The 51,898-nt window shown below is 42.6% G+C and overlaps 2 protein-coding genes and 1 long non-coding RNA gene across 4 annotated transcripts; 2 read left to right on the forward strand and 1 right to left on the reverse strand.

Annotated features, from left to right (window-relative positions):
* The first annotated feature begins 1,618 nt into the window (after positions 1 to 1,618).
* LOC115154871 (high mobility group protein B3-like) lies at positions 1,619 to 32,801 on the forward strand. Of its 2 annotated transcripts, none has more exons than XM_029701542.1 (5): positions 1,619 to 1,645; positions 18,665 to 18,867; positions 30,018 to 30,163; positions 31,594 to 31,768; positions 31,970 to 32,801. In XM_029701542.1, the coding sequence occupies exons 2-5, from the start codon at positions 18,718 to 18,720 to the stop codon at positions 32,090 to 32,092; spliced, it is 594 nt and encodes a 197-aa protein (XP_029557402.1). In that variant the 5' UTR covers positions 1,619 to 1,645; positions 18,665 to 18,717; the 3' UTR covers positions 32,093 to 32,801. The 2 variants fall into 2 exon arrangements, with proteins under 2 accessions (XP_029557402.1, XP_029557403.1); XM_029701543.1 differs by lacking the exon at positions 1,619 to 1,645 and adding an exon at positions 13,990 to 14,049.
* LOC115154872 (uncharacterized) lies at positions 9,038 to 9,532 on the reverse strand. The gene is made up of 3 exons (XR_003867957.1): positions 9,426 to 9,532; positions 9,255 to 9,328; positions 9,038 to 9,110 (listed from the first exon to the last, which is right to left on the reverse strand). It is a non-coding gene; the product is annotated as an uncharacterized LOC115154872 (long non-coding RNA).
* A 599-nt stretch (positions 32,802 to 33,400) lies between the features above and the next one.
* LOC115153772 (mitochondrial ornithine transporter 1-like) lies at positions 33,401 to 35,658 on the forward strand. The gene is made up of 6 exons (XM_029699349.1): positions 33,401 to 33,473; positions 33,748 to 34,006; positions 34,190 to 34,330; positions 34,604 to 34,776; positions 34,913 to 35,071; positions 35,534 to 35,658. The coding sequence occupies exons 1-6, from the start codon at positions 33,401 to 33,403 to the stop codon at positions 35,656 to 35,658; spliced, it is 930 nt and encodes a 309-aa protein (XP_029555209.1).
* The last annotated feature ends 16,240 nt before the right edge of the window (positions 35,659 to 51,898 follow it).

The raw sequence follows: 51,898 nt of genomic DNA on the forward strand, positions 1-51,898 counted from the left end.
CCGAGGCCGAAGGTTAACCGGGAGGGTTCCGGTGGACAGACAAGACACAGACAACTAGGACAAACCCTCAGCGCCACAATACTGGTCGACCAAACCGAGTATCGCCCTGGTTGGTACACTGTCACAAGTAATTAAATAGAAGGACAAAACCCAATTGAGATGGCACAAGCCAAACCGAGTGGGGGGACAGCAGAGCACCCAGGTGGAGAGGCTAGCTAGCTGCTCTAAACTATTGAATAGCTGTGGGCATACTTCTTTGTTTATACACTCTGTTAGAGTGCTTACCAAGCAAATCCTCTCTGGAATGAGCCGAGAAAAGGAAGAGGTGGGAGTAGTGCAGCGGCAGCTATTTAAAGGGGTCAGTTGCAGCACTACCCGGTACAAGGGACTAATCTGCAATTCTTACTCGAGAATGTATCCTGCCGAGCGGAAGGATCCGTGACGACCCGTCATTCAGTGCAGGTGGGGGGGCTTGCTTGTTTTGCGTGTTGTTTTGGCATTTAATACAAGTCACAAATCAGTTTCCAAACTAATATATATAATTGAGTTAATAAAGCCGCATACAAACATGGTCTCTTTTGTTTTCTTGAGTAAGGCAGCTCCAAAATGCAGGTATTTCAGCCTAGCTCAGTGCTTTCTGTGGTGGTGGGGCACGCCAGCAGGAAATATGGAGTGTTGCGCCATGATTGGCTCAGTGTTCTGTCACTCATGGGGACTCTACGTCACCGCCAAGTCTAAGGGTAGAGCTAGAAAATTCTAGCCCCTTGGGTGCTGCCATAGAGTTACATTAGAAGTGCCCATCCAAGAAGGCTCAAGGTCATTAGCCACAGATAAGATGACATCAAATCATGTTATATGTACAGTAGCTTTGATTGGACTGATCATGTCAACATCATACTTTCAAAATCTTAGCTAGCAGTCATAATCATGAATCAAGTTGACAATCTACTGGCAAATCCTTTTTAATCCTTGTCATATGAAGAGAAATAATGAGAAATTATAGATAAAACATATCGGTGCTCATTGGCCATTGGACATAAACGTTACACAAGTTGGAAATCGCACATTCAACAAAGAGTGGTTTGGAAGGAATCAGTGACGGTGGCTAACTAACCATTGCAAAGCAATCATTTGCCTGCTATTCAAAACAAGTCACCAACAGAATGTTCCAGCCTCATCATTTTCTCTTCCTACTTTTCCCTTCATGATATACGCCTAAAGTGTGTGGTAGTTTTCAATTAGGCTAATTAAATAAACGTCATATTGCGTATTTAATTGACCACATACAAAATGTCGACAGGCTACATTTTTGCACATGACGTTAATATACCCATTTGTGAAGAGTATTCGATTACCGAAGAAAATATGCTTGACATTGTAACAAACGCATGGTATTGGCATGACGCTTTGCGTGTTGGTCCAATTGAAGTTGGAATGTCAGCTTTATACAGTATAAATAGCCTGCTGTATGTGCTCTCCAAGTTGATATGAATTAAACCAATCCATACTAGAGGTTATTTCAAATCGACTATCCAATCAGACCGGTCTCGCAGTGAGCTAGCGCGAGGCTGTGTACTCCGCTGTTAAAGCCGAAGCGAACCGACGTGGGATCGTGTGACTGACTGCGCTATAACAAGCAACACAGGTAGGCAGACCACAGGTCCTATTGAAAGCAATTGTTTGTAATATATTGGCAGCCTGTAAGAAATGCATGTTTGGATAATGTTTCTCATTCTTTACAATGTGTTCATATGTTCTATTCATAAATAGTTGAATTAATTAGCTAGTGGCCTAATTTCTGTTTTTTGGGGGGGGGTGGTAGATTATCGGGATATTTGTATGTTGAAAAGCATTGTAATTTGTTCCATTAAATATGATTGATTTTTAGACTGTTAATTGTTGGATATTTAATGCATTAAAATGGGTGGCTATTTAAGCCATTAAGAAAGACCACAATCAGCCATCAAATGTTTTTAAAGTCTGACAATCTCATGAAACGACACCATTTCGTTTTAATCTCAGTTGCACTTTAGTTCCCTCGATACATTAATAAAAAAAATATTTTGCGTTTCGGTTTGAGTTTGCAGTGTTTGACTCGGTGCTACCATCGATATACCAGTCATGGCTGGCTTGTACAGCCTTTTGTTACTGACAGCTCCGCTGGACGCCGGGCGGTGCTTGGAGAACTTTGACAAACTGATGTAATGTCCGCTTTTGGAAATGAAGTGTAGGCCTATAGATAGGCTACATGTAGGAATAAAAATATATTTTTTTCAGATAATATCAAACGTTTGAGATCAGAACGTAGGTAATGAATGCATTGACATTGCTCCCGTGACATTTGTAATCCGAGGCTGTGTGGCTTTGTTACTAAACCTTTCCCTAGCAGTGGAACAGAGGCCATTTTATTCAATGGACTCCTATAGCAGATCCACCCTTCTTCACACGGCATCAAATAGCCTAGTCCCCATACAAGCGCGCCTTTAGAATTTTGTGTTAAAATATGCCTAATGGATCTATTTGTGACGGGGAAAAAACACAAAACTCAAAAAGCTGTTAAAATTAAAGGACAGTTTCTGTCATGAGAATACAATTCCCAAAATGGAAGGTGAATAATTCCTGGTGTGGAATTCTCTTCAATCCGCAAGTAGGACTATAATGAGTTGCATCACCAACACTCACCTAGAAATATATTATTCAAATTAATTTTTGTGTTTTGGTGGTAGATCATGTGACTAAATGTCTCTAATTAATTTAGAAAGCTATACTACCTAAAGTTATCTAAAAATCTGATACAGTGCATTTGGAAAGTATTCAGACCCCTTGATTTTACACATTTTGTTACATTACAGCCTTATTCTAAAACGGATTCAATAGTTTTTTCCCCTCATCAGGCTACACAAAATACCCCATTATGACAAAGCAAAAAACATATTTTTGTGTGCAAATTAAATGTTTAAAAAAAACTTCACTATCACATTTAAATAAGTATTCATACCCTTTATTAAGTACTTTGTTGAAGCACCTTTGGCACTGATTTAAAGCCTGGAGTATGATGTCACTAACTTGGTACACCTGTATTTGGGGAGTTTCTCCCATTCTTCTCTACAGATCTTCTCAAACTCTGTCAGGTTGGATGGGGAGTGTCATTGCACAGCTATTTTCAGGTCTCTCCAGAGATGTTTGATCCGGTTCAAGTCCGGGCTCTGACTGGGCCACACAAGGATATTCAGAGATTTGTCCCGAAGCCACTCCTGTGTTGTCTTGGTTGTGTGCTTAGGGTTGTTGTCCTGTTGGAAGAAGAACCTTTGCCCCAGTCTGAGGTCCTGAGTGCTCTGGAGCAGGTTTTCATCAAGGCTTTCACTATACTTTGCTTCGTTCATCTTTCCCTCGATGTTGACTAGTCTCCAAGCAGCTGTCATGGGCTTTTTACTGAGGAGTGGCTTCTGTCTGGCCACTCTACTATAAAGGCCTGATTTGATGGAGTACTGCAGAAATGGTTGTCCTTCTGGAAGGTTCTCCCATCTCCACAGAGGAGCTCTGTCAGAGTAACCATCAGCTTCTTGGTCACCTCTCTTACCAAGGCCCTTCTCCCCCGATTTGCTCAGTTTGGCCTGGTAGCGAGCTCTAGGAAAAGTCTTGGTGGTTCCAAACTTGTTCCATTTAATAATGTTGGTCACCGTGTTCTTGGGGACCTTCACTGCTGCAGCCATTTTTTGGTACTCTTCCCCAGATCTGTGCCTCGACAAAATCCTATCTCGGAGCTCTCCGGACAATTCCTTCGACCCGCTGGCTTGGTTTTTGCTCTGACTTCTTCTTCAGTATAATGTAACAATTAGATATACATTCCGCCACCTACTGTTGCGGATGGCTAATAAGGATCCCAAAAAGCAAAACATTGGGGTTAAAAAAAATATATATTTTTTTTTAACCCTTATGTTTTGCTTTTTGCTTTTCTTTTTTTTGTAGTGTATGTATGTACAGTTGAAGTCAGAGGTTTACATACACCTTACCCAAATACATTTAAACTCAGTTTTCACAGTCCCTGACATTTAATCCTAGTAAAAAAATCCCTGTCTTAGGTCAGTTAGGATCACCACTTTTATTTTAAGAATGTGAAATGTCAGAATAATACTAGCGAGAATTATTTCTTTCATCACATTCCCAGTGGGTCAGAAATTTACATGCACTCAATTAGTATTTGGTAGCGTTGCCTTTAAATTGTTTAATTTGGGTCAAACATTTCAGGTAGCCTTCTACAAGCTTCCCACAATAAGTTGGGTACATTTTGGCCCATTCCTCCTGACAGAGCTGGTGTAACTGAGTTAGGTTTGTAGGCCTCCTTGCTCGCTTCTTCAGTTCTGCCCACACATTTTTTATAGGATTGAAGTCAGGGCTTTGTGATGGCCACTCCAATACCTTGACTTTGTTGTCCTTAAGCCATTTTTCCACAACTTTGGAAGTATGCTTGGGGTCATTGTTCATTTGGAAGACCCATTTGCGACCAAGCTTTAAACTTCCTGACCGATGTCTTGAGATGTTGCTTCAATATATCCACATTATTTTCCGTTCTCATGATGCCATCTATTTTGTGAAGTGCACCAGTCCATCCTGCAGCAAAGCACCCCCACAACATGATGCTGCCAGCCCCGTGCTTCACGGTTGGGATGGTGTTCTTCGGCTTGCAAGCCTCCCCCTTTTTCCTCCAAACATAACGACGGTCATTATGGCCAAACAGTTATAATTTTGTTTCATCAGACCAGAGGACATTTCTCCAAAAAGTACGATCGTTGTCCCCATGTGCAGTTGCAAACCATAGTCAGGCTTTTTTTATGCCGGTTTTGGAGCAGTGGCTTCTTCCTTGCTGAGCGGCCTTTCAGGTTATGTCGATATAGGACTCGTTTTACTGTGGATATAGATACTTTTGTACCGGTTTCCTTCACCATCTTTACAAGGTCCTTTGCTGTTGTTGCGGGATTGATTTGCACTTTCGCACCAAAGTACGGTCATCTCTAGGAGACAGAACGCGTCTCCTTTCTGAGCGGTATGACGACTGCTCAGAAAGCGGTCGTCATACCAGACTTGTGGAGGTCTCCAATTTTTTTTCTGAGGTCTTGGCTGATTTCTTTTGATTTTCCCATGATGTCAAGCAAATAGGCACTGAGTTTGAAGGTATGCCTTGAAGTACATCCACAGGTGCACATCCAATTGACTCAAATGATGTCAATTAGCCTATAAGAAGCTTCTAAAGCCATGACATCATTTTCTGATTTTTTTTCTTCCCCCAAGCTGTTTAAAGGCACAGTCAATTTAGTGTATGTAAACTTCTGACCCACTGGGTCTCTGTAAACAATTGTTGGAAAAATTACTTGTGTCATGCACAAAGTAGATGTCCTAACCGACTTGCCAAAATCGTAGTTTGTTAACAAGAAATTTGTGGAGTGGTTGAAAAATGATTTTTAATGACTCCAACCTAAGTGTATGTAAACTTCCGATTTCAACTGTATGTATACTACAAAAAAAACAACTAATTCTAATCAGGTCCCAACACCGCCTCAGAAGCCTCCTGTGATGGCTGGACATTTCCTAGCAACAATAGCCCTTGTAGTGCTTCTGCTGTGAAGTCTTGGAGCCCCAAAAACTTCCCGGCTGTAAATATGATATCCAGCTTCTTGGACTTCTTAGACTTTGTACTGTACGATTTAATCACTGTGGCTGTAAATGCCACAATCCATCTTCACAATGAGTGTATCCAGATAACCTGATTGACTTAACACTAGCAACTGGTTGCAATGCGTCCACCGCCATATCTTCAACACTGTTGCCTCTTGCCCCTTTCACTCTCTTCACCGCCTCCACATAGGAGACCCGCTGCACAGCCCTGATCCTTGACACCTCGACTTCTTTCACCCTAACAGGGCACTCTAGGAAGTCTGGAGTATGATCCCCACCACTGTTGCAACATTTTCCATTCACAGATTCTTCAATATCATACTTTTCCCATCTGAAAACATTTGACACGTGACCATATCCTTTACAATTTCCATACTATAATGGTTTGGACACATGCTCTCACAGCATACCTCACATATCCAAACTTCACATTCAGGTAGTCTCCTCCAACAACAATACTATCGACAGGCTTTTCTCCTTCCTTCCTTTTACCATATGGGCCAGGCGACATGCACTGACAACTCCTGGGATTTTCTGACTAAGGTACTCGTCTATATCCAATGAGACTCTAGCTATAACTCCTTTGGCAGATGCCCTGCTCCGAAGATCAATACATGTTACTTCTGACGTGGACAATTTTTCCAGATCCAGTTTACGCTTCTTCTGCTCTTCATCGACACAATTAACCAAAACAAGGCCACTTCTAGTCACCTTGATTGAATCTGCCTTTCCCACTGCTTTCTTCACAGTCCTCGATTACAAATGGATTTCCCAAATGAATCTCCTCGTCCAATAGGAAATGCATTATTGGACCGGTCCTTGTCTTCTACTACAACTTTTGCTTGTTTTGTTCCATTCTTTGATTTCACAATTTTCCATTCATTATCACACACTTCACTTGCCGCGCTTTCAGATTCAAGCACGGACGCCATTTCCTCCTCCCCTTCTAGGACTCTCTGACGTGCACTGTCAACTGTGGGACCTTTTTATAGACAGGTGTGTGCCTTTCCAAATCATGTCCAATCAATTGAATTTACCACAGGTGGACTCCAAACAAGTTGTAGCAACATCTCAAGGATGATCAATGGAAACAGGGTGCATCTGAGCTCAATTTTGAGTCTCCATAGCGAAAGGTCTGAATACTGTAATGCGCTTTGTCATTATGGGGTATTGTGTGTAGATTGAGGGGAAAACCATTTTATTTAATACATATTAGAATAAGGCTGTAACTTAACAATGTGGAAAAAGTCAAGGGGTCTGAATACTTTCCGAATGCACCGTACTTTTTAACTCTGTGGGTCAGAGTGGGCTCACCTAGCTCTCAAACTCTAGGGGGTCTCCTGCTTTATCCAAACAGTTTTCAGCAGTTAGCTTTGCCCACCACTGACTTGTGAACTACAATCCTGACTCTGTTTTAATGTTAAGAAATGCCAATGATCACTTGCGATACGGCTTTCGAAACATATGGCCCTCATCTTTCATCAGTGTCAAAGAATCCTTCAAATAAAAAAGATACAATTAATGTAGCCATTTTGCACATATCCATACAGCTATTGGTGCCTCCATCTTACGAAACTACACTTCCTGAGTTGTGCCTACACACAGGTGTTCGGAGCACAATTAGCACAGGTGGTCTCCTCTGTCTTCCATCTGAATTTCCTTAAGCAAACAATGTAACATGGAGTTACAGTATGGCCCTGTGGGAACCCTATAAAGGTGTGTATCAATTTAACCTTTTTGTTCGTTTTAAAATGATTTCTTGCTGATGTTAATGTTCAGACCGAGCGTCAGGACTCTTAACGAAACTCCCCCTGTACAAAAGACACGTTCGTCTTATGTGTAATGTAATGGAACCGAGAGTCATGATCAAGGGCTCACCGACAAAATATGATGAAAGGAATAATAACCGGATGAAACTATATTTCAAGGTACATTCCATGACACCGTCATCGCACTAGACTTATATTATGAGAACATCTAGACATCTTGTCTCTAAATACTTTTCAGTATAAGCTGTCAATTATTTCCCATCACAGAAGTATCATGGTGATGGTACCGAGGTAAAGATAGTTTCAGGTTGGATATTTGTCTGTAGTTTTCCATACATCCACCAACAGTAGTTAGGGACTGTCAACATAGTGACAAATCAAATGTTTCAATTTTCAATAGCTATTTAACCATTACTCCTAAAACTTTCAAAGCTGGTTCTAGCTAACCTGATGGCATAGACACACTTTGCACACATTTATTTTCTGTCGATTTACATCTTGCACTATTTTAAATGAGTTATTTACATTTTTGAATTTCAATAGGCCATTGGTCATATGACCTACTGGACTCAAACAAGGTTCAGAATGTCCACTGACTACCCTTCTATATTGCACACCCTTTAGTTTGTCCATATTCATCTCACAAGATTTTACATTAATATTTCCTTGGTCATGTGACTTCAAACATGGTCATGTGACTTCAAACATGGTGCAGAATGTACCCTTCTATATTGCACACTCTTGTTTGTGTACTGTAAAATCATGCAGTGTAACGTACATTTTTCATAGTTTTAAATTTCAATAGCTCCTTGGTCATGTCAATTACACGCCTAAGAAGCGTGCAGTGGATATACACCCATATTGCATAACCTCTTATGTCTCTTCTATATTGTTGTACATTAATATTAGTTTGACAATTAGGGGGTTCAGTCCAGTGTTTACCCTTTTTCTTTAATATTTATCTAATTATTGGTAGTTCTAAGTACTTATTTTCCAAGTCTTTTTTATCTTTCCACAATATTTAATTGGAGAGAGAGAGAGAGAGAGATAATATCAGTTTGACACATACAACAACACAGAGTTACACATGGAGTAAAACAAACATACAGTCAATAATACAATAGAAAATTAAGTCTATATACAATGTGAGCAAATGAGGTGAGATGGGAGGTAAAGGCAAAAAAGGCCATGGTGGCGAAGTACATACAATATAGCAAGTAAAACACTGGAATGGTAGATTTGTAGTGGAAGAAAGTGCAAAGTAGAAATAATGGGGTGCAAAGGAGCTAAATAAATAAATACAGTAGGGGAAGAGGTAGTAGTTTGTGCTAAATTATAGATGGGCTATGTACAGGTGCAGTGATCTGTGAGCTGCTCTGACAGCTGGTGCTTAAAGCTAGTGGGGGAGATAAGTGTTTCAAGTGTCAGAGATTTTTGTAGTTCGTTCCAGTCATTAGCAGCAGAGAACTGGAAGGAGAGGCGGCCGAAGGAGGAATTGGCTTTGGGGGTGACCAGTGAGATATACCTGCTGGAGCGCGTGCTACAGGTGGGTGCTGCTATAGTGACCAGCGAGCTGAGATAAGGAGGGACTTTACCTAGCAGGGTCTTGTAGATGATCATTCCTAGTTACAGCACAAGGGACCACCGTTGGCATGCAAAACATTCAATCTAAAACAAAACAAAGCGTAATACGTTATAAATAATATCAATGCAGTATGACGAATTAGCCATCCATTGTGTTATATCATAAATTGTCTTACATGCCGTCACTGTTGTCAAAAGATTATAAACATGTTAAATACATTTACTAACCCAGTCAGTCTTTGGGCCACATCCAGGTTCTTTATCAGTGGCACACATGAAGCAGTTGTTGGCTTTGTTGAACTCTGAAATCATAGGCTTGAACTGAGCATATGGCTGTCCCACACAACTACATAAAAATAAAGAATTTACATTTACTTTGAATTAAATGTCATTACATACCAGACATTTTTATTATATCCTCAGCCATTTCTTTTCGCAGTTGCTCCATGTGTTCTTGTGAAGGTTCTATATCAAATTGGGAGGGGATGTTGGGGAAGTTCTGTGCAACTTCCTTGGCCATCCTCACCAAAAAATAAAATGGAGTTTTTGACCTAATTGTCACAACAGCTAACCATTCAATATTGAAAATATAACAATCAAACCTGCATTACAAAGACCCCGCAGCTGAAGGTGTCCTGCTGCATGGTGGGAGTTATTTCCCCTCCTTTCCACTTTATGTCTGCCCAGTCGTCTTTTCCATGGCAGGATCTTCTCATTTTGAAGTATTCTCTTTTTTATGTAAACATAATGTCATTCTGATTAGTTATAGGAAAATGAATACACAAGCCAAATTTGTATGCTGTTTTCCTTATCCCTATAATCTAGTAGTAGAGGTAATTTCCTTTATCTTATTCTACACACAGCCTAAATTATAGGCACTGAACCACTTACAGGACAATACTAAAAGTAGCATATAGGATCCAACCCTATCACAGAGTGAATAAATGTAGAGCGTTTGTAGACTAAGAAAAAAAATATGAAGTGACAGTTTCGTCAGTACGTGCTTAAAGAAAGTCATATCACAAAGATCACAGATGACAGTGCCCACCAAATCTATGACAATAGAGAATGAATTGTAAGCACCAAAGTGTGTTTGTCAAAATAATATCTGAACATGTCAGTTGTTGAACATAAATAGAAGTATTATGATATATGCAGTTGAGGAATATTCCATGTACCAACACTACATGTAGGACGGACATAAGACATTCCCAAATACAGTATTTAAAAATAGATATATTTTTCACCTTTATTCAACCAGGTAAGCCAGTTGAGAACAAGTTCTCATTAACAACTGCGACCTGGCCAAGATAAAGCAAAGCAGTGTGACACAAACAACAACACAGAGTTACACATGGAATAAACAAACGTACAGTCAATAACACAATAGAAAAGTGTGTATATATACACAGTGTGTGCAAATGAAGTAAGATTAGGGAGGTAAGGCAATAAATAGGCCGTAGTGGCGAAATAATTACAATTTCGCAAATAAACACTGGAGTGATAGATGTGCAGAAGATTAATGTGCAAGTAGAGAAACTGGGTACAAAGGAGAAGAAAAAAAGAAGAAAAAAAATATGGGGATGAGGTAGTTGGATGGGCTATTTACAGATGGGCAATGATCTGTAAGCTGCTCTGATAGCTGATGGTGAGGGAGATATGAGTCTCCAGCTTCAGTGATTTTTGCAATTCGTTCCAGTCATTGGCAGCAGAGAACTGGAAGGAAAGGCGGCCAAAGGAGGAATTGGCTTTGGGGGTGACCAGTGAAATATACCTGCTGGAGCGTGTGCTATGGGTGGGTGCTGCTATGGTGGCCAGTGAGCTGAGATAAGGCGGGGCTTTACCTAACAAGGACTTATAGATGACCTGGAGCCAGTGGGTTTGGCGACGAATATGAAGCGAGGGCCAGCCAACAAGAGCATACAGGTCGCAGTGGTGGGTAGTATATGGGGCTTTGGTGACGAAACGGATGGCACTGTGATAGACTGCATCCAATTTGCTGAGCAGACTGTTGGAGGCTATTTTGTAAATGACATCGCCGAAGTCATGGATCGGTAGGATAGTCAGTTTTACGAGGGTATGTTTGGCAGCATGAGCAAAGGAGGCTTTGTTGCGAAATAGGAAGCTGATTCTAGATTTAATTTTGGATTGGAGATGCACTTCTTGAGGCTACCTGGGACGTTAGCGTGCCCCCCGTGGCGCACCCTATCAACAGCAGGTGCATTTCAAGAGCGGCAAATTTGAAACCAAATAAATGTACAAATTCAAATTTCTCAAACATACAACTAACTTACAGCCTTTGAAAGATAAACATCTTCTTAATCTAACCACGTTTACCGATTTCAAAAAGGTTTTACGGGGAAAGCATAAAGTTAGGTTATGTTAGGAGAGTACATTGACAATAGCGGTGTGCAATGCATTGTCGATTCAAAGACAGGCTTCACCAAAACCATACAATCAGCTAAAATTATGCACTAACCTTTTACAATCTCCATCAGATGACACTCCTAGGACATTATGTTAGACAATGCATGCATTTTTAGTTCTATCAAGTTCATATTTATATCTAAAAACCGTGTTTTACTATGGCGTTGATGTTCAGGAAATCGTTTCCCTCCAATACCGGCAGTCAAGTCATGACAACAAAATAATTAATTAATATTAGAAAACATTGCTAAAATATTATATTGTCATTCAAAGAATTATAGATTTACATCTCTTGAACGCAATGGACTTGTCAGATTTAAAATTAACTTTACTGGGAAATCACACTTTGCAATAATCTGAGCACTGCGCCAGAAAAATACGCATCGCGATACAGACTAACCGCCATGTTGGAGGAATCTAAAATCGAAAATACTATATAAATAATCCATTACCTTTGATTCTCTTCATCAGATGTCACTTCCAAAGAGTCCCAGGTCCATAACGAATGTAGTTTTGTTCAAAAAAGCTCATCATTTATGTCGAAAAACCTCCGTGTTGTAGCGCATGATCTAAGCCAGCCGGACTTCACTTCCCTTCAAGAACGGAAAAAATATATTTCCGTTCGTTCAAACATGTCAAACGTTGTATCGCATAAATCATTAGGGCCTTTTTTAACCAGAACATGAATAAAATTCAAGGCGGACCATTGGGTTTTCTTTTAAAACGTTTCGGAATGAGAGTACCCACCATCAAATCGCGCGCCATGTGTCTAATGGACCATCAGGTTCCATGGCTCTTATTCGGTCAGATCTCACTGTAGAACACTCAAAACACTTTGTAAAGGCTGGGGACATCTTGTGGAAGCAATAGGAAGTGCCAGAATATTCCTCACCCCCTTTGTTTTTCAATGGCATAGGCTCAAAGTCAATTCAACACATCAGGTATCCACTTCCTGTCAGAATCTGTCTCAGGGTTTTGCCTGCCAAATGAGTTCTGTTATACTCACAGACACCATTCAAACAGTTTTTGAAACTTTAGGGTGTTTTCTATCCATATATAATAAGTATATGCATATTCTAGTTACTGGGTAGGTGTAGGAGGCAGTTAAAAATGGGCACATATTTTTTCAAAGAATTCTCAATACTGCCCCCTATACCCTAACAGGTTATTAACGTGAGTCTGGAAGGAGAGTTTACAGTCTAACCAGACACCTAGAATATGTGGACAACTACAAATACCTAAGTCAGAACCGTCCAGAGTAGTGATGCTAGGCGGGGGGGCAGGTGCGGGCAGAGATCGGTTGAAGAGCATGCATTTAGTTTTACTTGCATTTAAGAGCAGTTGGAGGCCACGGAAGGAGAGTTGTGTGGTTAGTTAACACTGTCCAAAGAAGGGCCAGAAGTATACAGAATGGTGTCGTCTGCGTAGAAGTGGATCAGAGAATCACCAGCCGCAAGAGCGACATCATTGTTGTATACAGAGAAAAGAGTCGACCTGAGAATTGAACCCTGTGGAACCCCCATAGAGACTGCCAGAGGTCCGGACAACAGGCCCTCCGATTTGACACACTGAACTCTATCTGAGAAGTAGTTGGTGAACCAGGCGAGGCAGTCATTTGAGAAACCAAGGCTGTTGAGTCTGCCGATAAGTTCCTAACTTCCCTGAAAAGTTGCATATCGCTGGGGCTATTCGATGCTAATGCAGTACGCCACAGGATGTTTTTGTGCTGGTCAAGGGCAGTCAGGTCTGGAGTGAACCAAGGGCTATATCTGTTCCTGGTTAAAACATTTTTTGAATGGGGCATGCTTATTTAAGATGATGAGGAAAGCACTTTAAAAAAATAACCAGGCATCCTCTACTGACGGGATGAGGTCAATATCTTTCCAGGATACCCGGGCCAGGTCGATTAGAAAGGCCTGCTCGCTGAAGTGTTTTAGGGAGCGTTTGACTGTGATGAGGGGTGGTCGTTTGACAGCAGACCCATTACGGACGCAGGCAATGAGGCAGTGATCGCTGAGATCCTGGTTGAAGACAGCAGAGGTGTATTTAGAGGGCAGGTTGGTCAGGATGATATCCATGAGGGTGCCTGAGTTTACGGATTTGGGGTTGTACCTGGTAGGTTCCATGATAATTTGGGTGAGATTGAGGGCATCTAGCTTAGATTGTACGACGGCCGGGGTGTTAAGCATATCCCAGTTTAGGTCACCTAACCGTACAAACTCTGAAGATAAATGGGGGGCAATTAATTCACATATGGTGTCCAGGGCGCAGCTGGGGACTGAGGGGGGTCTGTAACAAGCGGCAACAGTGAGAGATTTATTTCTGTAAAGGTGGATTTTTAAAAGTAGAAGCTCGAACTGTTTGGGCACAGACCTGGATAGCATGACAGAACTCTGCAGTAGATTGCAACTCCACCCCCTTTGGCAGTTCTGTCTTGGGGGAAAATGTATACACATACATAGAGGCATTTTTCAGCTATGATTTTTTTCCACTCAGAATCCAGAATGGATATGACAATGTGGCTGGACGATGGAGATGGCGAACGTGGCAGTCTTCCCTGTGCCGGACTGGGCCTGTGCGATGACATCATAACCTGGTGGGGAATGAAGGGTCGTATTCATCTGTTCACACCGTAGAAAAACATTTTGTTTGTACACCCTTACAACAATTTACTTTTTGTTCTTCTTGACTTCTTATCTGGTAAACTGCTACTATGTGTCAAGAAAAGAGCCCCAATTAGGGGTTAGTGTACTCCAGTAAAAAAGGGCTGGTTTAGATGAAAAACTATTGCCCTGTGTCCCCGTTCATAGGGTCACTGGTAGAATTGTGTTGGCACTTTATTGGTCCAAACACCCACAGACCCACAAGGTTGAGGTTACTCATGGACGGTAATAAGTATTTTTTTATTTTTTTGCATTGATGCATTGTGTCTTCTAACTTTCCAAGAATAGGATCCAAAGTGTTAGGAAATATTTGTTCCCATAAATGCAAAGGAGGATGTCTCTCCTCATACCTCTGGCACTTTAGTCAGACTGTGCACCACAGGGCCAATCAGGAGAGAATACATACAGGTCAATGGTGCCAATTGAAAGTCATGGGGTGTGTCTGTGACTTTTGGATTACTCTCTCTTTACAGGGAACCCCTGTGGTTCAAGTCAAGAGCTACCCTTCCCCTTTCAGTCTGCTCTGTCTGAAAGTGTGTCTGAAAGTGACAGAGCCAGCAGCCAAGAGTTTATCACAGTATGTCATGAAAAATGATTACACTTATGAATGTAAAAGGCTAATATGTATTAGATCCACTACAATGGAATAACTAAGACCTGAATTTGAATGCAGCGTGTTCCGATTCCTCCTTCTCTTTCTGTCCAGCAGGGTCAACCAAAAACACTTGGCCTGATGGTTCATGCAGATACTGGGGAAGCAAAATAGAAATGTATTGATCCCTTAAATGATTTTACTATTAAATGACCCATATCACAACCCGCATACCTCTTCACAAAATGTACCTAAAGGATTTTACTCACAAAAGACGTGGGAATTAATTTTTCCAGTTAGAAATAGTAGGCCATGCATCAAATAACTATTTTAATCAGAAAAACAAACCCTCAAATGCACTATTGCATTTTGTAAGTTGTCTGCAGGTGGCTTGTTGTGAATGCACTCAAATATCAAGTCATTATCAGGTTGTGTAAACTGCGTTCTAATACTCAACGTAGAAGGATTTGTCTTAATGTACAGTATATGAAAGTGATGCTATGAAAATGATTTTTTCACCTTATCACATGCAGCCATTTGCAGATCTTTTCAGTGTCCATGTGAAAGATAGTTATTGCGAGTCTAGAACATTTTGTTAACGTCAAAATTTTCTTTTAACATCCCATGTGAAATGAAGGACTGCAAAGCTTACAGATTTAAGTCTAATAGCATGATATGAAAGTAGACCAACGTCAGTGTGCAATATGAACTTTGTTTTAAGTCCCTAGGTCACATGACCAAGGAGCTATGGAAATTTGAAAGAATTAATGTGAAATCATGTGAGATGAAAATGGACAAACTAAAGGGTGTGCGATGTGTAGGCCGACTGAGTGTACATTTTGAACCTTGTTTGAAGTCACTAGGTCACATGACCAAGGAGCTATTGAAATTTTACATTTTGAAAAATTAGTGTAAAATCTTGTGATGAAAATGGACAAACTAAAGGGTGTGCAATATAGAAGGGTAGACAGTGGACATTCTGGACCTTGTTTGAGTCAAGTAGGTCACATGACCAATGAGCTATTGAAATTCGAATGTAAAAAAAAGTTTGTACTTTTGTTTATGCTCCCTAACTAATTCAACTAGGAATACAAAATGCTGCTCACATTTCCACATGTTTATTAGGTTTGGAAAGTGAATTAATGTCCAACTCGTGAAAATAAGACCTGTGCAATGTTGTGCACAATTTTTCCAACATCATGACAATTATTTGGAGTCTGTGGCTCAAGTGGTTTGAAAGCTATTGAGGTTTGAAAGCTCGAATATCCGTTGAATATCCAACTTGAAACTGTCTTTACCTCGGTGGTGATAGTTTAGCCCAGCTTCTAGACAGAAATTGTGTTCTCCGTCTAGTAGTGTAATAACACGTAGCCATCGTGCGACTTAATTACTGGCCTGTCTGGCAATGTTTTTTCCCACGTAGCACGGTATATCTGCCCATGGTCAGTAGATGGTTCTGATTGGAGAAATTACAGTTTGCTTCGCCGAATAGTGAACAAGAAACTAGGAATTCCTGATTTCAGATGCTAGGATTTCCCAATCAGAACCATCTACCGATCACGGATATGCCCTTAGGCGTGGGGAAAGCATAGCCAAACGGGCACAGACACAGGTTGGTAATTAAGTTGCACGATGGCTAAGTGTTATATACTGCAAGACGAAGTTTGTCGAAACTGGGCTAGGCGACGGCTAAATAATAGGCGAGACCAGGGAACAAAGTAACACTTTCAGTCTTTTATTTATGAAAAGATTATTAGAGTTACATGTAGATTTTGATGATCATTTTTATACAAACAAAATATCTCCGCTATCATCAATGCTTGACTTAATTTTGAGTGCTGGCAGGCCTACTGTTTATATTTAGGTGAACGAACTCCGCAATACTTTTGAGCTGATATTCCGTAAGAGATGCAGGAACTCGAGCTGTAGAAAATCGGAGGTGTTGGTACTCGGCTCCGGTGAGCTCCTGCCCGTTTCAACCACTGGCTACCATAACACACTGTAACTACGTTTCTAGCACACGCACACACACAAGTATGTGGAAACCCCTTACAATTAGTGGATTCGGCTATTTCAGCCACAGCCGTTGCTGACAGGTGTATACATTCGAGCAGACAGCCTGCAATCTCCATGCGCAAACATTGGTAGTAGGATGGCCTTACTGAAGAGCTCAGTGATTTTCAACGTGGCACCGTCATAGGCTGCCAACTTTCCAACAAGTCAGTAAGTCAAATTTCTGCCCTCCTAGAGCTGCCCCGGTCAACTTTAAGTGCTGTTATTGTGAAATGGAAACGTCTAGGAGCAACAACGCTAAACCGCGAAGTGGTAGGCCACACAAGCTCACAGAAAGTGACAGCAGAGTGCTGAAGCACATAGGGCGTAAAAAATGTCTACCGAGTTCCAAACTGCCTCGGAAAGCAATGTCAGCACAATAACTGTTCTACGGGAGCTTCATGAAATGGGCTTCCATGGCCGTGCAACCGCACACAAGCCTAAGATCACCATGCGCTATGCCAAGCATCGGCTTGAGTGGTGTAAAGCTCGCCGCCATTGGACTCTGCAGCAGTGGAAACTCTGGAGTGATTTATCACACTTCACCATCTGGCAGTCCGATGGACGAATCTGGGTTTGGCGGATGCCAGGAGAACGCTACCTGCCCCAGTGCAGTGCCAAATATAAAGTTTGGTGGAGGAGGAATAATGGTCTGGGACTATTGTTCATGGTTCAGGCTAGGCCCCTTAGTTCCAGTGAAGGGAAATCTTAACGCTACTGCATACAATGACATTCTAGATGATTCTGTGCTTCCAACTTTGTGGCAACAGTTTGGGGAAGGCCATTTCCCTTTTCAGCATGTCATTTCACCCATGCACAAAGTGAGGTCCATACAGAAATGGTTTGTTGAGATCGGTGTGGAAGAACTTGACTGGCCTGCGCAGAGCCCTGACCTCACCCCTGTCAAACACCTTTGGGATGAATTGGAACACCAACTGCGAGCCAAGCCTAATCGCCCAAGATCAGTGCCCGACCACACTAAGGCTCTTGTGTCTGAATGGAAGCAAGTCCCTGCAGCAATGTTCCAACATCTAGTGGAAGGCCTTCCCAGAAGAGTGGAGGCTGTTATAGCAGCAAAGGGGGGGACCAACTCCATATTAATGCCCATGGTTTTGGAATGAGATGTTTGACGAGCAGGTGTCCACATACTTTTGGTCATGTAGTGTACCAGTCGTTTACAATTCAACCCAAAGTGGTGGAAGTCATAATGCTACAATTGACCCCATAGGCGGGGTTAAATGTATCAAGCAGCAGGGTTAAATGTAACAGCCTTCAATTGGAAAATGAGATGTAACTGAAAAATTAACAGATATATTTGGATGAAAATACACTAAATTGACCATCTTTTAGGCATGTCATATTGACCAAAACAACAGGATAAGATTATTATTTTTTTCCCCCCCAAGGTATTATCATCTTAGTTGTACTGAAAACTTGATGTAAAGAAGTGACATTTTGTGAATAGGTCTAAATATCATACCATAACATTTTACGTAAGAGGTAAATTGTAACATTTGTCTAATCTGAGTCTTGTGAGAAAATACAACAATTACTGGTCGGTAATCAACTAAACAAATCAAAAGACCTCTTCTTACTGATAATTATTGCATGATTAGATACATTGAGATTGTTCCACAGGTCAAAAAAATAAATAAAATTGAGCTGCAATTATGAGGTATTTGGGCTCAGTTTTTGGGGGGGTCAATAAAACAAAATATAATTTACGGATTCAAACAAAACATCCTACAGAAAAAACACTACCCAAACATTAACACATTGAATACCGGCTTTCAAAGTGGTTTCTAATTTGAGTTATTTAGTTGTTACAACTGACACTGTGTTACTCAGGATCCCGACTCCAGAGTAAGTGTTAAATTAAGCTTTAATGTCTGTCCGTCTTGTAGGAGCTGGTGGAAGATATTCTGCTGGTGCAAGAGAACATCCACCATTTTTCAGGATGGCCAAGGGTGACGCTCGTAAGCCAAAGGGCAAGATGTCTGCCTATGCCTACTTTGTTCAAACCTGCCGAGAAGAACACAAAAAGAAAAATCCAGACATCCCAGTGAACTTTTCAGAGTTTTCCAAGAAGTGCTCTGGAAGATGGAAGGTAAGAAGACGTAGGCCGATGTGATGCACGCCAAATGTATGGTCACAGTTGTGTTCATTTTATGTTTTATTTTATTTAAGAGATGTGCGACTTATTTTTTTCTAACTAAATATTATGTTTAAGAATATACTGTACGTCCTCCAGACGTTACATTGGAAGTGTTTATACCAAGTGTCACCACAAGGGGGAGACTGACATTTGGGAGCTCTGGTTGGTAATGTACACAATGAAACCAAAACCAAATGCTCGTCGAACATCTCATTCCAAAATCATGGGCATTAATATGGAGTTAGTCCCCTCTTTGCTGCTATAACAGCCTCCACTCTACTGGGAAGGCTGTCCACTAGATGTTGGAACATTAATTCGGGGACCTACTTCCATTCAACCACGAGCATTAGTGAGGTAGGGCACTGATGTTGGGCGATTAGGCCTGGCACACAGTCGGCGTTGCAATTCATCCCAAAGGTGTTCGATGGGGTTGAGGTCAGGGCTCTGTGCAGGCCAGTCAAGTTCTTCGACACCGCTCTCGACAAACCATTTTTGTATGGACCTCACTTTGTGCACGACGGCATTGTCATGCTGAAATAGGAAAGGGCCTTCCCCAAACTGTTGCCACAAAGTTGGAAGCACAGAATAATCTAGAATGTCATTGTATGCTGTAGCGTTAAGATTTCTCTTCACTGGAACTAAGGGGCCTAGCCTGAACCATGAAAAACAGCGAAGCATTATTCTTCCTCCACCAAACTTTACAGTTGGCACTGCATTGGGGCAGGTAGCATTCTACTGGCATCCGCCAAACCCAGATTAGTCCGTCAGACTGCCAGATGGTGAAGCGTGATTATCACTCCAGAGAACGTGTTTCCACTGAGAGTCCAATGGTGGCAAGCTTTACACCACTTGGCATTGCACATGGTGATCTTAGGCTTGTGTGCGGCTGCTGGGCCATGGAAACCCATGAAGCTCCCAACTAACAATTCTTGTGCTGACGTTGCTTCCAGAGGCAGTTTGGAACACTGTAGTGAGTTTTTTGCAACCAAGGACAGATAATTTGTTTATGCGCTATGCACTTCAGTACCTGGTGGTCCCATTATGAGCCGTTGTTGTTTCGCTTCACAATAACAGTACTTACAGTTGTCCGGGGCAGCTATAGCAGGGCAGAAATTTGACGAACTGACTTGTTGGAAAGGTGGCATCCTATGATGGTGCCACATTCTACTGCCAATGTTTGTCTATGGAGATTGCATGGCTGTGTGCTCGATTTTTATACACCTGTCCACAACGGTTGTGGCTGAAATAGCCAATCCACTAATTTGAAGAGGTGTCCACATACTTTTGTGTATATACAGTGCATTCGGAAAGTATTCAGACCCCTTGACTTTCCACATTTTTGTTAAGTTACAGCCTTTATTCTAAAATGGATTAAATTGTTTTTTTCCCACTCAAACTACACACAATACCCCATAATGACAAAGCAAAAATGCTTTATTTTATTTACTCATCACACTTACCCACTTCAACAAAGTCTGAATACTTATGTATGACCCTGCAAGCTTGACACACCTGTATTTGGGGAGTTTCTCCCATTCTCTGTAGATCCTCTCACGCTCTGTCAGGTTGGATGGGGAGCGTCGCTGCACAGGTATATTCAGGAGAGGGGTTCAAGTCCGGGCTCTGGCTGGGCCACTCAAGGACATTCAAAGACTTGTCCCGAAGCCACTTCTGCGTTGTCTTGGCTGTGTGCTTAGGGTCATTGTCCTGTTGCAAGGTGAACCTTCGCCCCAGTCTGAGGACATTAGCACTCTGGAGCAGGTTTTCATCAGGGATCTCTGTATACTTTGCTCTGTTGATCCTGACTAGTCTCCCAGTCCCTGCTGCTGAAAAACATCCACACCATGATACTGCCACCACCATGCTTCACCATAGAGATGGTGCCAGGTTTCCTCCAGACGTGACGCTTGGTATTCAGGCCAAAGAGCTTCATCAGACCAGAGAATCTTGTTTCTCATGGTCTGAGAGTCTTTAAGTGTCTTTTGGCAACTACAAGCGGGCTGTTGTGCCTTTTTTACTGAGCAGTGGCTTCCGTCTTCCAACTCTACCATAAAGGCCTGATTAGTGGAGTGTTGCAGAGATTAATGTCCTTCTGGAAGATTCTCCCATCTCCACACAGGAAATCTGGAGCTCTGTCAAAGTGACCATCGCGTTCTTGGTCACCTCCCTGACGAAGGCCCTTCTCCCCCGATTGCTCAGTTCGGCCGGGCGGCTGGCTCTAGGAAGAGTCTCGGTGGTTCCAAACTTCTTCCATTTAAGAATGATTGAGGCCACTGTGTTCTTGGGGACCTTCAATGCTGCTGACACAATCCTGTCTTGGAGCTCTATGGATGTGGATCTGGATCGAGCGGGCTTCTCCATCTGTCGGAGGCCTGCTCCAGGTGCCGGGAACAACAGGCTCAAGTTATCCTGCCACTCGCTCATCCGTAAAGGATTCTTCGAAGCGTGGGAGTGGGCGGATTTCCTCATCCTTTTCGCCAGCCGTGATGTTTGGGCAGCTCCTTGGTAAGAAATGTAACCGTTCCTGGTGCACAAACAATGCCTTATCCCGAAGCTCGAGAAAATGACATTTACTAAGCTGCTCTCGAATGTACTACGTCAGGACATCTATCGTAGTCCATATGGGTTTTAATGACATTGTGAAGGGCAGCTCTGAAAAGTTGAAACTGGATTTTAAAGAGCTGATTGACTCTGCTAGACACTAACAAGAGACCCATCATATCTGGCCCTGTGCCCTCTCTGAATCGAGGCACTGAACATTTTAGCAGGATTCTTTCTCTTCACAACTGGCTACGTGATTATTGCAGCTCAATGGGTGTAACTTTTTTGTTGACAATTTCGATACCTTTTGGAAACAAAACACGTTTTATAAGGAGGACGGGATCTACCCAAATCATTTGGGATCCTGGATCCTTTCACAGCTCTATAAGGCTGCGTTGAGACAATGCCTTATCAATGACCGCAGCCCAGTTTAGCTAATCCCTACCATTGTGACGCAGAGTTGTCATAATGCTTCAGCAAATGTACATTACACCAGGGGCGTTGGTAGACACAATGTAAGTAACCTAATTTATGTCCCTTTAACTGCCCTGAATGCCTCTACTGATCCAACAGCTATTGCATGCAGTAATCATGTAACTATGAATCAGATTTAAACTGTTAGCACTAAGCCGGTGTGCCCTAGGAGGAAGTCCACTGTGAGCAGCTCACCCTGCACTAACATAAAGAACATGAGCACATCTACTGCTGCTAAGCTTCCCAGTAAGGCAATGCAAGCAAGTAAGCATCCCAGAAGAAGAGTGCTCAAAATAGCCCATGTTAACATATGTAGCTTAAGGATCGAGGTTCATGAAATCAATAATTTGCTAGTAACAGATGACATTCGTAGTCAGAATATCTCTGAAACTCACTTGGATAATACCTTTGATACAGTGGTAGCAATACAAGGTTATAACATTTACAGAAAATGTAGAAATGCCGATGGTGGAGGTGTTGTTTATATTCTGAACCACATTCCTGTAAAGATTAGAGAGGATCTCATGTCAAATACTGTTGAAGTAATATGGTTACAGGTTCATCTGCCTCATTCTGGTGAGAAGCTGCTGTAGACCACCAAGTGTGAAATGCTTGATAATGTATGTGATATCAACAGAGGTATATTTTCTGGGTGATTTTTAAATATTGACTAGCTTTCATCAAGCTGCCCACTCAAGAAAAAGCTTCAAACTGTAACCAGTGCCTGCAACCTGGTTCAGGTTATCAGTCAACCTACCAGGGTAGTTACAAACAGCACAGGAATGAAATCATCAACATGTATTGATCACATCTTTACTAATGCTGCAGAAATTTACTTGAAAGCAGTATCCATTGGATGTAGTGATCACAATATAGTAGCCAAATCAAGGAACACCAAAGTTCCAAAGGCTGGGCCAAATATAGTGTATAAGAGGTCATACAAGAAGTTTTGTAGTGATGCATATGTTATTGATGTAAAGAATCTGTTGGTCCGTAATGAGGAGCAAACAGACACTGCACTTGACACATTTATGAAATTGCTTATTCCAGTTGCTAATAAGCATGCACCATTTCAGAAAATGACAAAAAGTTAAATCCCTTAGGATTGATGAGGAACTGAAAAATTGTATGGTTGAGAGGGATGAGGCAAAAGGAATGGCAAATCAGGCTGCACAACCGATTGGCAAACATATTGAGAAATCATGTGACTGAAACGAAGAAACTACACTATGAAACAAAGATCAATGAAATAAAGAATGATAGTAAAAAGCTTTGGAGCACCTTAAATGAAATATTGGGAAAAAGGCAAACTCAGCTCCATCATTCATTGAATCAGATGGCTCATTCATCACAAAACCAACTACTTTGCTAATTTTGCCAATTAAAAAAATCATTAAACTTAGGCATGACATGCCAGCAACAAATGCTGACACTACACATCCAAGTATATCTGACCAAATTATGAAAGACAAGTATTGTCATTTTAAATTCCGTGAAGTTAGCGTAGAAGAGGTGATAAAATTGTGTATCAACAATGACAACTTGGATGGAAAATTACCGAGGACAATAGTGGATTATATTGCCACTCCTATTTGCCATATTTTCAATTTAAGCCTACTAGAATTTGTGTGCCCCCAGGCTTGGAGGGAAGCAAAAGTCAATCCACTACCTAAGAATAGTAAAGCCCCTTTTACTGGCTCAAATAGCTGACTAATTAGCCTGTTACCAACCCTTAGGTAACTTTTGGGGAAAAATTGTGTTTGACCAGATACAATCTAGATACTGTTTTACAATAAACAAATTGACAACAAACTTTTTAAGCATGCTTATAGAGAAGGACATTCAACAAGCACAGCACTTACACAAATGCCTGAGAGAAATTGATGATAAGATTGTGGGGGCTGTTTTGTTAGACTTCAGTGCGGCTTTAGACATTATCGATCATAGTCTGCTGCTGGAAAAACGTATGTGTAATGGCTTTACACCCCCTGCTATATTGTGGATAAAGAGTTACCTGTAACAGAACACAGAGAGTGTTCTTTAATGGAAGCCTCTCCAACATAATCCAAGTAGAATAAGGAATTCCCCAGGGCAGCTGTCTAGGCCCATTTACTTTTTAAATCTTTACTAATGAATTGCCACTGACTTTGAGTAAAGCCAGAGTGTCTATGTATGCGGATGACTCAACACTATACAGGTCAGCTACTACAGCGACTGAAATGACTGCAACACTTGCCACCCACTCTTTGTTAAGGAATAAGTTAGTCCTAAATATTTCTAAAACTAAAAGCATTGTATTTGGGACAAATCATTTACTAAACCTCAACTAAATATTGTAATAAATAATGTGGAAATTGAGCAAGTTGAGGTGACTAAACTGCTTGGAGTAACACTAGATTGTAAACTGTCATGGTCAAAACATAATGATACAACAGTAGCTAGGATGGGGAGAAGTCTGTCAAAAATAAAGCACTGCTCTGCATTCTTAACAGCACTATCAACAAGGCAGGTCCTACAGGCCCTAGTTTTGTCGCACCTTAACTATTGTTCAGTCGTGTGGTCCGGTGCCACAAATAAGGACTTAGGAAAACTGCAATTGGTTCAGAACAGGGCAGCACGGCTGGCCCTTGTATGTACACAGATAGCTAATATTAATAATATGCATGTCTGTCTCTCCTGGCTCAAAGTGGAGGAGAGATTGACTTCATCACTACTTGTATTTAAGAGAGGTATGGACATGTTAAATGCACCGAGCTGTCTGTTTGATCTACTGGCGTACAGCTCGGACACCCATGCATACCCCACAAGACATACCACGAGGTCTCTTCAGTCCCCAAGTCCAGAACAGACTATGGAAGGCGCACAGTACTACATAGAGCCATGACTACATGGAACTCTATTTCACATCAATTAGCTCATGCAAGCAGTAAAATTAGATTTAAAAAATAAAAACGGATGAAAAAAACACCTTATGGAACAGCGGGGACTATGACGCATCTCAAAGATGCATACACACACACACATGGATTTTGTACTGTAGATTTGTGGAGCAGGGGCCTGAGGACACACAGTGTGTTGGGAAATCTGTGACTGCCTTGGCAGCAGCTAATGGGGATCCATAATAAATACAAATACGGATAATTCCTTCGAATCTGACATGCACTGTCAACTGTGGGAACTGTGTGTGCCTTTCCTAATCATGTCCATTCAATAGAATTTCCCACCGGTGGACTCCAATCAAGTTGTAGAAACGTCTCAAGGATGATGTTTCCATTGAAACAGGATCTGAGCTCAATTTCGAGTCTCATAGCAAAGGGTATGAATACTTATTTACATAAGGTATTTTTATATTTAATACATTTGCAAATGTTTCAAAAAATCTGTTTTCGGTTTGTCATTGTGGGGTATTGTGAGTAGATTTGCTCATTTATTGAGTACATTTTAGAATAAGGCTGTAACGTGGAAAAAGGTGAGGGGTCTGAGTACATTCTGAACGCACTGTATAGTATACTTTGACCTTGGTGCTGCTTCCTCATTCTGAGCAAAGCTATCCACGAACCAGACACCTTATTTCCAGTCTCGTAATTTCTCCTGTTTTACAGGTCGGTATTATGTACAGTTAAAGTCAGTTTACATATACCTTAGCCAAATACATTTAAACTCAGTTTTTCACAATTCCTGACATTTAATCCTAGTATAAAATCCCTGTCTTAGGTCAGTTAGGATCACCACTTTATATTAAGAATGTGAAATGTCAGAATAATAGTAGCGAGAATGATTTATTTCAGATTTGATTTCTTTCATCACATTCCCGGTGGGTCAGAAGTTTACATACACTCAATTAGTATTTGGTAGCATTGCCTTTAAATTATTTAACTTGGGTCAAATGTTTCGGGTAGCCTTCCACAAGCTTCCCACAATAAGTTGGGTGAAGTTTGGCCCATTCCTCCTGACAGAGCTGGTGTAACTGAGTCAGGTTTGTAGGCCTCCTTACTCGCACACGCTTTTCAGTTCTGCCCGCAAATGTTCTATGGGATTGAGGTCAGGGCTTTGTGATGGCTACTCCAATACCTTGACTTTATTGTCCTTAAGCCATTTTGCCACAACTTTGGAAGTATGCTTGGGGTCATTGTCCGTTTGGATGACCCATTTGCGACCAAGCTTTAACTTCCTGACTGATGTCTTGAGATGTTGCTTCAATATATCCACATTTTCCTTTCTCATGATGCCATCTATTTTGTGAAGTGCACCAGTCCATCCTGCAGCAAAGCACCCCCACAACATGATGCTGCCACCCCCATGCTTCATGTTTGGGATAGTGTTCTTCGGCTTGCAAGCTTCCCCCTTTTTCCTCTAAACATAACGATGGTAATTATGGCCAAACAGTTCTATTTTTGTTTCATCAGACCAGAGGACATTTCTCCAAAAAGTACGATCTTTGTCCCCATGTGCAGTTTCAAACCGTAGTCTGGCTTTTTTATGGCAGTTTTGGAGCAGTGGCTTCTTCCTTGCTGAGCGGCCTTTCAGGTTATGTCGATATAAGACTCGTTTTACTGTGGAGATAGATACTTTTGTACCGGTTTCCTCCAGCATCTTTACAAGGTCCTTTGCTGTTGTTCTAGGATTGATTTGCACTTTTCGCACCAAAGTACGTTCATCTCTAGGAGACAGAACACGTCTCCTTTCTGAGCGGTATGACGACTGCGTGGTCCCATGGTGTTTATACTTGCAGACTATTGTTTGTACAGATGAACGTGGTACCTTCAGCCATTTGGGAATTGCTCTACCATTTTTTTTTCTTAGGTCTTGGCTGATTTCTTTTGATTTTCCCATGATGTCAAGCAAAGAGGCACTGAGTTTGAAGGTAGGCCTTGAAATACATCCATAGGTACACCTCCAATTGACTCAAATGATGTCAATTAGCCTATCAGAAGCTTCTAAAGCCATTCCATTTTCTGGAATTTCCCAAGCTGTTGAAAGGCACAGTCAACTTAATGTATGTAAACTTCTGACCCACTGGAATTGTGATACAGTGAAATAATCTGTCTGCAAACAATTGTTGGAAAAATGACTTGTGTCATGCACAAAGTAGATGTCCTAACCGACTTGCCAAAACTATAGTATGTTAACAAGAAATTTGTGGAGTGGTTGAAAAACAAGTTTTAATGACTCCAACCTAAGTGTATGTAAACTTCCGACTTCAACTGTATAAACCTATGCACTTTATCGTTACCTGTAAGTAAAATATACTACTAACGGTCAGTCAGTGGTTTTACTATACTGAACAAAAATATAAACACAACATGTAAAGTGTGGGTCCTGTGTTTCATGAGCTGAAATAAAAGATACCAGACATTTTCCATACACACAAAAAGCTTATTTCTCTCAAATGTTGAAATTTGTTCATATCCCTGTCAGTGAGCATTTCTCCTTTGCCAAGATAATCCATACCTGACAGTTGTGGCATATCAATAAGCTGATTAAACAGCATGATCATTGCACAGGTGCACCTTGCGCTGGAGATAATAAGGCCACGCTAAAATGTGCAGTTTTGTCACAACACAATGACACAGATGTTTTGAGGGAGCATGCAGTTGGTATGCTGACTGCAGGAATGTCCACCAGAGCTGTTGCCAGAAAATGTAATATTAATTTCTCTACCATAAGCTGCCTCCAACATTGTTTTAGAGAATTTGGCAGTACGTCCAACCGGCTTCACAACCGCAGACCACGTGTCACCACGCCAGCCCAGGACCTCCACATTCAGCTTCTTCACTTGTGGGATCGTCTGAGACCAGCCACCCGGACAGCTGATGAAACTGAGGAGTATTTCTGTCTGTAATAAAGCCCTTTTGTGGGGAAAAACTCATTCTGATTGGCTGGGCATGGCTCCCAAGTGGGTTGGCCAATGCCCACCCATGTGAAATCCATAGATTAGGGCCTAATACATTTATTTCAATTGACTGATTTCCTTACATGAACTCAGTAAAATCGTTGAAATTGTTGTATGTCGCGTTTTATATTTCTGTTCGGTATATTTGATCGTTTTGTAAAGTTTGTTGTGCGGCAAGTCACGCTGCTTAGCTAGGGGGGGGGGGAGGAGGAATTCACTGGCTTTTTGGTTTTGAAATTTATTTTGTAGCTCCTGTCACTTATTTAATTTCTGTGTGTGTCGTCATTCTTTTGGTATTCTTGTGATATTTAGAAACATTTTATTTTTCACCATTGGTTGTCGTAAGGTCAGTAGCCTCATGGTGGTGGTTCTTTTGAAGTGGAGGACTGCTGCTCATTGTTACTCAGGGGAGGTTTAGTGAATGCATTGCACTGTTTCTAGCTACGTATTCTAGTTAAATGAATAGTTTTAAGACTGTGGATAGGCCAGTGTGTGCTCTTGTACTGGGTAATGAGTGAATGTGTTTAATGTATTTCCACATGTTTGTGATGGATGATGTACACTACATGGCCACAAGTAGGTGGACACCCCTTCAAATTAGTGGATTGGGCTATTTAAGCCACACGTTGCTGACAGGTGTATAAAATTGAGCACACCGCCATGCAATCTCCATAGACAAACATCGGCAGTAGAATTGCCTTACTGAAGAGATCTATGACTTTCAATGTGGCACAGTCATAGGATTCCACCTTTCTAATAAGTCAGTTAGTCAAATTTCTGCCCTGGTAGAGCTGCCCCGTCAACTGTAAGGGCTGTTATTGTGAAGTGGAAACATCTAGGTGCTACAATGGCTCAGCCGCGAAGTGGTAGGTCACAAGTTCACACCGAGTGCTGAAGCTCGTAAAAATTATCTGTCCTCGGTTGCAACACTCCCTACCGAGTTCCAAACTCTGGAAGCAACATCAGCACAATAACTGTTTGTCAGGAGCTTCATGAAATTGGTTTCCATGGCCAGCAGCCGCACGCAAGCCTAAGAGTGCAATGTCAAGTGTCGGCTGGAGTGGTGTAAAACTCGCCACCATTGGACTCTGCAGCAGTGGAAATGCCTTCTCTGGAGTGATGGATCACACTTCACCATCTGGCAGTCCGACGGATTAATCTGGGTTTGGCGGATGCCAGGACAACACTACCTGCCCAAATGCAGTGCCAACTGTAAAGTTTGGTGGAGGAGGAATAATGGTATGGGGCTGTTTTTCATGGTTCGGGCTAGGCCCCTTAGTTCCAGTGAAGGGAAATCTTAAGGCTACAGCATACAATTACATTTTAGACGATTCTGTACTTGCAACTTTGTGGCAACAGTTTGGGGACAATGCCTTCGTGCACAAAGTGAGGTCCATACAGAAATGGTTTGTCGAGATCGGTGTGGAATAACTTGACTAGCCGGCAGAGCCCTGATCTCAACCCCATCGATCACCTTTGGGATGAATTGGAACGCCGACTGCAAGCCAGGCCTAATCGCCCAACATCAGTGCCCAAACTCACTAATGCAAGTCCCTGCAGCAATGTTCCTACGTCTAGTGGACAGCCTTCCCAGAAGACTGGAGGCTGTTATAGCGGCAAAGGACGGACCAACGCCATATTAATGCCCGTGATTTTGGAAGGAGATGTTCAACGAGCAGGTGTCCACATACTTCTGGCCATGTAGTGTATGTGTGAGTGGTTATTTTTGTATGAAATTATAATTTTTGATTCCAACAGAAATGCAAAACAGATTTTTCGATGTTCAATCAATTTTGAGCGACGCTGTCCACGACCCAGACACCTTTTTTCCAGTCTCATATATATATATATATATATATATATATATATATTTTTTTTTTTTTTTTTTTTTTTCTTCTCTTGTTTTACAGGATACTATTATCTGTTGACCTAGTCCTAAGCCGGGACCTGTTTCACCTAGCATCACCAACACGCACTACAAATAATTTATTCAAATTGGTCATGGATGTGTGTTTTGGCGGTGGATGAGAATACAATGTCTTTTCTTGAATAAACTCGCACACAGTTTCCTACTTTGATTTTAGGAGCAGCATGGACAGTTGAATAAACCTTTTCAGATGTCGTCATGATAAATGTTTTCATTGAAATAGACCATCTTAACATTTTATTTGGCACACTTTTTATTTTTTTGCAGACCATGTCTCCAAAGGAGAAGTCAAAGTTTGAGGACCAGGCGAAGCAGGACAAAGCTCGCTATGATTTGGAAATTATGAGCTATGGTCCTCCTGGGAAGAGGGGCAAGAAGGCGAAGAAGGATCCTAGTGCTCCAAAGAGACCTCCGTATGTCTATTCCTAAAATACTGTAATCATCTAGGCGTAACTCAATATTAGGAAGGTGTTCCTAATGCTTGGTATTCTCAGTGTATATTGGTTTATGCTGATTTATTATAGACAATTCCAGAGTCGGCCGTATGTTTTTGCGGGCCCTAAGTGCGAGATTTGGTTTGGGGGCCCCCCACCTCACGAGGTAAACATTTTAGTGGTCCTCTCTTGACAGCGGAGAGGAATTTCAGTTTTAAAGTAAAGTTCATGGCAAAATGCGTAGAATTGCAGGGAGTGGAGAGAATTTGGCTGTTTTTAAAACTACACTGAACAAAGATATATAAATGTAAAGTGCTAGTCTCATGTTTCATGAGCTGAACTAAAAGATCCCAGAAATGTTCCATACGTACAAAGCTTATTTCTCAAAAATGTTTTTCACAAATTTGTTTACATCCCTGTCAGTGAGCATTTAATATTTTGACAAAATAATCCATCCACCTGACAGTTGTGGCATATCAAGAAGCTGATTAAACAGCGTGATCATTAAACAGAGGCACCTTGTGCTGGGATAATAAGGCCACTCTAAGATGTACTGTTTTGCCACACAACACATTGCCACAGATGTCTCAACTTTTGAGGGAGCGTGCAATTGGCATGCTGACTGCAGGAATGTCCACCAGAACTGTTGCCAGAGAATTCAATATTAATTTCTTTACCATAAGCTGCCTTCAACGTCATTTTAGAGAATTTGGCAGTACGTCCAACTGGCCTCACAACCGCAGAACATGTGTAACCACGTCTGCCCAGGACCTCTACATCTGTCTGCTTCACCTGCGGGATTGTTGTTGGGGGGGGATTTCTGTCTTTAATAAAGCTGTTTTGTGGGGGAATACTCATTCTGATTGGCTTGGCCTGGCTCCCAAGTGGGTGGGCCTATTTTTTTTTTTCCTTCATAATATTTTCATGCATTTCTACATATTTTGCCATGGGGTGGAGAGAAGTTTTGAAGCTAATTTCCTGTAATTCTACACATTTTGCCTTATGCCATGTTCATATGATATCTGAGTGAGAGTACCTAACAAAACCAATGGGGGCCCCCTGGAGGTCAGGGCCCCTGGACACATGCCCTGTTTTCCTGGTCAGTAATTACTACAAGGTGTAGATAGCTGGCTAGACTAACTTACCAATACAAACCCATTTTTAACTACTTGACTGACTGACATTACATGAGATACTGCTGATGCGCTACCATGTTTCAAAATTGCACCTTGTGTATTCTACTAACTCAGCAAAATTGTGAATTTGGGTTGGGGGCCCCCTAGCGGCTGGGGCCTTAAGCGACCGCTTATGTCACTTATGCCCAGGACCGGCCCTGGAAAATTCAAAGTATGATACATTTTTGAAGTCCTGCAACCATCAGTAAAGACTGCATTCCTTCTCTTATACAGATCAGGGTTCTTTGTTTTCTGTGCTGAGCAGCGCCCCAAGATCAAAGCCCAACACCCAAGCTTTGGCATTGGGGATGTGGCCAAGAAGCTTGGAGAGATGTGGAACAATTTGACAGACTCCAATAAGCAGCCATATCTTGCCAAAGCCAACAAACTCAAGGAAAAATACAAAAAGGTAACACCAATGGGGACTCCTTATTTGTCTCAAAGGAAATGTAATTGAATGGGATTTTTACCACTGTAAGTGGTCTGACTGTGGTGTCAGACCCTATATGCATGGAATCACTGGCTAAATATTACAAAACCTGTGATTTTTTTTCCCAAGGGATTGAAAATGTGACTTTTATTTAAGACACCTTTTGCTTACTGTTTCTAGGATGTGGCAGATTACAAAGGAGTAAAAGGAAAACCGGGCGGGGCAGGAGCCTCTAAATCGAAGAAGGCTGAAGACGACGAAGACGATGATGAGGAAGATGACGAGGAAGATGAGGATGACTAATAGAAAAGGGTATTGTGGTTTGTTAAGACACTGGCCATTTAGATGTGAGCACACACATCTGTAGGTTTCACCTAGTTCACCTGTCCCAGAAGAAAACAACATCAAATTGGTTTTGAAACTGGTTTCTCACCGTAGTTTCTTTCTGGCTGTCATTTTGAGTCTTTAACACTTTGCTCTCCAGTGTTTTTCCTGATCCCTTTTGCTTTTTTTTTCTTCAGTTGAACTAACCTATTCACAGTGATAGCATAAGGGTTCATATCCTATACAATACTTGTATGGTGATGTGTATGCTACTATATGGTTATTGAAATAGATTCAGATTTTATTTTTCTATTTGACAGGGATCCACATTTCATGGAATTGTATGTGTATCTAGACACAAAATCCATAGACTTGAGGTAGATGTCCAGTCTGACAATCAGGTATTCAGGTAACATTGCCCGTGGCCTATTATGCCAACCACCTGTGTGTTTGAGGCAGGACATTTCACTATGTTATGGCTGAAAGGAATGATGATGAAATGGATCCTATGTTTTTTGGTGTTGTTCATTTGAATAAGTGGAATGACGTTTTAGATGTTAACATTTCTCCATCTCTTGACCAATGGTGACAATACATCTGTTGGACAAGGTGGGAGTTTTTCTTTGCACCTGCACAATTTGTTTTGTATGCCTCTGATCTAAAAATAAATAATTACGTTTTTACGTTCTGTGTGGATCCAAATTGATTTATTCCCTCTATGGAAATGACCGATTTTTGTATTTTTGTGGCCTTTCTTTAGCGGTAAATGTATTAAACTTTATGCAACATTGTGGTATTTTGATTTTACATTTTAACATTTAGCAGATGCTCTTATCCATAGCAACTTGCACTACTGTTGTGACAGGCATGCATATTTTAGTAGCAACTTTAAAACTCATTATTACACTTAATAGGAAAAGGTCACAATTCTGAGAATTTAAAAATGTAGCTGCTCAGAAGTATTCTTATCTTTAAGAAATTGTATGCTTTGGGCCCTGAAAGTGCTCCCTGGAAAGCCACTATCCGCAATTGATTGAGTCCTGGATTTAATCTTCAAGGTTAATAATTCATTTTTTTAAACATCTCCTCCCATTGAGTTTCGAGACTATAATCTGCAACCCACCTTTCCCCACATGCACTACACCAAATACGCTGCACAATGTAGTTGAACACGTTCCTCTTTTGTAGGTTATTTATTATCCAACAAAAAGTTTGCCCGAAAAGTCAAAAGGTTTCATCATATCCGATTCGTATCAGTCAACGTGCATCGCTGACTCTCCGGACACAATGGGCGTGGAGGAGGAATGTGCATCACATCCCATGACCGACGCAATCATAAACCTCACTGCTGGAGCAGCAGGCAAGTAAAACTTTTTTTTTTTAATCTTTAATTACTTCAATTACCTAGCATCACAAATTTTTCCATAGGTTTAAGCCTTGATGACTCTTGACTGACACGCGTACAACACAAGGTTGTTTTGTTGTCCAGTGGAAACATCTAGTGAAGGATAAAGCTGAACAGGATGGCTGTCATTCAGAAAATGTTAACTTTTTAACCATGAACATGAAAAAAAGAGTGGAAGAAAAGGTTGAGGTCCTTCATGGTGACCCTGGAAACCTCTCCTCTCACATAGGGGGTGTTGCGTGTGTGCTGAGCGGTCAGCCCTTCGACACGGTCAAGGTGAAGATGCAGACGTTCCCCAGCCTCTACCGTGGCTTCCTGGACTGTTCCTTGAAGACATACCGCCACAACGGGTTTCGGGGGCTCTACCAGGGAAGTGTGCCTGCTCTACTGGCCAACGTGGCAGAGAACGCTGTGCTCTTCGCCTGCTACGGGACCTGCCAGCAGCTCACCAGGAGAGTCTTTGGGCTGGAGAAAGGGTCTCACCTCAGGTTGGCAACAGAGGATCTCTGTCTTAGCATTCTCATCTCATCCCTTTCCCCATTCACCATGTGTCTGGCTGAGTGCTTAAAAAAAACACAAAGTGGTCTCTTCATCTGTTATTGTGTTTTGATGCTGTTTCTCTTTGCTCTCCTGTAATCTCTCGCTCGTTGTCTATAACGTCTTTGTCACAGTGACCTGCAGAATGCCCTGTCTGGGTCCCTGGCATCTGTCTTCTCCTCGCTGGTTTTGTGTCCCACAGAGCTGGTGAAGTGTCGCATGCAGGCCGTGCATGAGATGAGCATGGTGGGAAAGACCTCCCTTGCGTCACACATGTAAGCATCGCAACTCTTCTGTGGACAGAACAACTGGATCATGTTGTCATTGTGGTTCAACACCAATAGTATACGTGGGTGGCAGGTCATCTCTTATTGCTTATCTTTCAGAAACACGTGTTAGTTGGTGAATTAAATATGTCTCAGGAAACCATATTACCTTAAGGTTCTACTCGAAAGCACATTATGCACAACGTGCAATGCACAAGTAAGACGTTTTGTGATGTGATAATAGATGATGTGTTTGGCTGTATTCTGGTGCTCTCCTCGCAGTTCCACCTGGTCGGTGGTGAGGGACATATTGAAGACAGATGGTCCTCAAGGCCTCTTCCAGGGAATGACCAGCACCTGGCTCAGAGAGGTGCCTGGATACTTCCTCTTCTTTGGGGGCTATGAGATCTGCAGATCCCTCTTTACAAAGCCTGGCCAGTCCAAGGATGAGTTGGGTGAGTCCATTCCTTACGACTCCAATGAAGGGACTCAACTTCTCATTTAGCTATTCAGCAAACTCCAGATTAGATGAGATGTCGACGGTATAGCTTTACTCAACTGATTTTATTATTTGTTTTTTGTCTTTGATAGATGCTGTCCCGCTGTTAATCAGTGGAGGAGTTGGTGGGGCCGCCTTTTGGTTGGCAGTGTACCCCATTGATTCAGTCAAATCCAGAATCCAGGTTCTATCGATGTCAGGCAAGCAGGCTGGGTTTATCAGAACTCTGCTCTGTATCATGAGGACAGAAGGTGAGAGCATACCACATTATTTTTCATAATCTGATTCTATTCCCCAAGTCTTCTAACTGTGGGCGTTCTGTCAATCTCAAACGTGTTCATCGATAAACTTCTGATTGCGTTATTTGCCCTATCATTTGCTTATTTACTCATGTTGGCAGCTTTCTTTTCCAGGTAACAGAAATGAATGAACTCACTAGCTCACAGAAGATTAGGATTGTCCCTCATAGTGCATGCTCGTAATAATGGCTGGAACGGAGTGAATGGAACGGCATCAAGCACATTTGATGTACTTGATACCGTTCTCCGTATTCCACTCCAGCCGTCACCATGAGGCCGTCGTCCCCAATTAAGGTGCCACCAATCTCCCGTGGTGCCTCTGCTTTTGTAGTTTGAGCTCCTTTAGATTTCACATGTACGGGCTGTTATGCGTCCACGCATGATGTGCTTGATGATGTATTGTCCCTGTTCCAGGGGTTCCTGCTCTGTATTGTGGTCTAACCCCTACCGTCCTGCGGGCCTTCCCCTCCAACGGAGCTCTATTCCTGGCTTATGAGTGGACCAGAAGAACCCTCATCAACCGCACGTCTACAGCCTGAGTTTGTAGGGCTGGAGCAAGAGGTTTGTGAATTCAAATCCCCCAACATTCATCAACATCTACAGTATAAACCAGAAGACTGAAAGTTGAGAAAAAAAACGACATTCAGAATTTGTGGTAACCTCTGATCTTGTTTTGACCATGTTTTCTATGCTGGGTCAATAGGTTTAATGTCCAGCCACAGAACCTGATGAGTCAGTATTCAATCAATGGACTCCATGCAATCCAACAACATTCCACCCACTTCCCGAGACATGCATCACACTATTTCAGACAGGATGTGTTGTCAACTAGTGGAACACAATTATAAAAAAAAATATCCATGTATTTACTGTATATATGTGTACATAAAAGCCTTTCACATGTTTTATTTTATTGAACCTTTATTTAATCAGGCAAGTCCGTTAAGAACAAAATCTTATTTACAATGACGGCCTACCCAGGCCAAACCCTAACCCCGACGACGCTGGGCCAATTGTGCGCCGCCCTGTGGGACTCCCTATTACGGCCGGTTGTGATACAGTCTGCATTTGAACCAGGGTCTGTAGTGACGCCTCTAGCACTGAGATGCAGTGCCTTAGACTGTTACGCCACTCAGGATGTGACTACACCACTGATCAACAACATTGTTTTTTGTTATGTTTCTTATTTTTCTACATGAGATATACACTGAGTGAACAAAACATTCAAGAACACCTGCTCTTTCCATGACACACACTGACCAGGTGAATTCAGGTGAGAGCTATGATCCCTTATTGGCGTCACTTGTTAAAGGGGAGGAGACAGGTTAAGGAAGGATTTTTAAGCCTTGAGACAATTGCGACGTGAATTGTGTACGTGTTCCATTCAGAGGCTGAATGGACAAGACAAAAAATGTAAGCGCCTTTGAACGGGGTATGGTAGAAGGTGCCAGGCGCAATGGTTTGTGTCAAGACCTGCAACGCTGCTGTGTTTTTCACACTCAACAGTTTCCCATGTGTACCAGGAATGGTCCACCACCCAAAGGACATCCAGCCAACTTGGCAACTGTGGGATTGGGAAGCGTTGGCGCCAACATGGGCCAGCATCCTGGCCCATGTTGACGCTTTCAACACCGGAGTCCATGCCCCGACGAATTGAGGCTGTTCTGAGCAGTGGAGGCTGTTGAGGGGAGAACGGCTCATAATAACGGGATGGCATCAAACACCTGGAAACCGTGTGTTAGATTTTTATTGATACCATTCCACTGATTCCGATCCAGTGGAATGGGGGGGTGCAACTCAATATTAGGAAGGTGTTTCCTAATGTTTGGTGTACTTAATGAATATTACAGTCAAGTCAAGTATTATGCCTTCTTTATCATGACAGAGAAGCTACTGTATGTATGAAATGGACAACAATGTGTTCTTTTGAACATCTGAATCTAATCCAAACTTTAAGTAACGAGATGTTAGGTAATGGGAACACTGCATTGAATTTCTTTTTAAGGTGACTGTTGAAATTCTTCAAACTTTTCCAAGCTTTTTTTTTCCTCCTAGGTCAGCAGACGAACTGGTCGTCTGATATTTTCTTTGCTGTCAGTGTGAAAGCGGGGTATCCTACGAAGCAGGTTTGAGGAGTTAGCGAGGGAGCTTTGGTTAACTCTGAGTTCATCTCGGGATAACCGGTCATACGAAAGTGGCTCACCTTTTAGCCAGGTACATTTCTATGGCAACGAAACCTAACTCAGGCTAACCTGAGTTAGCCTCTGGGCAGGCTAACTCACGGCTAACTCCACTTACCTTGAATGAAGTGACTGAGCCGCGAGTTGAGGACCAATGAAATCAGATTCCCATCCCCTTCATTTGAGGAAGATGACTGATTAAATATTTTATTAATCAAATGTTTGAAAAAGGAAAGCGCACACTGCTCTTGATAGTATCACTGATCTTTAACAAGCTGACATGAGCTTTAATAAGCTTATTAAAGATCAGTGATAGTCTCCGGTTTCCTTTTTCATTCATCTTGTTCATCTGCACCTGCAAAAAGATTGCTCAGATGTGCGAGTGCCTTTTTGAATATTAATCAAATGTTTGTTTTGTGTAAAAAAAACATAACGTACACGTTTGGTGATGTCAGAATGCATTTTAAACGTTTGTATGACTTAATAAAGCAAATATTGATAGGAAGGTGCTTGTGCATTGATAAGAACACCAAAGATGGCGTTAACAATAAGTAATAAAATAAAGATGGCACTTCGAAAAGCCTATTTCACACCATAGCCTGCTGAATTGCAAGACAAATTTTTATTTCATTTTCGACACAAACGAAAAAGCGGCTAGATACATTTTTCAGCATTGTCTCAATAAAGGCTTTGGCGTTTGACTAGCCGTGTGCGACATGCACATGCAGTTACAAGCCTGCTAAAGTTAAGAGGCAGGCGGACGAGCAATATTCACTGTCGCAGTAGGCCTACGGATGATGCCTGAGCTGGAATTAGAAGCTAACTGAAGTTGGTTAGCTTTAGAAAACTCTGAGTAGATATAGCTTGCTTCGTACGACACCCCTTTCGACATGTCATCATTTACCTCAGCGCATTCGAAGTACAGTGGGTTCACATCAACTGTCCACCAAGTTTCAACTTTGGGATAGATCAAATACAATACTCTTACACTGTAGTAAGAAAGCATGTTTGTTTCACTCAGTAAACACAGTTTTGTTGAGCATGTGAATATATACTAAACAAAAATATAAACGCAACAGTTCATATAAGGAAATCAGTCAATTGGAATAAATAAATAAGACCCTAATATATGGATTTCACGACTGGGCAGGGGAGCAGGCCCAGTCAATCACCATTTTTTCACCACAAAAGATGATCCCGCAGATGAAGAAGCAGGATGTGGAGAGGTCCTGGGCAGGCGTGGTTACACGTGGGCTGCGGGTGTGAGGCCAGTTGGACGTACTGCAAAATTCTCTAAAATTAAGTTGGAGGTGGCTTATGGTAGAGAAATTAACATTGAATTCTCTGGCAACAGCTCTGGTGGACATTCCTGTCGTCATCATGACACTTGCAAACTCCCTCAAAACTTGAGACATCTGTGGCATTGTGTTGTGTGACAAAACAGAACATTTTAGAGTGGCTTTTTATTGTTCCCGAGCACAAGGTGCACCTGTGTAATGATCATGCTGTTTAATCAGCTTCTTGATATGCCACACCTGTCAGGTGGATGGATTATCTTGACAAAGGCTAACATGCTCACTAACAGGTATGTAAACAAATTTGTGCACAACGTTTTAGAAAAAAAAGCATTTAGTGCATGTGGAAAATTCCAACTCATGAAACATGGGACCAACACTTCACATGTTGCGTTTATATTTTTGTTCAGTGCGTAAGGTTGTTAATGTAGACGTAGAGCACAACGGTTCCACCAGAGGGAGCTCTCTCTCTCTCTCTCTCTCTCTCTCTCTCAGCAAAAGGGGATGCATTAGCCCATCCTTTGCACAGCGTTCACTGCTATAGCCCCCCCCCCCCCCGAGAAGCTCCCATTTATTTGACCACGCCATAAAAGAAAATCAATTCAATGAAAAGGAGATGTCAGTGTGATACTGCAGTATTATCTGCCCTGTTCTCTCATCTGGATACAGAGTTGATGAAGTATACTATTATTATTATTATAATTATTATTATTATAAAATGTCGACATAAAATGTCGGTTTTGATGATGCATATAATGTTTTTACCCTGATGTCACCTTACAGAGTCCAGACCTTCATCAGTCATTGGTACTGTCTATGAGACTTTGACCACTTGGCAAAAGCACTGTACATTACATACCGTCACTGTTAGACAGCTAATACACCTAGTCGCCTATTGACTGTTTACATGTAAGAAACGATTTTACAGAGGTGGCGTCAAGACAATTGATTTATCTGCCTCTTCGTAGAAAAGAAGCCTGGCTTTGCTGCTATTTACCATCATATGCCTGCATCGTACTGTACAATATACTAACAGGAACTAGTGTATAGTTTCGTTCCCTTTAAACAGTCATGTCTTGATGCTGAAAGTAAAGGAGAGCCACCTGGAGGTTTACTCAGAATGTTTGTTGTATAACCAGGGCAGGTGTAGTATCACATCAATATCCAATGAGAATGTCAGCCAGACGACATTGGAGGATTTAGAGAAGTTGCAGTAGTAATTGCGAAGGAGACTGAGGCCCACAATAAAATATGATATACAGGAAGGTCCATAATTATTGGCACCCTTAATAAAGACGAGCAAAAAATATTAAAATAATGAATACAAATACTGAGCTATATTGTAGGCTCAAAGAAATTGGAAAATCATATTGTTTTATACTTAAACAATTGCCCAGAGAAAGAGATTTAGTTTAACAAGTAATACAAAATATCTAAAAAAAATAAATTATTAGCAACCCTGTTTTCAATACTTTAGCACCCTCCCCTTGCGAGGATAATGACACTGAACCTTTTTTAAAAATGTTTTATGAGATTAGAGAACACTCTGGGAGGGATTTTAGACCAGTCCTCCATACAGAATCTTTCCAGATCCTTGATATCCTTCATCTGCTCTTATGGACTTCCCTCTTCAATTCAAACCACAGGTTTTCAATGGGGTTCAAGTCCAGAGACTCAGATGGCCATTGCAAAATGACGATTTTGTGCTCAATTAACCATTTCTTTGTGGATTTTGATTATCGCTTGGTGTTATTGTCCTGCTGGAAGATCCACTTTCGGCCAAGTGTCAGCCTCCGTTCAGAGGCAACCAGGTTTTTGTCTCAAATATCCTGGTACTAATTAAAGTTCATGATGCCATTGACCTTAACAAGGGCACCAGGACCAGTGGAAGCAAAATAGCCTCATAACATCAAAGATCCACCACCATATTTTACAGTAGGTATGAGGTACTTTTCTGCATATGCTTCAGTTTTTAAACACCAAACCCACCACTGGTGTGTGTGGCAAAGAGCTCTGTTTTCATGCCATATGACCATAGCACTGGTTCCAATCCAAGTGCCACCTCCAGGTGGTGGTATGGTCAGATGATGTGAAAATAGAGCACTTTGGCCATGCACACCAGTGGTTAGGTGGCTTTCCCTAGAGTGTCCGGCCATCTAGGCAGCCTATAGCCAAAGGTCAGAGCCATGCTTCAGTCTGCACAACACCGCCGGTCTGCTACAGTCCTGGAGAAACTGATGAATTATGGAGTGTATTGCATAAGCAAGATGTCATGTACATTCTCTATGTTGCAGGGAGAAGGTCCTCAAACAGACAGGGGGACAGGAATAGTGCCCATAAGCTTCGTGGAGATTTCCCTTCTTCATGTCAAGTAAGTCGTTTGACCACATGAAGAGGGAGAAAGCTGACAGAAAGGCTTCAGTTTTTGTAAACATTGGGATGCTTCATTTCTAATTTATAGCCGAGTATAAATGCCAATGCATTTTTATACAGGCCTTTAACTGGCTGTAACAATGCCATGTATACACAATAACAAAGACAAGGTGGACGCCATCCCTGTAATCATTCCCGATCTTACAGTAAAATTGTTCATTAGTACTTGACAATCAACTTCATAAAGATGGGACACAGAACTTTTATTTTGTTCTATAAACCACAGATGTGGTTTATTCCCAAGGACTTTTCTACTTACCGCATTAAAATTACATCTTTAATCCAGGCCATAGAATACGACCACGTCAACTAATGGGCTCTCTCCTACTCCTTTGTTCCTCCATACTGTACTGTATATGTCAGATATGGGTTCTTTTGTGCCCCAGCGCAATTTCAGGCAAGTTTCACCATGAACAAGACTTGTATGAAAATGCTTTTTAAAAGTCTCTCTTCAAAAATAGGCCTTTTGTGTAAATGCTCACCGGGGAGTAAGGGTGGGGCCAGTGGCCTGTCGTTTCTACGTTGTTGGTCGTACACCTGCAGTTGTCGGGTCACCTTCCCCACCTTCTCATAGGTCTCCAGGAGGACCTCTCGATGACGCTGCAGCCACTGGTCCGTGGATCCACCTGCCTGGGAAGATTTGACTCCAAGAGTACATTCAATAGGCAATCGTGCATGTCTACCAAATATTAGGAAGTGTGGGGTGTACCCGGTCTACCTGTGGACTGTATTGTTGTTGGCTTGAAGAATAGCTGGTAACTGTTCTTCCCAATGGGCCCGCCCTTCTTCACTCCATGTGTTTAATAGAGTCAACAGCGTCTGGTTCATTCTTTCACAAGCCCCATTACCCTGTGGCCAGCATGGGCTGGTTCTGGTTTCGGTACAACCATACAATGCACACAGCTGTTTGACCACTGCAGACTCGAAAGTTGCCCCTCGGTCACTGTGAAGATGCTTGGGGCAACTAAAGATTTGGAAGAAGTGTTTCCATAGTACTCGAGCTGTGGTGTGGGTCGTCTGGTCCTTTGTGGGCAATGCCCATGCGTACCAGGAAAACACATCAACCATCACGAGTAAGTAAATGCATTGGCTGGGCGACCCAGGGAGACGTAATCAATGGCCACCATTTCCATTGGGCACTAGTTGACACTGGAAGCATTGGTGCATGGGTAAAGGGCACAGGTTTACTCACCACACATTGTTGACATGGAGCAGTCTACATTAAATATCTGCTCTAATTTTTGGCCAGAAGAAACCTCTGCTGTAGGGCAGATAGGGTCTTCTCTGCCCCCATGTGTTATAGTGGTTCGTGGAAGTGTTTCCATAACTTTTGCCGTTTCCCCTCAGGGACAACTATCTGGATGTGATGCTCCCTCATCCGCTCTTCTTGCATCTGTCTGACTATCCCCCTCTTGTTTTTTGATCAGGTTCCTGTCTTTGAGCAGGTAAAGTTTTAGTTGGCTGGGGCGGTGCTTGCCGTGTTGGCTTGCCCTGGTCTAACAGTGATACCATTGTTCTTGTCGGCCTGTTGCCAAACACTCCAAGGCCATGTGTTTGGGGGGTCCCCCTCTACTGAAGTCCCTCCAATCAACTGGGTCTGGGGTGTCATTTCACCTCCTTGCTCTGGAAGCCTAGAGAGGACATCGGCGTTGATGTTGTGGGCTCCTGGACGGTACTCGATGTTGAACTGTTAGTTTGCCAACTGTGCGGCCCAGCGCTGCTTGACTGCCCCGAGGTTGGCTGTATGCAGATGGACAAGCGGGTTATTGTCATTGTACACAGTGAAATTGGAGCCCCACAGGTAATGTTTAAACATCTCTGTTACCGCCCATTTCAGTCCCAGCAGTTCCAACTTGAAGGAGCTGTAGTTTTGCTAATTTCACTCAGTTGTGATCAGGCTTCGGCTGCCGTACGTGATGACCCTTTCCAGTCCATCCTGCACTTTAGACAACACAACCCCCAGCCCCCCGGAAGCTTGCATCTACATAGAGCTGGAAAGGGAGAGAAAAGTCAGCATATGCCATGACAGGATGTTGCGAAAGGTTACTTTGAAGGTATCAAAAGCAGTCTGACACTCTAGTGACCACTGTACCTGGACCCTGGTTTTTTGTGAGCTGGACCACTGGTCCTTGAATAGTCTATTGAGAGGTAAAGCAATCATGGAGAACTTGGGGATAAATCACTGATAATACCCCACAAAGACCAGAAACGATTTTACCTGAGTCACTGTGGTAGGGGTAACCAATTCCTTTACTGCTTCGACCTTACCAGGGTCTGCCGTGACCCCCTGGGTACCCACAATGTGCCCATGGTAAGTGACCTGCATCTGGAACAGGTGACACTTCAATGGGTTGTAGTTTCAATCCATGGCTCCAGAGGCGCTCAAACACTTCTTCCAAGTTGGCCAGGTGGGTTTTGAATTCTGGGGAAGAGACAATAACATTGTCAAAGGTAGAAAAGGTAGCAATGGTAACAATGATTCTCCTACCTGGTTCCCCAGACACCTTTTCATCAGTCTCTGCAATGTGGCTGGCACGTTACACAACCCGAACGGCATCCGCTCAAAATTCAAACAGTGGTGAAAGCAGTCTTTTCCCAGTCTCCGGGTTCCACCTCCACTTGCCAGTAGCAACTGGTGATGTCAAGAGTGGAGTACCAGGCAGCTTTTTCAGGGTGGTTAAGGACTCCTTGATCCAGGGCAGGGTGTAGGCAACTTTGTAAGTCATTGCGTTGCACTTTCTGTAGTCAACACAGAAACGCCATGTACCATTCTTCTTCTTGACCAGGACAATAGGTGCAGCCCAAGGGCTAGTGCTCTCACACACCACTCCTCCATCCAGCATCTGCTTCAAAAGGCTGCACAGTTCCTGGTAGAGTCCTGGGGGTTGGGCTGGAACCATGCTCTGCTGGGTGGGGCAGTGCCTGTATGGCCAAAGTCGTCTTCGTGACATGAAAACACCTGGGCCTGTTCTGCAGGTCTGAGAGTTGTTCAGCTTGAGCTGGGGTCAAGTCCTTCCCTTCCAGAACATCTGCTGGCAGCGTGTCTACTAACACAGCTACTTCTGGGGTAGCACTGGTCACTTCCACCTCTATAGTCTGGGGCCCTTTTGGGTTAAGGGTGATGTCTTTTTCCCCTCTGATCTCCTGTGGATTGATGGAATGGATGGTAGCCAAGGGCTGAGGGAGCTCAACAGGATATGGGTTAACATTCTGTACTCTCACCAGGCATTGGTTTCCTTCAATATGAACCAAGGCCAGAGAGATCTTCCATCCCTTCCACTAGACCACAGAATGGTTGTATCACAGAGGGGCCACATACCTCAGTCCATACCACCATCTTGAGGACTAGTAATTGCAGCCGGTGGCGGACAGTGCGGCGTACTCCCTCCCCTCGTTCTGCCACTTGGAGTTTGTTGCAGGGGGTGAAGGCTTTGTCTCACTCCTTCCAGGTCTCTGGTCTCATGACGGTCTAAAACTGAACATGTTGAATGGGAGTCGCTCCAAAGAGCTCTCGCCAGCAGGCGGTTATCGCATTCATTCCTAGCACATTCATTCTTAGTCATCTTGTACCAGGATCACTCCCCGCTTGAGTGCCTTCACCCCTCCTACCTCAAAATAAAAGACTGCGTACACCACATATGGACAGCCCATTAGCAGCCTTCAAAGTCAACCAGTTGATGTCCTCTGTAATACCATTTCTGGTTTTGGATCCACTTCTGAATGAAAGATTCACTGAACAGTGGTACTTGAGATCCCGTGTCTGCTCATACTTCCTTCTCCCATTGCTCCATGTTAGTGGGCACCGGGGTTGCCCTTCTCTGGGTGGTATCCAACCGCAGCACACTGAGCCTCCCCATGGATGTCTGGCCACCTCCTTCCAAGTTATGGCCCTCCTGGGTGGCATCTGAAAATGACATATAGGGTTATGACAAAGTTGTTTGTGAAGTTCTTGACTAACCGGGTGTCTAAGGATTCCCCTGTCTTTTGCTCCACTCTTTCTGCCAGCTCCTTCAGGTGAAGGGTGTAGCCGCTGTAGCCTCCATTTCTCTCCAAAATTTGCTACTGGTGAACCTGATGTACGAGGAACTTAAAAACTAGTGACACATTAGGTCTGTCAACACCGGGCAAGATAAGTAATTATCTTTTTGCATCCCTTTTCAATGCATGCATTAGACACTCCAACTGTTGTTGTGGAGTCAGCATTTGTGATCGGATCATAAACTGAATTTGGCCTTGCCATTCTTCATAAGAATCTTCATTATCTGACCCTTTAAATGTAGGAACCCGTGGCGCTCCCATCATCAATGGCATTAACAGAGAGCTTGTTTGGGGGGCTGCATTATTTTGTTCACCTTGCTCGTTCATCAAAAAAGTATTGAGCGTCCTGCCAACTACGCCAAATGTCAGATATGGGAAAACTCTGGTTGTTTTGTTCCCCAGTGCAATTTTGGAGAGGACGAACAACAACCAGGCAAGTTTCACAATGAGCCATACTTTATTCAGAAACATTTTGGAAAATGTCTCTTTAAAAGTCTCATTTCAAAAATAGCAATTCCACTTGCGTAAAATCCATACTTCAACAGTAATCTTAATTTTCACCAGTCAACCCTCATGTAGTCGAGTCCGCTCACGGCTTCAGATCCTCCACGTTTAGTTAGGGCTTTTCTCCATAGCTCTCCATTGATTCTCTTTCTCTCCACAGGTTCCAATCTCCGCGTAGGGAGTTTTCAAGTCCGTCCTCAAGAAGAAGGCAGGGTAAGTATCCGAGTCAGGTAGGTAATCACAGTTTCCCCACATTAATTCCCTTTTACTTCTATATCTTCATCACATCGTTAGCTCATATCCTGCATAATCATTACAGAAGTGGCTTTGATACGCAAATGATAACTTCGAGGGTGAGAGGAAAAGAGTACTACACTTTAGTTTGTTATTTGTGTTAGGAGCGAAGAGTGTTCAGAGACAGGAGTGAATGCGATCTCTGTGAGTCCTAGGAGAAGGTGGCCACCGTACAGCTGTGAGAGGCACGCTCACTGGCTACACACTTCCATCTTTTAGGGAGTCCTGTTTATTTCGTTCACCTGTGCACAATCAAGAGTAGAAAGAAAGGCACGGAGTAATGTCACCTCTCAATTTGGGTTAGAGTATATCATTGGCGACAAGCTTAATAGATAGCACGTGTGAGAATTTAGGACATGCTTTATTGGTAGCATGCGTGTCATGTTGGTATGAATGATTCGGGAGACAGATGCAGGAATGCGTAATATGGGTTTTTAGTTCACCTAAATTACGGCGTGCCGTGTAAAGGCACAGGGACGAAGACCAAACAAACACGGAACAAAAACACAGGGTAGTAACCCAAAACAAAAGAGCGAGGAGTACCTCGAATAAATAACACACGCGCACCATGATTAACACACGGGACGAGACCCGGAATCATCTGCGCAATCCACAATGGCACGAAAGCCACAACACACAGCACACTCACACACACCAACGGACATGGTAACAATAATCGACCGCACCATGGTGAACAAAGGGCACATATGTACAAATACAATCAGTGGGAATGTGGGCCAGGTGTGCGCAATGAAAGTTCCCGAGGGACCTGTGATAATACGTGAGATTTCACACTTCAATTAGTTAAATAAAGGTTACATTTAAAAAATATCTATTATTGAACACGCAGCTCTTGTGTATAGGTTGGCACAGCAAACGTATTTCAAAATGTGAACACAGCAAATTATGGAGGAAGAAAAAGGAAGCTGTTCATCACTAGATGACATACTGCCTGGGTATGCTGGATCCATTTGCAGTGAGTCATTGTGAGGTTGGAAATCATTCTAATGTTGCCCTTGTAGCCATTCTAGATATTGCAGAACTTATTTGCATTCCCAGCGACAGTGATAGCATTGTTTCCATTTTGTGATAAGAACAATCCAACATAGAAATCTTGGGCTGTGACGGTCAAAAGTCACAGTGCATTAAATATTCTGTTGATGTCATAATCTATCACGGCAGCCTATTAACATCTGAATTTGAGAAGGGAAACAGGCTGGGACAGAAACGCATCAACCTCAGAATTGACTTTGCTCGGAAGATCATTTGAATCTTATTTTTCTCACTCTGTGCCTGCAGAATTTTGTTTGTTCTCTGAAAAAACATTTCACTGCAACACCAGAAAAACTGTGTCTCTCCCAATGTGAGGTGCAGTACATATATAAATCCCAGATGTGAGGTGCAGTACATATATAAATCCCAGATGTGAGGTGCAGTACATATATAAATCCCAGATGTGAGGTGCAGTACATATATAAATCACAGATGTGAGGTGCAGTACATATATAAATCACAGATGTGAGGTGCAGTACATATATAAATCACAGCTGTGAGGTGCAGTACATATATAAATCACAGATGTGAGGTGCAGTACATATATAAATCACAGATGTGAGGTGCAGTACATATATAAATCACAGATGATGAAAGTGTGCAACATGTTATTGTATTTGGTGTGATCATTGACTACGGTGCCTAAAGATACAATCTGTAGCCTACATACTGATCGGCCTATGGTTCTGTAGAAGGATTCAAGGGTATGTTCTGATCAATCAATAACCTAGCAGCCGACAGTGTCCCAAGTCATTCACTTTACCCGCATTGATTTATGGTAATGATGCTTCAGCATTCAATATCGCTATAGATGCTGCTTTTTCCTCAGATCATTATTATGGAACCAAACACCAGTGCAGATGATCAGTGAAACAAGGGGAGGACTTGAGCTATTCCCAATGTTGCTGGCTCTGGGAACATTGAGTATGCTGACCTGGTCTTCGTCACTGTAGCTGTCCTAGATTAGGCAAATATTGTATTGGAATATCTTTTGGTGAATCTCATCTTTCAAGTTCTGCTTGTGCTTGTGCTCACTTGTGAAACCCCTACAACTCATCCAGAACGCCGCAGCCCGTCTGGTGTTCAACCTTCCCAAGTTCTCTCACGTCACCCCGCTCCTCCGCTCTCTCCACTGGCTTCCAGTTGAAGCTCGCATCCGCTACAAGACCATGGTGCTTGCCTACGGAGCTGTGAGGGGAACGGCACCTCCGTACCTTCAGGCTCTGATCAGGCCCTACACCCAAACAAGGGCACTGCGTTCATCCACCTCTGGCCTGCTCGCCTCCCTACCTCTGAGGAAGCACAGTTCCCGCTCAGCCCAGTCAAAACTGTTCGCCGCTCTGGCACCCCAATGGTGGAACAATCTCCCTCACGATGCCAGGACAGCGGAGTCAATCACCACCTTCCGGAGACACCTGAAACCCCACCTCTTTAAGGAATACCTGGGATAGGATAAAGTAATCCTTCTAACCCCCCCCCTTTAAAGGATTTAGATGCACTATTGTAAAGTGTTTGTTCTACTGGATATTATAGGTGAATGCACCAATTTGTAAGTCGCTCTGGATAAGAGCGTCTGCTAAATGACTTAAATGTAAATGTAATGTAAATGTAAACTAATGTATGAGCCTACACCAGGGTTCCACCACTGGCGGGCCGATTTTGTTGTTGGTGTCAGACATAAAAACACAAGCAAATCATCTCCAAGTGATTTTTAATTTTGGAAATCTGTTCCAAGGTATTCCCACGCATAATAGACAGATATATGTGATCATTTACAAATGTAAACAAGGATTGACGTGATTATGTTTTAGTCAAATATTATTATATCTGTTTGGGTTTCTTGCTGTACATTTTTGCAATCTCCAAATGTTTTATAATTATGTTCTGCCCATTGACCATCCACTCAAGAACAAATTGTCCCACGGCTGAATCTAGTTGATGATCCCTGGCCTGCACTAATGCATGCTGTTGTAACTTACATTATAGAAGCCGCAGGTACGATGAAGATGTCTAAAGGCTGCTACATGCTTCACTCCGTTGATCGGCGTGCATGCATTTGCAAGGGCTGAGTCTGTTTTTTTGGGGGGAGTGTGCACTTTTTGTCCACATCGTTGTTGTGTTTCCACCCAGAGAGGAAGTCTGCCTAGTGTAGTGTAAATCTACTAGGGGCTCGGGCAGCCAGAGTAGCTGATCAAGAAAGATAGGCCTTGTGTAATGGATATCCACTAGGGGCAGCCAGAGTTGCTGATCAAGAAAGATAGGCCTTGTGTAATGGATATCCACTAGGGGCAGCCAGAGTAGCTGACCAAGCAAGATAGGCCTTGTGTAGTGGATATCCACTAGGGGCAGCCAGAGTAGCTGACCAAGCAAGATAGGCCTTGTGTAATGGATATCCACTAGGGGCAGCCAGAGTAGCTGATCAAGAAAGATAGGCCTTGTGTAATGGATATCCACTAGGGGCAGCCAGAGTAGCTGACCAAGCAAGATAGGCCTTGTGTAGTGGATATCCACTAGGGGCAGCCAGAGTAGCTGACCAAGCAAGATAGGCCTTGTGTAGTGGATATCCACTAGGGGCAGCCAGAGTAGCTGACCAAGCAAGATAGGCCTTGTGTAATGGATATCCACTAGGGGCAGCCAGAGTAGCTGACCAAGCAAGATAGGCCTTGTGTAGTGGATATCCACTAGGGGCAGCCAGAGTAGCTGACCAAGAAAGATAGGCCTTGTGTAGTGGATATCCACTAGGGGCAGCCAGAGTAGCTGACCAAGAAAGATAGGCCTTGTGTAGTGGATATCCACTTGGGGGAGCCGAGGCACTCCTTGACAGTAGCTAGCGACATTTGATGTTCCGGATTCAGTGTTATATGCTTTTTTGTTTACAAATACTAGCTAGCTACATGTCTGGCTAGTCTGGTGTTCTATGCTTTTCAACGCTACGGTTTAGCCACAGAAGCAGAACCAAACATGTCTCTCTATAAATTGCAAATGATACAGCTTGAACAGCTCTTACTACTCAGGAGGTGAAAAAATAAAATAAAACGGAGAACATTTGCCCGCTGAGCACTGCAAGAGAGGACGATGGAGAATACATATGTAATCTCCATTATAAACACCAGCTCTGGGCTCCCCCCCATATTCACACCAATTTGTTTTTACTTTACTTTTCGTATAATCTGCAGGCCATTTAATAGCACATCAATAACCATCCTCCAATACATTTTCTGACTTCCAACTTGTCTACTTTCGTAATACTAGACACATTTCAGGCACTACTTTTCTGTTAACCTTTGCTGCATTGTGAACACAAACATTTCGAGAAACTTCAATGAACAAAAGCAAACTCAGGAGCGACACGTGTTCATTTCTTACAGATAAATCTTGTAGCATTACAATTTATGCAGTATACCGTACGTCTTCACACATAACCCAACGGTTACCATGACTCTTACCACAGGAATGTCTCTGTTGGGGATAGGACTGTTACACATGAATGTCTGACACACTTTCTATTGTTTGTTTGATGATTTCACTTGAAAGAGCATAGACTTTCTTGACTGGTATAAAGAGCGAGGCCCTTATGTACGCAGGAGGGAGATGCGGGTATCTTCTCACGAAACAAGTTCGACTCCCAACTCATTGCAGGCCAGCTGCCGCTACCAAGGCGAGTGATTGCCGGGCACCCAAACATCAAGCCCACATGTCTTTTGTGGGAGACGAGGCATTCCCTCTGAGGGTAAACCTGATGAGACCATATCCAGGTAAGATAGCAAAATATTGTACATGTGACTATATCCGTATGATGTAAAAAGTATACCCATATAGATGCTGTAATTATATGCCTCACATAAAAGTGATCTGGCAGGATGGGGGCCTATGTCCAAAGCATAGGCTACACAGTTGTTACAGTACACATTCAATAATAGCCTTCATGTTCCTGTTCAATACTAATGGAAACGCTTCTTTCATTCAAAAGGTTCTTCTGGACTTGAAGCCGCCAAGAAGATTTACAACTACCGCCATTCACGAGCCAGAATAATTTCAGAGAACTGCTTTGGGATCCTTGCTGCAAGATGGAGGATCCTGAGACGAGACCCAGAGGTTGCCCCAGAGAAAGCTGAGACCATTGTGAAGGCCTGCGTGGCCCTCCAAAAATACCTTTGCATCACAGACACAGACAACACAGAGTCATCAACACGGTACACCCACCCCACATTTTTTGACCACTCCACATCCACTAGGGACCTGCGTCCAGGAGAGTGGGGATAGGTGGTACAATGGGACCGCCCTTTTGTGACAAAAAAACGAAATTGTAACACGCTCCGGAGGGTCCTTTTCTATAGAGTATAATTGGCCTTTACTAGTCTGCGGAAATCCTTTTTGTGTGCTGATATTGGCGCTGGAAAATTCAGGACCATGGACAGCGCCGCGATCAGCACGAAGTGAACCAAAGGACTGCTAGCCGATATCAGCACCACAAGATTTTAATCAATCAACGACAAGGGGAGGACGACTCATAATAATGGCTGAAATGGAATCAATGGAATGGTATCAAACACCATTCCATTCACTCCATTCCAGCCATTATTATTAAACGTCCTCCTCTCAGCAGCCTCCACTGGAAAACTCTCCCCAGTGGCGTGTGGGAGGTTACCAGGACAAGGGCACAGGCAGACCAAAACAAGAGATTAAGACCTGGCCTCACTGATCAATCTTCTCCTCCTCTCTCACATGGCCAACATCATCCTGGGACTAGGACGGTAATTGAAACGTAGGTTTCACGCTGATGATCTCAGAAAGCTCTCGGTTGTTTTGGTAGTGCGTGTGCAGAGGGACCGTCAGAGTGAGACTGCTGCTGCTGTCCGATGGCTGCTGTCCACAGCTGAGTGTGTAATGGCTTTATTGATCTCTGGGCCTGTGTCGCTGCTTTACCTCTGTCATTACAGGCCCACATTGCTCGGGTAACCTTCCGTACTCCCGGGGTCCTA

Source organism: Salmo trutta, chromosome 19 (assembly GCF_901001165.1).
Source record: "Salmo trutta chromosome 19, fSalTru1.1, whole genome shotgun sequence".
NCBI classification, from domain to species: Eukaryota; Metazoa; Chordata; class Actinopteri; order Salmoniformes; family Salmonidae; genus Salmo; species Salmo trutta.

Excerpts from the sequence above, each read along its gene's own strand:
- LOC115153772 (XM_029699349.1), top strand. The coding sequence starts at position 33,401 with ATGGGCGTGGAGGAGGAATGTGCATCACATCCCATGACCGACGCAATC. Across the intron at positions 33,474-33,747 it reads CCTCACTGCTGGAGCAGCAG|GGGGTGTTGCGTGTGTGCTG; the intron begins GCAAGTAAAACT and ends CCTCTCACATAG. Across the intron at positions 34,331-34,603 it reads ACCTCCCTTGCGTCACACAT|TTCCACCTGGTCGGTGGTGA; the intron begins GTAAGCATCGCA and ends CTCTCCTCGCAG.
- LOC115154871 (XM_029701542.1), top strand. The coding sequence starts at position 18,718 with ATGGCCAAGGGTGACGCTCGTAAGCCAAAGGGCAAGATGTCTGCCTAT. Across the intron at positions 18,868-30,017 it reads AGTGCTCTGGAAGATGGAAG|ACCATGTCTCCAAAGGAGAA; the intron begins GTAAGAAGACGT and ends ATTTTTTTGCAG. Across the intron at positions 30,164-31,593 it reads AGTGCTCCAAAGAGACCTCC|ATCAGGGTTCTTTGTTTTCT; the intron begins GTATGTCTATTC and ends TCTCTTATACAG.